At 40.2% G+C, this 62,452-nt stretch overlaps 2 long non-coding RNA genes across 4 annotated transcripts; one reads left to right on the top strand and one right to left on the bottom strand.

Annotated features, from left to right (window-relative positions):
• Positions 1–3,617: 3,617 nt before the first annotated feature.
• Positions 3,618–8,802, bottom strand: LOC310852574. The gene is made up of 3 exons (XR_014568280.1): positions 8,555–8,802; positions 8,050–8,144; positions 3,618–3,860 (listed from the first exon to the last, which is right to left on the bottom strand). It is a non-coding gene; the product is annotated as an uncharacterized lncRNA (long non-coding RNA).
• Positions 8,803–24,513: 15,711 nt separating this feature from the next.
• On the top strand, positions 24,514–36,730 carry LOC310852040. Of its 3 annotated transcripts, none has more exons than XR_014567958.1 (6): positions 24,514–24,539; positions 26,363–26,486; positions 30,611–30,720; positions 32,064–32,169; positions 32,569–32,638; positions 36,571–36,730. It is a non-coding gene; the product is annotated as an uncharacterized lncRNA (long non-coding RNA). The 3 variants fall into 3 exon arrangements; XR_014567959.1 differs by lacking the exon at positions 36,571–36,730 and adding an exon at positions 33,088–33,157; XR_014567957.1 differs by lacking the exon at positions 32,064–32,169.
• The last annotated feature ends 25,722 nt before the right edge of the window (positions 36,731–62,452 follow it).

Below are 62,452 nucleotides of genomic sequence, written 5' to 3'. Positions count from 1 at the left end.
ACTTCAGAATATAATTTTACACCCTTTGGATTCCAGATCTCCCTCCCCCCTTTCCCAGTTTCGATCCCCAATGTCCATCAATCTATCTGCTGTCTGCCTGGAGACCCCACATCCATGTCCAAATCTCTCTCGGCTCGACTTTGCCGTCTTTTTGGTAGTCTTTAGTTCCAAACACCCAATCTTAGAGAAGCTTTATCTCAAAAAAGTCCATTTTTCTTCCATCCAGACCTCTATATTTAAGAGTAAAACTCGAATTCTGTTTCTTAATCCTTTTAAGTCTGGATGTCCCAAATGCTCCAACTTCCAGCTTAGTCCAATTCTTGTTGTTCTCTTTCCTCACTTTCCTCAGGTTTCTTTTCCTGTTCCGCTGCAAGAACATTCTAATTCAAAAACTTCTAGTTCCTCTACAGAGGTTTTATTTATTCAGGAACAAAGACTTGCGTCAAGTCCCTTCCATTCTTCAATAGATATATCTATTGTCTCCTTTAGTGTAGAGACCTCTGTAGACAAAATAATGTTTCGTTTTTGCAGCTTTCCCAGGAGATAAAAAGTCCTGTTCAATTCCATGAGTATTTTTCCACTTACCACCATTCTTGCAATGTCCCAAAAACCCCTCTAGAGGGATTATGGTAACTTAGTTTCCTTCCAGATCACACACAAAAGTCAAACTAGCTTGTTATCCCTTGTTTTCAACAATTTATATCCAAATTGTAACGAATCTAACCAGCAGAGTCATCATAACAAAGTTCTCTTTTTATTCTCCAACTTTGACAGCTACTTTGACAGCTGTCAAAATCTCTATATCTCTTCACCAGGCTCTCTCACGGATCACTCCCGGTTCCCGGGGGTTGCACTTTAGCTCTCACAATCCACTCTTCTCCTCCAGCACAATTACTTGTAATTTCCCATCATGAAATTAATAACTTTTATCAATAGAAAAAAACGGACTCTTCTCTCAACCTTAGTTGTCAGATCCTTGCTTTAAATCATCTACAACAGGGGGGAGGCGGACTTCTTTTTTGCACCTCCCCCGCTCGTTCCGAATCCAGAAAAGAAATTTTCCCTTTTAGGTCCGATTTCCAAATTACTCACGGGTTATTATTTTTAGTCCAAATTTTCAATAGAAGAAGTCAGCGCTCTCCATCAAATGGCATGCGGCTTCGCTCGGCAGGGGAAGCAGAAGACTCATAGCACCACACCACCCCCCGTCCCCCGCTCCGTTGCCTTTAAAAAGGCTCCTTCGCGGGTCGGTGGGGCGCAAACGGTGCCCGCCGAGTCACCAGGTCAATGGGCTTCCGCGCCCATGGTTTTTGAGGGTCCCCGCGTCGCCGGCACGGCAGGACCCAACCCCTGCCGAGCAGACTCCCTCCGGAGCTTGGAGGGAGTCCGCCATTCAGAGATGGCGCCAACCCGGAAGTCAAGAACAACAGTGAATTGATGAATGTCTGATAGCTGCAGTTTTAATTGTTTTCATATTGGTTTTAAATTACCACTGGAATTTTCTTGTTATACTCTTTCAGTGTACTGATGTTTGGCCGTGAGATCGTAACTGATGAAGGGCAGTTCAGAAATAAATCAGGAGAAATACTGTAACAGAAATGAAAATTTGCTAGAACATAATGTAAACTGTATTGCTACAACTGCTGGATACATTACCAATTAATAGCTCAAAATGGTTGACTGACGGTACATAATGGCCATAGTTGGGAATCTCTTTGTGTGTTTGAATGACGCCCATTTGGAAGGGACAGACAGAAAATGAACTGAGTTGGCTGGAGGCACTTTGGGAGTGTGATGATGGGGAGCGATTGGGGGCCCTTTTGTGTTTTAGAGGTTTTGTTGCTCCCAGACCTAACCATGAGCCACCATTCCTGGCAGTAGCAGTGGGGAGGACTCACAGTGGGGCTTTGGTTAGACTCTGAACTAGGGGTAACGGGCATGTTGCCCTCCAGCTGTTATTGGACTACAAGTTCCATAAGCCCCAACCAGCCTGGCTGGTGGTCAAGGATGATGGGAAATGTAGTCCAAAAATATATGGAAAGCATTACACTGGCTTCCTTTGACCTAGATGCTGCTATGAGCCTTATTCATTATAGCATATAGAGATGTTGGGAACCACATAAAATGTAGTTCCTTGGGGGCATCAAGAGTCAAGAGAACTATATTTCCCATGGCTCCTGGTGGTGCTGGATACAGTGGCAGATGGGGACTAACATAGCACCTGCTGTGAGCCCTCCCAGCCATTAGGTAAATAAGGCTGTGGTGTTGTACTCACCCCCAACTAGCTAAGCAAGCTGTACATTACTTGTGTTAACTGGGATATGTGAGAATGACATAGTTATAACAGGCATTGTATTGACATTTAAAAACAAAACAAAACATTACTTTACTAAAACAAACAAAGCTTTATCTTAATTTCAAAAAATGTAATGAGATATTTATATTATGATACGATATGATATGATACACAAACAAGTTTGAAAGCCTAGTTGCAACAAAAAAAAAACCCCTCAAATAAATCTTTAAGAAATTTGGGAATGTATTTAAATCAAAAATTCTGTCAGGCAGCAAGCCTACCTTGCGATACGTGCCCTAAAAAAAGAGTATATAGACCTAATAACCCACCAAAAGATTGCCTATAACAGAAAATGTTGGCTGGAATTAATTAGTGTGGCAAAAGCAAAAAATATCCCTTTTATGATGAGGCACGTAGAGAAACGATTGACCCCCTGCTGGTGAGGCTTGCTGACCTCCTGGTAAAGCAAACATTTGATCTTCTCCTGTTAGGCAAAGATCACAATACAACCCGGATGGTCACCAGATTCTGAACACAGATTTAGAGGCACAGACCATCCCCTAATTCAAACTAGTTTGTTAAGAAAATTCCCAAACTCGGATCCACGGGTGACTCTGGGTCATTTCTCTATGGTAGTCTATCTTAAAGATTTTATGTGTTTGTATGCATACCTCATTTTTAAACTTAAATTCCATTGTTGTATATTGTTTTAAATGCTTGTTTTGCTTTTGGGATTGTAGTTCCATTTGTGTTTCACAAGCTGGTCTCTGACCGTAAAAATAAATTATTATTATTTTTATTAATCAAGATCTTTCTAGTTTTCCCAAGAGAGAAAAGAGGTTGAGTTAAAGAGTTGATATCAAGCTTCCTAAATTTTCTGACCCTCTTATTTACACCTGGAACTTCATGAGCTTGCAAAGTAGTTATTACTAACTTGAATGGAAACCATCTCTTCACAGTAAACTGTTTAAGCTTCAGGTTATACCTTTAAAATGTTGTTTACTTCATGCTCATGCCAGCATTTTCAAACAATGATTTCAACAAACAAGACTCTTGACCTTAGATAATATTTAAATTTCCACCCTTTAATCCCTGGGTCGCTGGGTTAGCATTATTATTAACTGCCAAGAACTCTTAGTGATTTCTTAAAAATAAACAAAAAACCCAGCATCTCAACTTCATTCATTTCAGCATCATAAATAATACCATTCCCGCACACCACCACCATCTCTGCAACCTCCAGGCACTTACCCAGGGTTCATGTTTCCTTTTGGAAATGAGGCACAGTGGAGACTGCAGTGTCTTTAGGATAGATGGTTTATTTACACATATATACAGTTTGAGATTACAATGGAGGGCTTCACAGCATTGACACCCCAAAAGGTGTCTTGCTTCTCCTGTGACCACAGCTGTGGATGCAGAACAGAAATCAGCCATCATGGTCTGACCCTTTATCCTGCTTTCTGCCTTAACCAAGCTGCAACCTTTTACCCCTAAAACATTCATTCTAACTCTGATTTTGGCACAGAACCCCCCCCCCCCAGGTGTGCAACAAACAGTTACCCTGTAGAAAAATAACAGCAAAGGTATTAGAACACACAGTCAAAAATGGCTCATAAAGCACAATTACACTTTTAACCCAACACCAACACAGTAAGAGCTTGTTGGTAACTAGAAAGTCCCAGTCCATTGGAAACAGGCCTCCTTCTTTCTTCTTGCTGCACACTCCCAGTCAGTTCTTCATGCTTAAGCAGCTTTCTGACTCACACACAGTTATCTGAGCAATTCACAAAAATAATCAAGTAGTTCCTATCATCACAGGTATGCAAAAATCAGAAATCAACCACATTTCAAAAATCATGGCCAAAATTGCACGAAGGATAGATCAGCTGCTCCTACAAGTAGATCAACAGCTACCAACCCATAGCAATATTTTTACTAACTAGCTCCTCCACTGATATGCTGTGATCATTATCAATGAATTAAAATAAAAGAAGCATGAATGTTCTGACAGCATACATAGACTATTTCTAGTAATTCTTAGGGGAGGGGGACATACTTGGTTCAGGTCACAATTAATGAGGACCTACTTTATTAGCTCTTCCCCAAACAATAAATGAACCAAAAAACACACACAGCTGTCCTTCAACATTTGCATTTTTCTAAATTTTGCAATACAGTCCTCCAAAATGTGTACAAATATGTGTACGGTAGGAGAAAGTGTACATATAAATGCACGTGCTAGTGAAAATAACATACAAAAGATGCATTCAGGAAGACCATTCACAAAAATGTGTCTATTAGGCAAAATTGCATACAAATATGTGCACAAAAATGCTGATTGATTTTCAGGAGGACGTTTTTTTAAAGATTGCAGTCTGATGTGGAAATGTGGCATACTGAAGTCAAGACTGGAAAAATAAGAAACAGAGAGATATCAACATTGAAAAATTCATTCCTCACTAGTTTGTAATCTTTTTTTACAGTAAGGGATTTGTCAGGTTTGTCTTCTCACTACATCAACAGAGGCAGAATGCAAAGGCAATATTTGTGTCCATGTCACAGAGCTCCCTAGAACTGGAACATCAATGACACAAACCTAGGGAATATATTTGTAAAGAAGCACCATGTGCTCCACTACTTCATTTCAGACTTGCAAGAGAAGCATGGGAAGTGTTCTCTGGAAATGCAGGGACAAGGTTGCACAGGAGACAGCAACATTTGGTCAGTAGCAGATGGCATGACAGAGTAGCAGGTTCACCTATCCTCCTGACAGCTGAGTTACTGCTGCTTCCTTGGACAGAAATGGGGAGGTGGCAGAAAGGTTGGTGTGGTACAAACACATCAGCAGGAATGTTTGCGCCATGCCAACCTTTCCATCACTTTGTCCTTCCAGGTAAGCTGCAGCAATTCAGCTTTCAGGAGGTTACATGAGCTCCACCACTCCACTACTGCATCTATTGCAGGATAGGCTGTTTTGCCAATGTTCTGTGATTGCTTATTTCTAATGTGCACAGGGATCAGGGATCAGCAGGGCTAAAATATTGTTACTTTACAGGAACTGAAGACAGTAAATTATAGACCTAATACGATTATGATAATGTATTCTGATGTACCCTATAGCTTCTGTTCCTTGAATTACTGTGAGTTTAGATACTGATGATGATGATGATTTAAAAATTACTTAGGACAAATTTCTGATAACAGATAAAGGGGAGTTATTTCTATAATGTGGCTTATGCAGATGAAAATGGACATTTTTACTGACAGATGGGCATGCTGTACTTTTTTAAAAAATGAATATGCATATATTATGTATCGTGTTTGAGGCTAGTATTGCTATTTATGGGTGACTTTTTTTTATAGTAACTTGAAGAAGAGGTAGCTAGTACAAACATTGCTGCAAGCAATAGCCTGGACATATGAAGTACAACTATATATAAACGATAAGGCACATAGCATCTAAAATAGCAGGACAGTGATGGTCAGATGTTGTTTACAAGGACTCCCACATGACGCATGAATGGTAAGACATAGCATTACTAAGCATCTGAAATAATTTCACACGTTAAGGGTGTTATTCTTGTAAGTCGTGCCAGTGTAAGGAACTGCTGGAAATTCAGTGCTGTAACGAAACAATAATTCCCCAATACCCAAAGTAGTGGTGATGCTAAGATGTTGCTTCAGCTGTATTGCCCAAGGCCTTCATTCTGTGTGCATGTGAAATTCCTGGCTTCAGTTTGTTGTGTGGGCTTAAAGATCCATTGGAACTCTAGAAAGATGACGGGGTTTAATCTGTTACGGCACCTCTGTGGAGTAACTGCAGGTTCAAACAGAAAGGCAATTGTAAACGCTTAAAAAGAATGGTTTGGATGAGAAAAATGTATAGTAGCTTTGATGGATCGCCCAAGAAACCACTCAGAGCCAAATGCTTTGTTTTCAGATACACTAATCTAGTACAAAAAGGTAATAGAATACTTAAATTTTGCCTTTCTGGGTTTTTTAAAGTGTTGCTTTATTGATTTTATGACGTTGTATGGCTTTCTGCCACGTATTATTAATTATGTGTTTTTTATATTGATTGTTTTTAGTACAGTTGATTGTATTGATTTATTTTAAATCATGAACTTCCCAGAGTACACAGTTATAGTATTATATTTATAGTATAGAAATATATAAATAAAAATAAAGATGTGTTGAGTATCTCTCTCACTCCCATGGGATCATTCACCCCAAATGAATGAATATGTGCATATTCAATAATTTTCAGGGATTGGTTATTTTAAAACATTTACCAAAGGGTGTTTATCTTTAAATTCTTAAAATTTGCTACATATGAAGATTTATCAAATTGGGGGGGGGGTGTAGGGAGTATTTTCACTTCACCCCTGAAACTTACAAAATTCAGCAAAGCACAAATTCAGATTAATAATGGCAGCCTTATTTTAAGGTTCTGTATGTAGCATTTTAGCATTGCCTCTGTTTGCAAGCCTTGTTGGCTTGTGAATCTGGTACCATCCCAATCCAGTCATTCAGGAAGCCACATGAGGACCACAGTCTGTTTGAACTATGATGGGATTGACCTCCTTTCTATTTCCACTTGGAAACATTGCCACCTTCTTGGATTTTGACTTCTGCAGTCCCCATACTGAAACAAGCTGTAGGACTGCAGGTTGGAATGGCAGATTGCAAATTTCATCACTGCTGCACTCAATCAAGTCAGTTTGTACTTGAGTGTACAGTGGCATGTGTTTCTGGCTGATTGGGCGCATTGTCTCTTTAAATGTAGGTCAAATTTCACTTTCCACACAGACAAAACCACATTTCCCTTTCATTTCCTTCTTTCTGATTATCCCACACACATACAGCCCGGAATAATGCACATGGAAGATTTCAGAGGTACGCTCACAGCCTGAAGCACAATGTTCTAGAGGTTCAAAGGGGAATGTCTATGTCATGTCTATCTGAATTTATATTAGCGTTTGCAACAGTGTTGTCTCTAATAACTCAAGTATTTGCTTGTGCAAATGTATCCTAGTTAAAGCTCTGCTCTAATCTTGCCACAGCATGGCATTCTTATAGCAAGGAGTCCGTTTTCCTCTGTCCTGTATTTCAGAATTTTACTGTCAGCAAGTATGAGAGGTGGTGTGAAACGAGGGCCTCTGGCATGAAAGGAGTTTGCAATATATCAACAGTCCACTTAATGCCAGAACCCAGAGGAGGTGAATGGCAAACAATTTACTCAGTTCATTACATACTGAATAGCAACCAGCAGCCAAAAAGTCACTCAGCTGGGACCTTTGTTTTCTTAGGAGCGCATTTTCCTTTGATCTCCTTCAAACTAAACCTTGTGCACTGAAGAAATACAGAATTTCCCCATTCAAGGCTGCATTCAACTATCAGGTACATGTCAATGAGGAATGTAATAGTAGTGTTGGTGGTGGTAATGACAGTAGTATTCATTAATATTTAATATTTATTTAAATTATATCCTGCCTTTATCTAAGGAGTTCATGACCCGCCTCATTTTATCCTCACAACAACCCTGTGAGGTAGTTTAGGCTGACAGATGGTGACTGGCCTAAGGTCACCCAGTGAGCTTCATGGCTGAGTGGAAATTTGAACCCTGATATCCTGAGGCCTAGTCACATGTCACACCACATAGTCATAATAGTGTTGCATGCCACCCCAATCCGCTGGCACATGCACACATGCCTCAAGCTTTTCCTGTGTGTTTTTCTCCCCTGGCACACCTAGAGTGAAGAGATCTAGAAGAAGTAGCTCTTCATCTCCACCCTGCAATTTGCCCTCCACTTTTCTCCTGTACTTCCTTTTCCACAGCAGACTCCTGTGGAACAGAGAAATCAATCAGCAGCCGTTCCTCAGTTTATGAAAGTATCAGCTGTTTTGGATTTGTTTGCCAAGTTGGATTTATTGCATTTATGAATCCAAGTGCTTCTTTCTTTTTAGTGTAATCTGCCCCCCACCCCACCCCACCCTCTGAGAAAGAAACAGTAATGAAAGAGTTGACTGTGGCGATCACACAGGGTCCCTGGACGTTTGACGGTCTATTGATCCCTGGGCCACCACTGTGATCACTTCCCCGCTGCCACCAACCCATTTCTCTCGGGTACACACTGAGTCCAGACAGTTGTTAACATTAAATCAAATAAGCAAGTTTATTTTATAAGCATTAACAAGTTTATGGTTTCAGATAATTTTTCTTGTCAGTTTCTTAATCTTAGTTTCTTTACTGACCTATACCTTCCTAATAACTCCTAATTGATTATCCCAACTGTCTATCTGACTCCTCCTAACAGTTTCTTTCACTCTCTCACATCAAAACTAGACCAACCCACAGACTTATCCTCCCTCTTCCTTCTCCAACTCCCAACTGACTTCCACACAACTCCAACTCTAACTCTAACTCCTCCCCTTGGGTTCCCACCGGCCAATCACTTCACACTCATTTAACCCTTTCCTTATGACCCACCTAGGAGGCAAACGCCACATTGAGTTTCGTATGTATCAAAGTGCTGCTACTTGGAAGGTAGTGCTAGATTTTGGACTAAACACTTAACCAGATGATAAGCAAGATGTGAAAATGACATTCGGTCTAGTTTTGATAGACTAGGCATGGGGCAGAAGAAGCCACAGAGAAATACGCAAACTGTATGTTTGTCTGCATGAAAATCTGGACACAAAAGTGGCTGAGGTTTTTGGGGTTTTTTTTGCCTAAGTTGCCATTATTGTATTTTTAGGGTTTTTCGTCAAAAAAATTCAACACTTTGAATATGGGCTGCCATATCAAATCACGTCTATGTCTGGGAAAATCCAGACATATGGCAGCCCTACCTATCAACCTTGAGATACCTGGCAGACTGTTTTCATGGGGCCATTCTCATCCGCTACACAATTGCTATTAATTTACTTACAATTCTTCTTTGCCATCTCAGATTATAGAAAGGGTTGTAGCTCAGCATGATTATTTCAGCATTCCACTTATCAAGTCATGCACTCAGTAGATTTGCTATCATCTGTCACCGTCCTCCTTTCACATCATGCAGAGTATTAGGGCTGAAGTGATAAAACTGCTCTAGTTCAAGATATGACCTTTCTTCTCCACCGCATAGTTTTTGTGCCTGTACAATTCAGATTCATGCATGATAAAATGGATTTTAGTTTTTTCTCCAGGCTTTACTCTCTCCATTGATCTCTTTCACACACCCTGTATCACCATTCTTGTTTTCCTTTTGGCATGCTTATTTTTCCATTTTGCACCTTTGTTGTCATTAAAAATAAAAATCCAGCAATGGTTTCTCCCTGAAGTAATCTCATCTATTCACCAAAGATCACTAGGCCAGTGTTTCTCAAAGTGTGTGGCATGCCACACTGGCAGGAGATAATCTCAGGTATGGAGAAGATTTGAGGACAATTAAAGAAACATTTCAATGTTATATAGCATAGTATCCATTTTTTCTTCTTATGTAGCTGCATTGTTTTAAATTTTCTCAGTGCCTCATGGTCATATTATAAAGTAGTTGTGTTCTGTGTTGTAAATCAAGCACTGCTAGGAATTCTTTTTTGTTTTGTCTTCCAATGTATTTCTTATCAATAAAAGAAATTGTGTGGTGTGAGCGGATTTCCCCCCGAAAGTATTGCTCACTGACTTAGGAAATATGATGATGACATACCAGTGTTTCCCACATTCTAAGCAAATGTCCTGACAATGTTAAATAGCCAATCAGATTTGGTTGTTTGAAGATATCATGAAGCCAGATCAGAGTAAGGCAATCTTCAGTCTGAATGGGCAAATCCTTGTACCAAAATGGGGCATTTTTGAAGCACACTTTGGCTCAACCCTAGTAATGCAAGACACCTAGACTAATAGTAATGTATGCTAAACTCACGATGGTAGAGAATTCTCTGCCCTTCTTCTTGCAGGCTGTCGAACAGCTTACAGAAATGCTAGTAATAGTGAAGGATTAGTGAATTATAATGACATGCTTAAGATTATAGACTGCTCTGCTGTACATGAGTCAATTTTCAGACATGGTAAATGAGAATGAAATTATCACAGTAAGTGTCACCTCTTCAGCACCCTGTGCCACCACCCCAACATATCCATTGCTGCAGTCAGATTATGGCAGGTTGCAATCATTTCTATTTTCCCTGTTTAGCTGGCAATGGAATTATCCACCCTTTGCTTCCTGAACTAATAGCTGACTAAAGAGCTCTGATTCCTTTCTCTCCATCTGGCCATCCCATTAAGCTTAAGGCCTACACTTCACATTAGTACCAGGAGCTGTCAATGTGGAGTGGTGCTATTGACACCAGTATGATTGCTGCTTACCAATGCACAGGCACTCACACTGATGTAACCACATAGCCCTTATCTTACCAGTGATCTGTCCCGAGCCGTCCCCACCTCAGTAAGTGGCAGTGATGATGTCAATAGGGTGCCTGCAGAACCACCACAGTGACCACTCCCAATGAGTCTGTGCAAGGGTGACCTGCCACAAAATCAAACAGTGTGGATTGCTCCTGTTTAGGATTCTAATCAGCCAGTCATGGCCTCTTCCACAACACTCCATTCCATTCTTCTCCCACATTTTTCCATTCCTCCAGCAAATACTCTATGTCTATTGAACACTCTCAGCACACACTGTGCAGTTTGGTTCGGGGTTGACATCCTTAGGCCTCCCTTCCAGATCTTTTGTTTGTAAGTCTTAGGGTTCTCCCAAAAGGCAAGTGCCTTCATCTTGCTTGCCAGTTGCCCTGTTTTGGCTAGGATCCTGGTAGCTGCATTCACTATTAGTATATATGGTGATTTACCCATCACCTATCTTCCTTTCTCTTTTCTGATGGTGTTTTTTTCTGCATTGTTAACAGCTAGCCTGTGCCTGAAGCCCATTTTTCTATAGAAAAGCTTTCCTATAAAAATTAAGGACTGGGAGCCAAAGTCTATCCAGATTGTAAAACAAGCTCCACCCCCTTTGTTTCCATGGAGCGTTATGAAATCCATCCACACCAGGGCTGACACATAACACAGTTGCTATGAACAGAAACAAACAGAACTACGTTAAAACCAAAATGTTAACGCACAGAAAATTTCTAGTTCCAGTACTTAAATACGCACATGCATTGCCATAGAAATATAAACTATTATTAATACAAAAAGGTAAATTGGGTATAAGTGTCTGAAATAAATTCTGGTAACAATGCCCTTTACAATTTCTTATCTGTAATGGGTGGACAAACTGAGACTTTATTTTATCTTGCCTTTCATACTTTCTAAACAGTGCTTCCCTATAGAGTAAATGCCAATGTATATCAGAACACAAAATTCATCTGCTAGCCTTGAGGGAGGAAACCTTCATATAGCATAGCTGCATTAGCCATGGTACTGTAAGCTACTTCTGTATTAGAAATGAGTCAGTTCATCCCAAGGAGTTCATGCACTCTTGCATAAGCAAGAGTGCAACAATTATACTGTCTAAGAGGGAGGGAGAACAAAATGTTGATATACTGTTAGCTGTAGAAGTCTCTTATAATTACTGAGTTTGGCTAACAGGATTTAGGCTGAGGAGGAAAATGGACAGTGCCTGTATTTTAGTGTGCAGGCTACATAAGAGAGAAATACTTTTCTTAAAGATCTATAATAAAAACACCGCTGAAAATGTTTACCTTGATGATAGAACTTAAAGAAGTAGCAATGTGGGTGGGTGGGAATCTCCTAAACTCAGATCCAACTGATTGAATTCAGATGGATCATGAGTAATGGAAGGTCATCAATTACAGTTACTCAAAGAGGTGTATTGCAGGGTTAGTCAATGTTGGGCCCTCCAGATGTTGGACTACAATTCTCATCATTTCTAACCACTGGCCATGATGGCTAGGCTCAACAGCTGGAGGGCACCATATTGGCTATCTGTGCTGTACTGCATTCAAAGTGCATGGAGCCTTGGAGTCTAGACACTCCAGGAATATGTCTTTTCCAAAAATTTAAAAGAAAAAGATATATAATATAGAGGGACAGAAGCAGTTCTGCAGCCCTCACATTTTAAAGGATTTCCCCTGAAAAAATCCACAGAGAAATGGGACGAAATGGACATAGTCCCATCCCCATGCAGAAGTGGAATGGACTGGACTTCAGTGGGCCCAACCCTTCCTATAAATATGCTTACAGGGTATGAAGTCAGAATGGGTTACAGTATATTTAACCAGGTGTAATACACTGAAAATAACCCCACTTTCAAGAAATTATGCCAATATGCTTAAATATTTTTTCCTTATGCAGCTCAAGACAGCAATTAAACATCATTGGAGAGTCAGTACAGTGGTATCTCGGTACTCAAACGGCTTGGCTCCCGAACAAATCAGCTCCCAAACGCCGCAAACCCAGAAGTGAGTGTTCCAATTTGTGAACGTTTTTCAGAAGCTGAATGTCCGATGCGGCTTCCGCAGCTTCTGATTGGGTGCGGGAAGCTCTTGCAGCCAATCGGAAACTGTGCCTTGGTTTTCAAACTGTTTCGGGAGTCGAACGGACTCCCGGAATGGATTAAGTTTGAGAACCAAGGTACCACTGTACAAATTTTTAAGTCGCCAGTAAAGCATGAGACTCTTTATCTCAGGGTTGTGGATTCAAGCCTCACATTGGGCAAAAAGATTCCTGGCATCACAGAGGATTGTATGAGGTAACGCTCGTGGTCTCTTCCAACTCTACAAGTCTGTGATTCTAGCTCAAAGAGGTCTATGATTAACATGAAAAACAAGCTTATTTGTTTAATCTCAAACTAAACCTAATAAAGTAGTTCCATAACACCTTTTCTGTGGTCCACAATATGCCGCAATCCAGAGATCTTGAAAGACTATGCAAAGTTCATCTGAGGGCCAAGCAGGACATTAGAAGAAAAGGCCTGTGGATGAGAAGATGCAGAAAATCCCAAATGTCAGTCCCTGGCATCTCCAGGTAGGGTTGCGAAGGATTCCTGAAGGAAACTCTTTGAGAGCTGCTGCTGCCAGCCAGTACAGACAAGAATGAATTAGATGAGGCAATGGTCCAACTCAGTATTAGATAGTTTCCTGTGTTACTATTAAGTTATCAACATCAGGGGGCACCAGCAGGATTGGAGCCATGTTGTGCTGGCAGAGGGTTGACCATATGCATTACAGTCCCACAAAATACATTCCTGTAGCAGATACTAGTAATTGAACTTTCCTTTCTAGGACTCATATCAGCTTTGAGATTTCTTCCTTTCATTTTTTACAGGACTGGGGAAGAGAAGGGTTAATCCAGCTCCCATATGCTTTGGCCCTGTCATGTGCAGTTAGGCCATTAGGCATGCAGGTAAAGAGGCAAGTGTGTCCTTTTGGAGGCTAAGCGACTGGGAAGAACAAATGCTGTTGTCAGAAGGGAGCTCATTAAATGCTCCCGTGCATGCATGGAACACTATTATTTTATCTCTTATCACATGATAGTTTTGATCTAAGCTTAATGTGTGAAGCTCCCTTAATTTGCTAAAGTCACTTTACCTTTAGATGAGAAAAGGAATCCAGTTGGTGCCCTTTCTCATGTAAATTACTGTGTGTGTGTAGAAATTTACTATGACGATAGGGATGACAATGGTGATAATCTGGCATAGAACAGTTTCTTTTATTTTTAAGATGATGGATCAAGTGATTTACTTAGCTTTGTGAAAGAAGGTGTAAAGGCTAAGCATAAAATCTAGCCTGCTGACAGCTTTTCCCAAGCCCCTCTAAGCCTCCTGGATGGAGTGGGCAATGAGTGCAGAAGAAGTTGTGAACAAGTATTTTATTTTTAAAATGGAAATAAAAGGCTTTCCTTTTGGTTTCGTTCTCCTTGAAACCAAACTACATTCAGTTTTGAGAAAAGTCTTGTGTGCATTTACTGCAGTATACGCAATCTCTGCTCAGGGTGCTGGTTTTCAAAATGTATCAAAGGATGGTTTTGACTCCGTTAGCCCTCCAACATCCATGCAGTGGCTTTTGTGAACATACAACTTTCCATGGGAGAAAAGGCTTCTTCAATGCCAGGTAAAAAGGTAAAGGTAAAGGGACCCCTGACCATTAGGTCCAGTCGTGGCCGACTCTGGGATTGCAACGCTCATCTTGCTTTATTGGCCGAGGGAGCCAGCGTACAGCTTCCGGGTCATGTGGGCAGCATGACTAAGCCACTTCTGGCGAACCAGAGCAGCGCATGGAAATGCCATTTACCTTCCCGCCGGAGCGGTACCTATTTATCTACTTGCACTTTGACGTGCTTTCGAACTGCTAGGTTGGCAGGAGCAGGGACCAAGCAACGGGAGCTCACCCCGTCGCGGGGATTCAAACCGCTGACCTTCTGAGAGACAAATCCTAGGCTCTGTGGTTTAATCCACAGCACCACCCGCGTCCCTCAGTGCCAGGTAAAGCCCTGCAAACATCTGGGAAAAGTTCAGAGAGGAAATCCTTGCTTGATTGCAGCTCCATGTATGCATCATTTATCCACAAGACCATGAGGACATCATTTGTGGTTGATAAGCAGGAAGGTCATGATTATGCTGTGTGGTACACATTCACTGAGCTATGAATTCTTATGGGCTGAAAGCTTTCATCTGTGCTGATGCAATTTTGAGACTATTGTTACTTTCTAAACTTTCTTTTGAAACCAAGAGCCATGTAGGTTATGGCCATAGGATGAGACGCTGCTTGTTGGGAAGGACTTCATCTCCCTTGGTGAGATGAGTGGAGAAGGTATTTGTACTGCCTCAAGTGAGAGATGTGGAGGAAATTAGTGTGGGTCCGGGTGTTTGTATGCTGCTATTGGACTTTTTGTATTTATTTAGTGGACTTATTTGCCTGTTAGTTGAATGTTTGAGTGCTTTATCAAAGTGAGAACTTAGTGGATGGAGTGATATGGTGGGTGTAAGGAGATTGTTGAATGACTGTGTATGTGGGTTGTGTAGATTTTGTGTAGTGTGAATGTGTAGGTGAATGATTTTGCAATATCTATGACATTTTTATGATGATACCTTGTAGTGATGTTGCATTTTGATGTGTTGTGATGTTTAGCATATGGATTTTCTTTTTACTTCTGTACATTGATACATGAAATGTGAAGCCATTAGTAGTAGTAATAATAGTAGTAGTATTTGATGTTGAATGTGGAATTTGCATTTCTTATTTTGAGGGGGATTTGTAAATCACTAAACGATTCTGTTGAAATATGAAGTGGTATATAACAAATAAATCAATAAATACAAGTAACTGCATTTGTTCATGTTCTTTCAATCTCCTTTTGTCTCTCCCTCTGTTGCCTCCTGCACAGTCAAAATGTAGGTTACAGGGTCATTTAGGGACATGGTGCTCTGGCCGTAAGCTGCCACTTGCTTAAGGAACTTTACAGAATGCTACATATGATGACAGCATTATATACATGAGCATTGTACAGGAAAGCATATTATTGAAAAATGGATTATAGGAAGAATAGCTATCTGGTGCTGTGTATTCAAGAAATCTGCAGATAATCTCTCATCTGCTTTGTCTTTTCTAACTGGTATGCAAGAACCATCAACACTCAGCTTGCATTTGCATTGAAGGCAGAAGTTTCAGGGAAAGCAGATGCACAGTAGAATGTGTCATTTAATCTAGGCTTTTGTATTGCACCAAATCCTCAGAGAATGGTACCAGTCCAGCACAAAGGAGTTGTTTGCAGTGCTGATTAGTGCTTAACCTTTTAATACCACCATGCAAGCACAGCAGGGGTCCCAGGTGGGAGAGTGGCAGCCAGCCTGTGGCAGAGTTGATTGTCACTGAAAGTCTATTATATGTTGGTAGCGGAGGAACAGGCCAGAAAAAACCTGAAGCAAGCTTTACTAATGTGGCATCATGATTTTCTAGCTAGGGGTATATATTAGGAAAGAGCATTTCTAGCATAAAGCGAGAGCTGTAGAAGAAAATGTATTGAAATGGCTGCATATGGGCCAGCTTCCACAACTAGCTTTTTCCTGCCTTATTTAGTCCATAGTGCTCACTTGTTTCCTGGAGGAGATTCTGAAATTAAATCTGATGCAGAACCCAACACCATGTTGCTCCAATGACCATATGCTGATGAATGTTTGGACTGTCCCTTCATTTCAAAGGAAGACCAGCTTCCCACACATTATGTGGGGCTGGAACAGTGCTCCCCACTGAAGTGAATATCTGAAGGTCTGTGTCCAAATGGGAGTACCCTGCAGAAGATTAAACCCAGACTGGGTTTAAAAAAGAAATAGATTTTATTTACCTTTTAAAATTAGACTTTTCAACGATTAACAAAGTATGGATTCTCATGGAGGGCCTTCTTGAGGTAGAGCAAGGGTGGGAAACCTCAGGCCCAAGGCCTCTCTGTCTGCCTAGACCACACCCCTCACCAGTGTTGTTCTGTGCACCTTTACTTCTCATTAACCCCCATAGTAATCAGCTGGATCTTCTCCAACCCACTGGGCTGACAAGAGACATAGCAACACTCCATTTATTCTCTGCCTGAGGGTCTAGCTTCCTGCCAATGCCCAGGTTCCTTAGGGGCCCAGCCCTGGCACTGGTGATGCACCTGCTAGGTGATCATTATGTGCCTGCCTTAATGGAAATGGTCATACAAGAACTGTTTAGGCTGGAGAGAATACCCAAAATGGAAAGACGCATAGACTGTGGATGGGGAGGAATGAAACAAGGGGAGTGAGACAGATTAGGGAATGGGATGTCCACAATATTATGGATATAGGCCTGCACCATCCTTTCATCTTCAGACCAGAAACATAAACTCTGTAACCTAGCAGGTTGGGTGGGGGTGGAATATGAGTTTGTGATGCAGGCAATACCCTGAAGAAAAGAGCAAAGAGCATACTGAAAAATATAGAATGGTTTTGTCTAACTTCTGCTCCTTTTTTCTAGGAATATCATGTGTAGAGATTCATAGACCTATATCCTTTAAAGACCTAAAACACATGTTCTGTACACCAGATGACGTCTTGTAGTAGTAATAAAGTTAAGTGCCATGCCAAAGCCTTTGCTTGATGGGTTTCATGGCAACCAGCTGTTTTGGTTTTTTTCTAGTCTAGTCCAGTCTAGTCTATTCCACAGGCTGCACAAGGCACCACCTTCTACTATTAATGAACTGCAAAACTCATCTCTTTGCCCCAAGAGTAAAGGTTCTGGAAACTCTTGTTGTGCAATGTGTGCTATGAGGTGGTGCTGCAAGCATATCATGCCACTGAAAGTCAACAGAACATGAGCCCTTTGTATGCAAAGCGCACCCAGGGAAAGAAGGTTCACAGTTCTCTTGCCAGAAAAATAATTGAAAGGTTTTTTGTGGGGGGGGGAGGAGTAAGGACTCTCCTCCCTGCAAGAGAGGGGAGTGGTTGTGGGCGGGAGCCCGAGCTCTGCCCCTAGCCCCCTGCCTCCATCACCTGGCTGGCGCCCACGCCCCTCAACATGCATCCAACCAGGTGCCTGAGGGGGGGCGGCGTGTTTAGCAGCCTTTTTGCTGCGGCACCAGCCTCTCCCCGGCCTCATTCTTTGTCTTCTCGCTGCGAGTCACCCACCCTCCACTCCCTTTGAGTTAGGGCTTAGGTCATTGGCCTTGCTATGGACCTTAGGTTGGTCGCCCTGGTTGTCTAGGGGGCCTGGTAGGAGTTTTTCCATTTGGCATTAGGCTTTTTGGTTTTTCGCCTACCTCGTAGCAATCGTCACAACTTTTGTGGTATTGGTGGGTAGGTTAGGCATTGGAATAATGTGTTATGCTGTGTCGAAGAGCTAGGTGTGGCCATCACCTATGCCTTCAATTTTTGGGTATTCCGTTAAAGGAATCTGGCGGTCGTGTATTCTGTCCAATGCCTGCTTGGCGGGAGGCCATGGCACGACCCTCGATGACATCAGGGGAGAGCCTATAGTTGGATTAGCATCAACAGGCTCCACCTTCTGGTGAATAAACCCACTTGTTTGAGAAATCCAATGCCTAAGCCAATACCTTTTCACTGCTGTAATCAATAAAGTTGTGGCCTTTCCTTGCCCATTAACCTTATATCACGTGTCCTTGTGTATTCTTTCCACATTGCGGGGGTCGGGTCCTCGAACCACAACTTTCAAATGTAATGGAATTACTACAGTGTCTTCCATGAGGAGTTAATTCTACATTACTGTAATGAGCTTTTGACTGTTATATGCAATAAAACAAAGTCTGAGTCAAAACCACAAACCACTCAATCTACTGTTTGCACTAGGCCTTAACTTAAACTTCAAAATAAAAAATGAAAAACAACTGGGGATGGTGTTATCTTTATTGTTTTCAATGAACTAGTAATTAATTGTGTAACAAAAGCTCAAGGGTCATAATGTACAACAGGATCTATGTATTCTTTTCTCAGATAAGTACTGAAGTTGTAAATCACATCAGCCTATGAGAGCACACAGCAAAGGGCACACCATGAATGTATTTGTTTAAATTTAGCTTTTATTTAGCTCATCAGCGTAATTGGAAGTGACCACCATCAGCACAACATATTAAGTGAGCTTGCCGCTGTTCTGAGCTATGCAGCTCAGCTTCCTTTTCTGCATTTCAGAATGTCATCATTTTTGACACTGTTAATGCCTTTTCTCTACAAATATTTGCCCAATTACCTCTATATGCCAAGACAAGACAGAGCCCACTATTCTTAAAAGCTTAATATATTGCCTTGGGGTATTTTTTAAACAAAAATAAAACAAAAAGCCTACCAGCTGCTTTGCTTTAACTTAGTACTTAAAATCTGCAAAATCCCTTTTCTCTGCTGATATTATTAGCATTTGAAATGCAGTAAGTCTTTGATAAAATGTATAGTGCACACTTTTTAATGTTTACAAGATTAGTCCATCTTTTCCTATGTGACAGCCTGCTTGCATGAGTGACATAATTCTTTGCCTTTTTTTACAGCAGAAAGTTGCCATATAGTCAGACCATTGTACCACTTAGATAAGTGTCAGCTATGGTGACCACCAGTAGCAGCTTTATAGGATTTCAGACAGGAGTCATTATCCATCTCTTCTTAGAGATTCCCATGGATTGACCTTGGGACCCTCTGTATGCAAAGCATTGCTCTTCCCCTGTGAACTTTGATTACAACAGGAGTGGGGAACATCTGACTTGCAGGCCTTCTCATTTGGTCTATGACACAATTCTTGTCACACCACACCCACTTACCCTACACCTGGGATCATATATGATATCAGCTGTGGGGAGCTCTGACATCCTATGTAGCCTTTAGTCACCCTGAGTAGGAATAACTTTATCCTTTATTCTATATTGAGGTGTAGGGAAGGTAAAGTCATAGCAGGATCAAGAAAGCTTTGAAACCCTGACTTTCAGCTGGTTGCAAAGCTTCAAAGTGCTGCACAAGGCTCTCTGGAAGCACCAACGATCAGCTGGTTGTCAGTCCTTGCAGGGAGCCCTGCAATGCTTTGAACACCTGACAATTGACTGATAATTGGGACTTCAAAGCACCATGCAGCACATGGGTGAAAACAAGTCACATGGCGCCATTGTGATGTGAGGTTACGCCCACATTTCAAACCTAGCCTATGGGGGCGAAGAGGGCTTGGCCTACTGTCCAGCTCCAGAACCCTAGAGCCTTCCAGAGCCCATAAACCCATCTATTAATGATGCTTAGGGCTCTGCTGTGAGTCAGAAGAATATGGAAGGCACTCTGGGGCAACCCTGCTGATGAGCAGAGCAGGTGCATTTTGGTCCAGTGCTCTGTCACAAGAACTCGTGCCAGAGCTCTGAACTAAAAAAATGGGACATTCTGGGATACAAAAAGAAGCCAGGATATCCTGCTTAAAACGGGACAGTTGGGAGGTATGAATAACTATGGGGGTAGGACAGATTCCATGTGTCTCTCTCACAGAATCAGCACACCACTGGGAAGTAGGGTGCTAATTCTATGGAAAGGCCTCATGCAATCAGCCGTGCTCTTGTAGTTTTCATAATCAGACACAGCCCCAGCTATGTGGGGTTGCAATAGAATCACAGAATTGTAAATTTGGAAGAAACTCCCTTCCAACTCCCTGCAATGCAGGAATCTCAGCTAAAGCATCCATGACAGATGGCCATCCAAACTCTGCTTTAAAATCTCCAATGAAGGAGAGTCCACAAACTCCTGAGGGGGACTGTTCCATTGTCAAACATCTCTTACCACTAGAAAGTTCTTCCTGATTTAGATTCCTGGTTTAGTTGGAATCTCCTTTCTTGTAACCATTGGTTCGAGTTCTACCCTCCAGAGCAGGAGAAAACAAGCTTCTTCCCTCTTCCATGTGACAGTCCTTGAGATATTTGAAGATGGCTATCGTATCTCCTCTCAGTCTCCTCTTTTCCAGGCTAAACACACCTGTCTTCATTCACCATTTCTCATAACGCTTGGTTTCTAGACCCTTGATCATCTCAATTTCCCTCCTCTGAAACATTCCAACTTGACAACATCCCCATAAAGAGAGTGACTCCTAGGCACTAGAAGAAAAACTTCCAGCTCTATCAACTTAAAGATCATTTAGCTGCTTAGCCAAGACTCAACTAATTTTCCTATTATTATTATTATTATTAGGAAGAAATCTATCACTCCGTTATTTGATTTTTTTATGAAGTGATATACAACAGAGTGTTCTGTGAAACTTTAAATGTATATGTCTGTGAGAGCATTATGTCATTTAGAATCTCAGGGTGTTCATTCAAATTAGACCCCCTACTCTACAATCCCTGGATGGTTAGCTAGCAATGCCAGTCTGTAAGTTGAGTCTTTGGACAAGAGAAAGACATACAGCCAGCGGAAAAATACAGAGGTGGCTTTTATCATTTCTGAACAACTAAAAATAATGGGCTTTTACACAAACAGATGGGCAGCTGCAAGGAAAATTTATCCATCAGAGAATTCTATTCTTGGAAAGATATTGCCCCTTTTTGATTTCTTGCAGTATAAACCATATTGATTTTTTTGCTGTCTTAATGCTCAAAGTATTGCACAATATCTAAGATACAATATGTTGACCTAAATGGGTTTTTTTTCTTTTTACATTGCCACAAACTAGGGTGGAAAGAAAAGATGGGAAAAGCTCATCAGTTTTTCATGTATTTGCAAGTTTAAAGTTTTATAGCAAATGTGCAACATTGTGCAGAGAGAAATTGTAAATGGATAATGAAGAAACCTCTTACTGGAGCCCAAAATATCCTTCAGGCTGACATGTTACTTTGCTCATGAAAATATAGGTAGGTTCCACGCGGATCCCAGTAGCTGCCAAAAGTGGCCAGTGAAATATCTGAAAGTCCTAACAGATAGATGATTATAAAATGTACTTTCCTGCACTTTCCTGTCACAGAACCTCTGCTTGATTGAAGAATGTGCAGCAGAGTCAATACAAAGGAAAAGTGACTTGCCAGCATGCCTCATGCTTGCTTCAGTTACACTGTCTTTAATCAGAGCTTCTGAGTGGAACTGATTCCAATGGGACTTGAATTCAGCAGGGAGTGGTTTTGCTTGGGAACTCTCATTGGGGCCTCCTGAATGGAACCAATCCCAGCTTGCAAGGAACTGGAGGTTCTCTATACCTGCTCTAAGATAATCAACTTATCAGCAAGGTGTTCCTCTTTTCCCATCTTGGGCTTCAGCTCCCTCTTTGCATCATTTATTCTGTTATCACTAGGTTGGACACGGTTTTCCTTTTGGGTGAAGACAGAGGCAAAGTAGGTGTTGAGCAGTTCTGCCTTCTGTCACCAATAGCAGTTCTTCATCTTCTCCATGCAGAGGACCTACTATTTGCTTGTTCTTCCTCTTACTTCAAACATAGATGAAGAAAGCTTTATTATTTTTAACCTCTCTCCCGTAGGATCAACAAGAAAGAAACACTAGTCCCAAATCTTAGCTTAAAATTATGGAACTGTAAATTTGATGTCTGTAGTTGTGATCAGATTATTTTTGAGCAAATTCTCCCTGCCCTTCAATTTCATTTAGAATGTCAGTCTCCGCAGGTGCTAAAATTAACATTTGATTATGACATGCCATCTTTAATATTTCAATAATTAATGTAAGTTTTAACAGGAATGAAAAAAATATAGGAATGTACTAATTGTTTAAAGGCAATCAATTAACTGGCTCCTCTTTCCTGCAATTACAGTTAAGATGGCTGAAGGATATTCTTATAGTTCAACAAGATGAGGAAGCTTTGAAATATGAGAGCACAGGATGAAACTTAAACTACTTGTTGACATATGACCAAAGGGTTTCTTCAAAATACTGACAGATGAATATTCCCCTTTGTGTATACCTGTTTTTATTTCTTTGGAAAGTGTCTGATTTGATGAGAAGCCAGACTCCTTGAATTAACTAGAGTAGAATTATAATAATGTTAGAGATCAGCTATAGAAGTCATGTTTCACAACTGTATTTGTCCAGAAGTTGATGTGTATCCTGTCAGAGAAGATAACAACACAACGAATAAGACACTTTGGGTGGTATTCAACCAAGTTTTACTTAGTGTATGAATTTCAGTGGGTCTGCTCTGTGTAAAACATAGTTGAATATCATCATTTGATTCACAGCAGTTTTCATAACTGCGGGAGGCGTGCTCTGGTCCATGGGGTCACAAAGAGTCGGACACGACTAAACGACTAAACAACTAAACAACAACTACAAGTTTTCACTGCACATACTGGTCTCCATTGTACTGTTCATTGAGCTCTGAGTGGTTGCTACAATGCTGGGGGATGCTCAGTGCATATGAGAACCCTTTCCACACAATAGAAGTGAATTAGGAACGTCCAACTTGCACAAAGCCCACTGTACATATTAGAGGCTTAAAGCAGTATGGCTCTAGTCCCAAACTGTGTGCTGAGACTAGAATAGGGTAGAACCTGATTTCTAGACTTCGTTTGGTAGCATGCATAACCACTAAGGTGCAATCAAATGTATGCTTACACAAAAGTAAATTCTATGTTCAAGGCAGCTTACTCTCTGGCAAGTGTTTTAGTATTAGAGCCTTCAATTGCAAAGCTACTTGAGAAGTGTTTATTTTCATATGTTCCGCTATGTAAGCACTAGTTAACACATGCATGTTTTTTGTTTGATGCACACATAGGAAAACAGCGTTGGATCCAGATTTAGTCACACATGGAGTTAAACCCCTGAAATCAATGGGATTTAGTCATGACTAGCTTAAGTCCCATTAATTTCAGTGAGTCTGTTCAAAGCATGACTATCTCTGGATCCAATCACAGACTTTGTGCATTATCACAGATCACATCAAGCACTGTGATTCTCAGTGGAGTTGGTCCACACATTCAAACTGCTGGGCTTTAAATGCAGAGAAACCAATTGAGAGACAAGCCTGTAAACTAGCTTTTAACCCATCACTGTTTGGTACAGGCATAGAAAAGGAGGCACATGGTAAGGGGATCTTCCCCAATAATCCTGATTAAAATCCATTTTGTGTATTTTTAAAGAAATACATCATTAAGGTATAGCATAGTGAGAATAAGGTCCTACAGTAGCACTCAATGTATGAGATTAGAGCAGTAGTTATGTTCCTTGACTGGCTGCATGGGAAAACCCTACCTTGCTTCATGAACTTAATGGTCACTTTTAACACACTGCACATGACTGCTCTGCAGTGTAACAGTGCATGCTTTCACTCTCTCCCCATGGATTGTTACAGTGTAATCCTTGTAGATTAAAAAAAAATCAAATCAAACCATTCTACTCTGAATGGATTAATGAAACATCTGAAATTAAATCCCTCTTAACCACTGATTGAAATGAATAGTTTGAGCTAGAGAATGGGAAACATCTACTTTGTCATTACTCTTTTAAATTAGCAATAAAGGAAATTAACAGAAGGCAGTCATAAAGCATTTCCCTAAGGAACAAACCAGCTTCTGTACTGGTCCTCGTTTGCCCTGCAGATGTGCAACTGATATCTCATGGAAAGGAAAAAACAGTGGGAGAACAATTTTAAGCAAAAAAGCAGCTCCTGAAGTAAGAGTTAAGAACTTTCCCTCCCCCCCTTGCTGCTTCTCTGCTCTTAAAGTCCCCCTCCCCAAGGCATTGTTGCTCTTTAACACTGATGTCACAACACCATCAAGTTCCTAAGAATGTAGTCTGTGGTTACCACCAAGTGTCTGTAATTTCACAGAATCCTTCTTTATTTCAAGATACAGAAAGAGCTTGTGGCATCACAATAACATGTATGTATGATGTTGATCGTGGATGGCCTGGAAATCCAAACATCCTTCAAGATTCCATAATAAATTACTGAGTGTCCGGTGGTAATGAATATCCATTTAGCCTCTAGTATGATTTTATGGTAGGTCATAAATCCAAGCTGTGCCTTTATCACAAGTGGAATCTAACTATGTCTCAAAAAGAACTGAAGTCCGCTTATAAAGATATCTCCTCCACCACCTGGTTAAAACTTACAATGTTTTCCTTGAACATTGTGTATTAGCTTGACATTCCAAACAAATGGCCAACATATGTAGTGTAAGGCTAAACATGTTTACTGGGAAGTAAATTAAATATAGATTTCTATATGTGGCTTACTTAGAGATAAGCATACATAAGAACGCAGCCTATAGTTTTACTGGAGTCCCCAATCTCTTTGGAAGTTAGAAAGGTGCTTACAGGAGTTAAGAGTGTTTCCTGCAGTTGTGCTCTGGTTATGGAATCCCATTCCTAGGTACCACTGCTGTTATTTCCTGGGTGCTGGGGGAAGTCTGTTGTGTTCTTTTAGTGGTACTACTTCCTCCTTTCTGTTTCATTTTCATTGTTTCTAATTCCTGTTGCCTTTTGCAGCTTTTAGAAACCATGTTTGGTTGAAGGACAGAGTAAATTTTAACAAATTCTATTCTGCTCAGCAGAACAGCAATTTCTTCAGAAAGCCGGCCTATTATTGTTCATTTGATATGTTGTGAGCCACTTTGGGCACAAATTTGTGGAGAAGCAGCATAAAAATAAACCGATGACATGAGATGCTCAGGGCTGAAGCAAGGAGAAGCCCTGCCCAGCTTTCTTTCTTTCTTTCTTTCTTTCTTTCTTTCTTTCTTTCTTTCTTTCTTTCTTTCTTTCTTTCTTTCTTCTTTTTTTATTGGTTTTTACAAATATTTCCCAACAAAACATCATTTTTATATAATAACAAATAAAACATTTGGCTATATAAGCCTGAAAGCCCTGTCCAGCTTTCATCTAGTCTACAGCCCTCTGTCCCTTGAGGGTGAAGCTTTGAAATGTGGCAAATGGGCATCTTTTGTCCAGCTGGAGGCTCCCTGTGTGATTTAGTCCCCCACATAATCAGATCTTTGTCTTCAAACTCATCATGAGAGGAGCTGTAAATGATAATAAGGTGATGTGTGACAGGAGATGGGGCTTAGAAGTCACAATCCCAAGAAACAAAGATCCAAGAGGGAATAGGAATGTGAGTGACTTCCAAGTCCCATCTCCAAGTCCCAAGCCTTTGCATCTTTGCATGCAACATGCAACATTTCCCCTTTGGCTAAGAAATATGCACATTGCCACAATACAGGTATGTAATTAGTGTAGATGGGGTAGGGGGTGCGGGTTTCTGGGAAAGAGAAATGTCATATGGGAAGCTGCCCATAATACGCTGTAAATTGCTTCCTTCCTCAAGACAGTTTATCAAACACTTATTTCATCACTAATTCCCCCCTTTGATTTTTTAATTTGCAAATGATGTTTTCATAAACATTCCCATTTTCTCAAGCAGGTGAAATAAAACCAGTTCATATTACCAATAATTTGCTAAATATTATTGTTGCCTGTCTGACTCAATTTCACTTTGCCATTTATGCAGTTGTGCGCATTTTGAACAGCTAAGCTACCAATAACCTTTGAAAGGCCACTAGAGATGAAATGTTCTCTTTGGGAAATTCTCTTTTGCTTCTTATTGCTTGTCTTTAAAACTTTATTAAGATTCTTTGTGAAAGAGGAAATTAATTATTCTGTATTAACATTTTATCTCAAGCATCACCTAAACAAAGTCTTCTTTTCTAAGGGAAGTACTTTCCATAAACTCAAAGGCTGCATTCCTACCTGTCCTCACCACGTTGTTGCTTTGGCAGATGAGGATGGTGTCCGTGGAAACTGGTGCCTATTGGTATCAGATTGACAGATGACAGGTAAAACAACTTAGTTGCCCCCCCCACCAAGATTCTGTCTTCTCAAGTTGATTGAAGGGACCTGATGTGACATCCTGAAATGACGCATGTGACTTGCAAGGAACGAGTCCCCCCCAATTGCCTTGGCCCCTAGGAGCTGGTGTGTATGTTCCCCTCCCCATCTTCCTCTCTGTTGATGTATATAAAAGCAACACTGAGACTGGGGAGGGAGAAACTGAAAAGCATCTTAACCCTCTGGATTTGTTATTAAGTAAGAAGGCAGGAAAGTGGGGCTGGCTGAGAACAAAGTTTGGTGGGGTGGTGTCTCATTCACCTTAATGAACCAGCCTGCACTGGATGGTGCATATTCATCTCTGTGTCAGTTTCTGCCAGAGAAAAAGAATAATAATAAGAAGAATAAGAATAACCCTGCCCATCTGGCTGTGCTTCCCAGAAGCACTGGCTGGGGGCCTCCTTTGCAGCAGAGGCCACAACCATGCCCTGGGCAGATAGTTTTGCTGCTGATAGGAAGCAGCACAAAGCCCCACAATGCACACACTGCTGGAGGTCAGCAATGAAATTATGGAGGGAAAGAAGGCGCCAGAATCGTGGAAAGAAGCGTTCATCACATTGATACCAAAATCAGAAACTGAAAAGACACAGCTCAAGAACTACCGCCCCATCTCCCTTTTAAATGTGGATTACAAAATATTTGCTGATGTTTTGGCAAACAGACTTAAAAGAGTTTTAAGTCAAGTAATTCATAAAGACCAAGCAGGCTTTCTCCCAGGCAGACATATGTTTGCTAACACAAGGAACATTATTGATGTCTTGGAACTTTTGCAAACTGACATAAACACTAAAGCAGTGCTAATTTTTATAGACGCGGAGAAGGCCTTTGACAACATCTCTTGGAAATTTATGAAGGGAAATTTAAAAGAAATGGGAGTGGGGAGGGGTTTTGAAAATGGGATTGACGCAATATATTCAGAACAAAAAGCAAAATTGATTGTTAATAATGTGGTAACAGAAGAGTTCAAAATTGAAAAAGGAACACGACAAGGCTGCCCGATTTCCCCTTTGTTATTTATCTCAGTCCTGGAGGTGCTCTTAAACTTGATCAGAAGGGACCGGTTGGTGCAAGGGATCCAGGTCGGAGCGAAACAATATAAACTTAAAGCTTTTGCAGATGACCTAGTTTTGACACTGCAGGAGCCGGAATCTAGTACGAAAAGAGTTTTACAATTGATTGACAATTTTGGTCGGGTGGCGGGATTTAAGTTAAACAAACAGAAAACTAAGGTGTTGGGGAAAAATTTGACAGATATTGAATCAGAACAGTTTCAGAGAGAAACAGAATTATCATTGGTGAAAAAGGTAAAGTACCTAGGGGTGAACATAACAGCAAAAAATCTGAGTCTATTTAAGGAAAATTATGAAAAATGCTGGTCTGAAATTAAGAGAGACTTGGACAGTTGGACAAAATTGAAGCTTTCTTTGTTAGGCCGAATTGCTGCTATTAAGATGAATGTATTGCCAAAAATGTTGTTTTTGTTTCAAACACTACAGATTATAGACAAGACGGAATGCTTCCGGAAGTGGCAGAGAGATATTTCTAAATTTGTCTGGCAGGGCAAAAAGCCCAGAATTAAGTTTAAGATACTGACTGACGCAAAGGAAAGAGGGGGCTTTGCCCTGCCAGACTTAAGGTTGTATTACGAAGCCGCAGCTTTCTGCTGGCTAAAAGACTGGCTACTTCTCGAAGACACTGATGTGTTGGATCTGGAAGGGTTTAATAATAATTTTGGTTGGCATGCATACTTATGGTATGACAAAGTTAAGATCAATAAGGCCTTTAAGAACCATATTGTCAGAAAAGCAGTGTTTAATGTCTGGACAAAATATAAAGACTTATTGGAAAATAAAACCCCAAGGTGGCTTTCACCTCTGGAAGCTAAGGCCCGAAAAAGACCCAATATGGAAGCCAATTGGCCAAAATATTGGGAAATATTAGAAAAAGATGGAAATAACTGGAAATTGCAGAGTATGGAAAAAATGAAGGATAAAGTGCGAGACTGGTTACATTACGCTCAGATTAAAGAAGTTTTTAAAAATGACAAAAAGCTAGGGTTCCAGGTGGAGAAATCGAAGCTGGAAACTGAACTGTTAGAACCTAAGACTAAGGTACTTTCAAGAATGTATAACTTGCTGTTGAAATGGAACACACAAGACGAAATGGTTAAATCGGCTATGATAAAGTGGGCACAGGACATTGGGCATAACATTATGTTTGAGGAATGGGAAAGGTTGTGGACCACTGGGCTAAACTTTACTGCATGTAATGCTCTGAAAGAAAATATAATGAAAATGATATACAGATGGTACATGACCCCAGTTAAGCTTGCCAAAATATACCACTCGTCTGACAATAAATGTTGGAAATGTAAAGAGAATGAAGGAATGTTCTTTCACCTCTGGTGGACTTGCCCTAAAGTGAAGGCCTTCTGGGAAATGATATATAATGAACTGAAAAAGGTATTTAAGTATACTTTCACTAAGAAACCAGAGGCCTTCCTTCTGGGTATTGTCGGCCAGAAGGTGTCAAAGAAGGACAGAACTTTCTTTATGTATGCAACAACGGCAGCAAGGATACTCATCGCAAAGAACTGGAAAACTCAAGATCTACCCACGCTGGAAGAATGGCAGATGCAGCTGATGGACTATATGCAGCTGGCGGAAATGACTGGCAGAATTCGAGACCTGGGAGAAGAAAGGATTGAAGAAGACTGGAAGAAATTTAAGATTTATTTACAAAATTATTGTAATTTGATGGAATGCTAAGAAGGATGCTTGATTATAAACAATTGGCCATCACTAAATTAGATGAGCATTATTAGACTATATTGTAATGATTGGTTATAAGATTACAAATAAGATGGTAATTTGCTTGAAAAATTTTATGAACAATGTAAGTGCGAGCAGATGACGTGAGGAAGTCCAAAGATGTTATGAAATTTTGTAAAGACACAAACAATGCTGTTTTTTAATTTTGTATCTCTTTTATTAAAAAAACCTAATAAAAATTTTGGAAAAAAAAAAAAAAAAAGCCCCACAATGCACAAAGCTTTATTTCCCTTTAAGACAGGAGACAGGTGAAGGGCCTTTCTTAGCTCTCACAAATGATCCCCACACAAGTTACTCTTTCCTTTCAGGACTGTGAAGGGATTTGTGTACTGGCAGAAGAGCGAAGTGGTTCCTTATCTATTTGTGGGGTTTCTTTTAGCTTTCTTATGAAAGACTCTAAAGATTGTGGTTTTTAAGAAAGCATTTTCTCATAAAGCTTTATCTTTTTTGAAACAAAGATGCTTAGGGTGAGCTGAAGGGAGTTTGCCCATCTGTACTGACTGCATGGCATCTGACAAGGTGGCTCTCTAGATTGCTTTCATGGGGCCCTGGCATCCCTTGTTTGGTACTTGATAGACCTGGACCTCCAAAGGTCAGATTTAATAAAGAAAAGCTGCAAATAGAATGAAGGTCTTGCCTAAAATCTGACCATGGTATTGTCGTCAATTCAGATGATATGAATCTCTTATGTGGACATAACAAAATGGTGGTGCCTCATTAACTCACCAAGAAAAGATAAGATGTGTTTGCATTCTTGCTTAATAGAGTATTTGAAAGATTTAGTTTTGTTTTGGGGTGTTGTCGCTGTTTCTGCAGAGGGAGTATAACTGAAGAAAGCAACACTTTTAATCATCATAGCTAGCAGCAAACATGCCCGGTATTTATCTGCAAAAAGTGATTCATCAAGTGTGAACAGCACTGGGAGTTTTATAATGACAGCGATGGTGAATGTTTACATTCTACCTCTTTAGAGTTTGCAGTTTCTAAATCCCTAAGTGCTTGATGGAAACAGTGATATGTGGCATGGTTAGTACAGCAATCTTCTAGAAATAGAATGTGGCAATCAATGCATAACGGTACGAAATTATATTTAGCAGGCTCTTTTAGTAAACAAGCAGTGAGGGTTTGGCATCATGGCTGCATTTGCCGGGCGGCGGTGGGGAGAGGTAAGATGAGGCATGTCCATTTACATTTAAGGCTGTGTCAAAGTGATCATAGCATTTTGGTTTATTTTCATGAAGCTTCTGACCAGAGATGTAGGGGGGAAACACCACAATTGCCCTTCATGCAGAAGTTCAGGATCTTTACAACTCAGGCATTGGAGGATAAAAACCATTACAGCAAAAAGCAAGTAACGAATTCCTAAAGTGAAGTCCAAAATCTCTGGATCATTCTTGCCTATTCACAAATGTCATACCACCTCAGCATTGTTGAACTTTAAGAAGGTAACAGCTAATGTTTATGTGCTCACTCACCCACCTCTGCTGTTGCCAGGGCATTTCAAAATTCAGTATGAAATTCAAACAGTTTTGAGAACTGCTAGGAACTTTTTGGTAAGCTTTGGGAGGTAGCAGGTGGGGGAGCTGGGAATGAATTTGTTCCTTTTTTGCAATATATATTCACCACCATCAATTTACATACTACCTTTCCACAATAAACCATGTTCCAAGAGGTCTCACAATGTCATAACATTTTACACAATTCTGTAACAGTTACAAGATATAATAGAATTTAAGTAGTCATATAAACAATGAACCAATGAAAATATCTCACATTAACAAAGATACAATGAAATTAAACAATCCACTGAATATTCATAATGAGGTCTGACAAGAACATTACCCAGATTAACAGCAAAAATATTACATTTCCCGAAGTAAATCTTGTCCCAGGATAAACCCCAATCAATAGCCCACCCCGATGGTCTCTAGATATCCTGGACAGCAGAAGTAGCCTTTGTAGCTGGAGACGGTCAAGGTCTTCGCAGGTCAGGTGGAGGGGAGCAGACAAGCAAGGAGCGAGGTCTTGCAAGACTAGCAGAATTGCAATGCAGGTATTATTATTTTTAGACCTCATTAAGGTTTTGGAAAGGTGGAATAGATATGCTTTTAAAAAACCCAATAGCACAATCATTGGCATGTTTACTTGGAAGGAGTTTTGCTTACTCTCTGCTCTTCTAGTAAGTGTGTTTTAAGACTGAAGCCCAAGGCCCTGAGTTTTGAACTTCTGAGTTACAATGTACAGGACTGTGCGGTGTGATTGTTCTGTGCATTGTAACATGACCCAAAGAAGCAACCCAGAGAAATGACAGCAATGAAGAGTGCTTCTTAGCTATAAAGTCTGGGAACGTGAAAGTTCCTGGCAATTTTGTAAACAAGGAGCCTCTTACGATGAAATCTTGATGCTTTTTCTTTTTTAGCTCTGGAGTACTTTCAAGATGCACTGCAAGTGCTTGAATGGAATATTAAGCTTCTTTTTCTTTTCTTTTCTTTTCTCTTTTCTTTTCAGTTTTGTGCATTGTGTTGTTAGGCACATACACTGAAGTAGACAAAATGATAGGAAACAACAATGGCACAACGTTACATTTCTTTTTTGTTTTCTATTCTCTCCTTCAGCTTCAGGGGTTAGAGAGGTAAAGAGCAGGATGCTTTCTCGAAACATTCTGTTCTCATACTTTTTTGTTGGGAAAAATAGGTAGAGGAAAACAAAGAAAGTAGAGATTGCCAAGGGAAAAAAATGAGGCCAAGGAGATCTTATGAATCATCCATGGATTTTCTTGTTCCTAAACAAATCCCCAACGGTAAGTCCCCCCCTCCCCTTTGTATAATGTTGTTGTGTAAAGTCCATTTCTCCTTGCAGTAAGTGCTAAAAGTGTTACAGGATCTGATAGCCATGGTATGTGGGAGCATGTACTTCTATGCATGCCAAATTGTTTTTTTAAAATGGAATGTTACTTTTTTGTGAGAAAGTACATGGACATGAAAAAGAGTAGAAAGTAAGTTTGTGTGTGTGTGTGTGTGAGAGAGAGAGAGAGAGAGAGAGAGAGAGAGAGAGAGAGAGCGCACACACCAGCCTTTGTGTTTTTATTTTAAATAACTTACTGGTTTGGGGGAGTACATGAAGAGAGCAGCAGCAGCAGCAGCAGCAGCCCTCACTGCCTCTCAGGACTAATTATATTTTCACTTTGTTTACTCCTAAGTGTCAGTCTGACCCAAGCAATACCAGAATATTAAACTGCAGAAGAAAACAAAGCAGAAATATTATATAAGGTAAGAAGAAATCAGATTATGGGAGCATAATTCAGATCACTCTTTGTATATCCAACTTTCCTTTCTAATTAAGCCTTGCAAGTTTGATTATAACTTTTAAGATTATTTCCCTGGGAGGTTGCAAAGAGGGAATCATGGGAGAAAAAAAAGATAGAGTGCTCTGTGAAAGTGAAGGAAGATGAGGAAGTAATATGGGAAAGAAAGAAAAGAAAAAGACCTTGCTGCTGCCACCACATCCCCTGACCCAGGGATTATGAGAAAGAAGCTGCCATTTTGAAAGAACTGATGCAGATTTGAAATGATTGAGCCCTGTTTCTAATGGATAAAGATGGGTCTGTGTGTAGGAGGCAGACAGATGGCGTTCTATGGGTCATTGGTTCATGACAGAGCAATATTTTAGAGCATGGCATCTATCAGGCACTCCTAAGGTCTCGTTAATTTGCCCACAGGAGTGCTGGTACCATGACCCAGTTGGGATCCTCTGAAGATATAAAATGAACTAAATGGAAATAAGGGATCTCCCTGCAAAAGAACCAAATTGAACCAAATTGTGGGTGCCTTCAGAACATCTTGTATGTATAAAATGGCTATTTGATGTGCATGGTAATCTCTGGCTTGCCTCATTTGCTTTGGCTGTTTGTAATCAGGTGCAGATGATCATTTCCTTTTTAGTCTGGATTATGTTCCTATTAATCCCATATTTTCATTGGTGAAATGTTGGAGAGTGCTGCGGGTATCCAACTTGATTAATAACAATTCCTCTTTTATATATATTTTTGTCACCATGCAGAAGCCACCAAGGATGGTGTTGAAAGTAACCACTACATGTAATTTGAAAATGAATCTTGGAATTGTGCTAGGACATCAAATAATATTTCCATCATTTAGAGTGGCAGCAGTGGGGAAGATAGCAAAATCACCCCCATCATCAAAGGGCTCACAGAGAAGACACTTACAAAGGGAGCAGAAGTGTGCAATGTGTACTAATGGAAGGACTCCCTCACCATTGAAACACATTGAGCTATTCTTGCATTGCTGACACAACATGGAGAGCAGCTGTTTTTGAGCTCTCATATAGAATATTCAGCAGATAGTTCCCCCTAGAAAAAGGTCATACACATTACATTGCTACTCACTTGCTCATTATAAACTGAGTTGTGCATCACTAGAGATCATTTATTTCTCACATTTGTGTTCCTTGCTTCCTTGAATGAGCTCAGGGTCAACCATATGGAGGTTATTTTGCTTTGTTTGCTTTAGTTAAAATTATTTAGATCTCATATGGAGCAAAATTTGCCAAAGCCATTCTCAGCAACCCAGTGATTTCGGGGAAGTACACTGGAACTTATGAATCCTGGAATATATACAGTGGTACCTTGTGTTAAGAACTTAATTTGTTCCGGAGGTCCGTTCTTAACCTGAAACTGTTCTTAACCTGAGGTACCACTTTAGCTAATGGGGCCTCCCGCCACCGCTGCACCGCTGCTGTGCAATTTCTGTTCTCAACCTGAAGCAAAGTTCTTAACCCGAGGTACTATTTCTGGGTTAGCAGAGTCTGTAACCTGAAGCGTCTGTAACCTGAAGTGTCTGTTACCTGAGGTACTACTGTATTGAATTGGGACAACAATTCAATTAGGAAATAAACTTCCAAATTTCCACACGTTAAAATAGAAAAAAGGGGTAAATGGAAGAGAAATACTGTATTTTGAAAGAATTCTAAAGCCCCAAACAAAGCATTATTGTGAGAGGCTATATTCTAGTATAGCTAAGGCAGCCCCTTCCCTTTTAAAGTATTTGTTTTCATTTATTTTATAAAATTTATATACTGCTTGATAGAGCAACAATCGGAGGTGGGTGAATGCTAAGATACAAACATTTTGTTAAAAATAAATAAAAACATGAATGAAACTGGGATTGGTTGGGAAAGGATAGAAAACAAAGAGAAGTTGAACAAATGTCACCCAATTCCACCAAACACTTGCTAAGAGACAATGTTTAAAAAGCCGTTTAAGACTTCACCTCTGCAAACACCACAATTTTAAAATGTTGGGTGGAGTGAGATCATTCAATGCCTCCTTTAGCTCCTCTCCTCTCCACACTGCTTTTCATCTTATACAGTGTTGTAGTTAATTATCGCAACATTTTGGAGACAGTCTCTCTGGCTTTCTGAGAGACTGTTTGGAGCTACAAATCACTACAGATCAATTGGGGACAACCCGATCCACTCTGTAGCAATTTGCAGCTGTTTCAACACAATCAAGACGAGGCACAAATCAGCCCAATTCTGTTCAGCCCAAATGCATGTACTGTTGATCTCTGGGCAATCTGGAATTCTCCATAACTGGAGGTCAGGTTTACACAGAAGAATGGTGCACATAAGGTTCTCAACACCAGACACCCGCATGCAAAACATGGGCATCTGGAACAGAGCCAGAAAAGCTACACAATATACAGGACTGTTAGGGGCTGGGTAGAGGAGGAGTGGTGGAAACCACCTCCCCATCCTAACCCTTCCAGGGAGGAGGAAGACAAAGACAGTAAAGATTTACAACAGTGGTTTGCGGGAGGTCACAGCTCAGAGGCAAATGAGGGGGGAATGTTGGGAAATAATGGGAGAGGAGGAGCAGGCAGAGCTGGAGTAGCAACTGGCTGACACGTTGTCACTAGAAGGCATTCCAAACCCATCATCTCCCATCATCTCCAGCACCTTCAGTGCCCAGAGTCCCGTTTCACTTAATTTAAACATGAAGGGGAGTTCTTACAACTCTGATTCTCTGGGTTTAAAAGTTGTTGAAATGTCCATATAAATTTAGTGTGGTGTGGTAGTTAAGAGCGGTAGACTTGTAATCTGGGGAACCGGGTTCGCGTCTCCGCTCCACATGCAGCTGCTGGGTGACCTTGGGCCAGTCACACTTCTTTGAAGTCTCTCAGCCCCACTCACCTCACAGAGGGTTTGTTGTGGGGGAGGAAGGGAAAGGAGAATGTTAGCCGCTTTGAGACTCCTTAAAGGGAGTGAAAGGCGGGATATCAAATCCAAACTCTCTTCTTCTTCTTATATCTTATTTAAGTGTTTTTAGTGTGGACTTTCCTTTTTTAAAAAACACCCTCTAGCAATAACCTCTTACTGCAGGAACAAGAGCAGAAGTGTTCCCACCTGACCACAAAGGATTAGTCCTGCTCAGCCATTTATGGTATTTTATAGTTGTACTATAATTTATAAATCCACATGGGTTCTGCTCATTGGACTCAAGCCATTAAAATAGAGCACTTGAGATCCCCTAAAGGGACACATTATATGAACCTAAGAGAAGTTAGCAGCAGAGGTAAATGGTAAAACATGCAAGAGAAATCTAGTTAAGAGCCTAAAATGTAGCAAATACTCATCAGCCTGACAGGCCCTCTAGCTATATAAAAGAAAAACGCAAGGTTTTGCAATAGATACTATTAAAATGCTGAAAGAAAGCCAGATCTGCCACAGCTTAGCCCCGTGTAGAGCTGAGACAATGCCTACGGGCAATGAATACCCTCAAGTTACTGGAAAGGAGGAAGGTAGGTCATTTGATAAGGTCAGGCCAAGTACAAGAAGCCTTAAAGCCACAGGTGTGTCTAAATGAAAATTAAATGGATTATCTTTGTTTACAATGAAGCCAAGGCAATTCACAAGTTGGGACACCTATTGGGATGAATGGAACAATGTGGTTCTGCACAAATGAATTTGATGAGAATTTCATTTCCTGAATTTCCAGATAAACTTCCAAGTTAAGTGTATAAATAATTCCAGAACTATAGTCAGAGCATGGAATTAGCAAGAGCTTCTGCCCTTGTTGTATTGGATGATATAATTGACTCACATCGATGTACCTCCACTCAAAACTATGTATAGGTCTCTTGTGTTAGCCCTAAAGTGGTAAATTTGGTTTCTCATTCTCCAGGGTTGATCTGACAATCTACCACTACATTCCATCTTATCTGAAATTTGGTGGCATCTCCATACACAAACTGATCACTTGCTTTTCTCAGAATCGGATCTACTGTTGAAAGGGAAGCGGGGAGGACTAGTATTCCTTACATAATATCCCATGCATAATTCCAGGAGCTCGTTTTTTAAAGTAATATATTTTTAACAATAAATTGAAATTTTGACTTGTTTTTTTTTTTATTTAATATTAAATGTCTTGAGAAAGCAGTGGAACTTGGTGACAAAGCATCTATCTTGCATGCAGTGGTCCCAAATTCAATCCCTGATGTGTTTCCAAGTAGGATTAGGAGAAACTCTTGCTTGATACTGCCAGCCAGAGTGGGCAATACTGAGCTAGATGGACGAGTGGAGTCAGTAAAAGGCAGCTTCCAATTCTCCTTTTTTCTCCAGAAGAAACATTCAATAACAGCTTGATTTGAGAGGAATGCATACATCTCTGTAGGAACACATCCTTGAATATGGTGCTGATTTGAATTCTCTCAATCTTCCCTTTCTCCATCCTTATATTCCACCTTTCTATGAAATGAAATGTTCACACTGGCTCACAGCAGAAGTAAAAACACACAATCACAAAACAATTGGTGTCAGTAAATCACATAAATGTTGTTAAGAATTACTTAAAGATAGCAGCAGCATAAAAAACATACCATGAAGGAAACTCTATGAAGTCTTGATGGAATAAAATATAGTGGAAGAGCATAGGAGTTGGCAACTTGTGGTTGCCCTTATGCTGATGGAGTACAGCTCCCCTTGGCCATACTGGCATTTTATAACTCAGTATGGCAATTTGGAATCCCAAGTTGCTTGTTTCCCTCTTCCTTTCTCCCTTTCCTCCTATTTTAATGTTTACTGCATTGTGAGCCTATGCATCGTGGGTACAGCATCTTGAAAAATTATCTATGTTTATCCATTAATTAATTCAAAGTCCTGGTACTTTCTTTCCCCATTGTTGGTAAAGCAACTTGGGGGCAAAGGAATGATTTTGAACCCCAAAGTGGCCAATGGGAGAAAGAGCCAACTTGACAGCCTCTTCTTCCTTTTGCCTGCATGCCCATAGAAATTTTTTTTATACATTCCTGTGAAATACACAGAAGTCTGATGAGGAGCCCCCATGCCCAGGCTCATTGGGGCAGGGCATGTCTATGAGCCTGTGCCCCACTCATGGATGAAACTGAAGGATCTCCTGGGGTCATGTAATTTTAGCCTATGTGCAGTGTAACTTACTTCCTGGTAAATTTGCTTAGTACTGCTAATGCACATAATCAAACACATATACAAAATGCTCTTGAAATCTATACAGTACAAGAAAACATGATACTACAACACAATCCTGTACATATCTGTGCAAAAGGAAGCCATGTTGAATTTGATACAGTTTATTACCCATTAAGCTGATATAGGGTTTCACCATTAGACTCTGTGCCTCTCGCTTTGCCACCACAATGTACTCAATTAAACCTTCTGGCCTTGTTTAGATTCTTTATGGCAAACTGTGTGCTCAACAGCTCTTAACTCTTTTGATAATAATTTGCTTTACTTTACAAATAATTTGCCTTACTTTGCAAAAGTACGCTTTGCAAAATGCTATGGTAATCACTGTCGAATCCTGACCTTGCTCATCTGCAAAATTGCATAATTAAAAAGAGTGAAATTATATGTGCAGCTGAAAAGCTTGTGCATTCATGAAGGATCAAATAAATGACTCTTCAAAGGTGTACAAATTTCCTTCACATCATGCCACCTTGAGTGTTGTAAAAAATAAAGTGGAAAGGTGGGTTAAAGATTCCCAAACGAATGGATTCAAGTTAAAAGAAAGGATTATCCGACTGAACATCAGGAAAAACTTTCTGATAGTAAGAGCTGTTCAGCAGTGGAACAGGCTCCCACGAGAAGTGGTGGACTCTCCTTCCTGTGCGGTTTTTAAGCAGAGGTTGGATGGCCATCTGTCATGGATGTTTTAGCTGAGATTCCTGCATTGCAGGGGTTTGGACTAGATGACTCTCAGAGTCTTCCAACACTACAATTCTATGATTCTATGATATCTTAATCATACTATCATTGTACCAGAGGAGCTGATTTCTCATACTATTATTACTATTGTAAAATGTTTATAAGTGGTAGAAAGAACATGCACTTCTAAACAGTGGGGCCATGGAATGAAATAAGTAATGACATTTCTGGGACATATGCATTCAATGTCAAAAGAAACGGACAGTACAGTCATACCTCGTGTTGCGTTTGCTTCGTGATACGTTTTTCCAGGTTGTGTCCCGTGGCAACCCGGAAGTACCAGAAAGGGTTAATTCCAGGTTTCGCCACTCACACATGCACAGACGCGCAAAATGACGTCATGCGCATGCGCAGAAGCGGTGATTATATAGCATATATAAATGTTACAATAAAGTAGAAAGACTGTACAATAGAAATGGATCTTGTTGTTGTCCATTAGATCACTTTGCAGTAGTATAGAGGTATTTGGTACCCTGCCTTCATATGCACCACTCCCAAAACAGAGCTTCCATCCTTCCTTATTGCTCATGTGTGTGATAAAGGAGAAGGATGAAGGACATTCTGCCTGGGACAGTAGACTGTTGCTCCTTGGCAGCCCCTATGTGCAACAGATAAACCAGTTGTTCTGTTGAAGAAAGACATAGGCATACTTCTGTCTCAGAAAACGTATCCTAACAAAGGCATGGGTGTACTCTGATGTGCGGGGAAAGGAAAGATTGGCACTGACTTCTGTTTAATTTAGTTTAATTGGGGAAAATTTGCTGCATTTTCCAAATAAACATTTTAAATTGTTATTCTTAAAGTACAATCTGCACACAATAACGATTCCACCAAAGCATTTAAACACCCTTAATTAAAATGTACAATAAAACAAGCCAGTTAAAAAGGACAATTAAAAACAGTTAAACAGTTTTAGTCTTCTAAATGCCATAAGAATATTTTTTCCTTGTTTTTCCCCCCTTGCCTGTGTTTTAGATGATTTATTGTGATGGAGAGCAAGCGTTGTTATTCACTCTTCCGGTGCAGCTCTTCCATTGGTCTTAATCCTGCTTTGCAGTCATGCTGATGCTGCTAGTTCCTTTCCATAGTTTACACAGTGGGCTTCTGCACTGGCAATAGAGTTCCTGCTGAAACTGTACTAGAGAAGAAACGAAGATCAGTACAGCTCTGAGAGGGAAATAAAATAATCTCGGCAGGGATGACCGTCTTCAAAGAACAGAACTCTCTCCTGGAGCTTGAGATTTTGAGTCTGGAGTAATTGGCAGGAATCTTCAATGTAACAATAGATAGATAGATAGATAGATAGATAGATAGATAGATAGATAGAAGACAGATAGATGATAGATAGATAGATGATAGATAGATAGATAGATAGATGATAGATAGATAGATAGATAGATAGATAGATAGATAGATAGATAGATAGATAGATAGAGATAGATAGATGATAGATAGATAGATGATAGATAGATAGATAGATAGATGATAGATAGATAGATAGATAGATAGATAGATATAGATAGATGATAGATAGATAGAGATAGATAGATGATAGATAGATAGATAGATAGATAGATAGATAGATAGATAGATGATAGATAGATAGATAGATAGATAGATGATAGATAGATAGATAGATAGATATAGATAGAGACAGATAGATATTGCATATCTATCTCACTTTTCATCAACAAGTGATCCCAGGGAGGGTTACTAATGGCTGAAATATATGATAAAGGGAGTCAATATGTTTTGTTACCTTTTTAAAAATGTTAATAGTCTTTTACATTTTAAAATACAAAACCATACCCTCCAACATTCCTCATATGAAAATAGGGACATCCTTAATCCCCTGCAAATGACCCTCCTCGACCCCCATTTTTTTGTCCTCCCTGCACTGCTGCAGAGCATTTCCTACCAGAAGAAGGGTGAGTGCTACCACTAGTACACCAATGGTTCCTTGGTGGTCCTGAGAAAATCCCTTAATACTATTCTATTCTATTCTATTCTATTCTATTCTATTCTATTCTATTCTATTCTATTCTATTCTTTGGTATAAAAAACACACACCAATAAATAAATTTTAGAAAGGGGCAAGATTAGATGCAGTCACTCAAAGCTTTTTTTATATAAAAAAACCCATCATGTCTCCTTGTGCCCCACACTACTCCACCTTTCTTCCCGCCCAGGGGGTTCTTGTCCTCCACCTGCCCCTCAGAGCTGGTGCGTCACATGGGGCTGGGCCTCAGTGGCGACAACCTGTCCTCCTCCTTATGGGCTCTTCAGCAGTTCCTATGAGCTGCCCAAGGGGGGAGCTTTTCTTTAATTTCAGCAGGCAGTAAGTTTCTCTGTTTTTAATTGTGATTTTAACTGATTTTATACTGTATTCCTTTGGTATCCCGATTATACGCCACTAAGAAAAAGTAGTATCAAGCCACATGTAAACAAGTGGTTAGTAGCACTAAATAATATTTTAGATTTTAAAAATCCAGATATTCTATATAAATTCTAAGAATAATGTTTAAAATCTAAGATAGATTACATCAAAATATCAGAATTGATTTGAAATGTGCCAAGAATAAAAATGGCCTCTCTTTTCTGGAACCTATTCAACACTTGAGCATTCAGCTCCATAACTAAAACCATGCTCTCTTAGTGTAATTCCCGGAATGCTGAATGCCACCTCCGTTGCACTTTTGTCTGGATTTCCAGCAGATCGCATTTTAACTGTTTGTACATAATTCTTGCCTAGGAAGCCTCATTCCCATCTGTTGCAGTGGCATGCTGCCCATTCACCTGTCTACATTTAATTGAATAGGTTCCAACAAGAGATTATGTTGAAAAAGGAACATCTGGAGATCTGAGAAACTATACCTGGTGGGAAAATGTACTAAATGGGATTTGCCAGTTTTCACTGGCACACATAAAGGCTTTACCAATACATTTCAGCCTGTAAATTTTTATCCCTGATATTTAAATTATTGGAATTTTATGCAGGTGCATGATTAATTAAACAGGGATTCACACCTCTAGATGTTATTGCAGTACCCTTGAAATCATTGCACTAGGTAGCTTATGCTACTCAGGAAAGTATCACGGTCAGTGCATTGTGGTCCCTGGGTGAGCTGGAGATGGAGGTGGTGGATGCAATTCAGATCCCAAAGTCCCCTGAGCTGTTCCCCTAGTCTGCAGGTAGAGGAAGGGAGAGGCAGAAGAAAAAACGCAATTACAGCTACAACCTGAGTGGCATGAGGGTTCTGCAACCTTGAAGGTTTGTTATGTCAAGGGCCTGGAAAACTGGGAAAAGAAGACTCAGTGGACCACTGCAACACATCTGCTAGAACAGAGCCGAGGAACCAGTAGCCCTCAGGATACTGCTGAACTCCAACTCCCATCAGCTCCATCAAACATGGTCAATGACAACATATGGAAGGCCACGGGTTCCACTTCCCTCTTCTAGAAGCTGTGCAAATAGTTACCTTCACCCACTTTGATTTAGATTTAGCTGTCATAACAATAGTGGATCCTATGGAAGTACCTTCAGTAGCTGCCTGTCCTCTTATGATGGATACTGTTCAATTTGTGTGACCTAATGATGAGGACAAGACCTCTGGATATGTGAAATTGGCCTCTTGCTTGATTGGCCTTTGATTAAAGCAGACAGAGAAGTCTTGGCTTGGTGGGTAAGCAGAGTGATAAATGCTTATCCACCCATTGCCTGTTGTGAAAGCTTTGTTTAGGGAGTCTCCCTGGATCCCAACATGTTGAATAATTTCTGGCCAGCCTCAAATCTCCCAGTTTTGAGCCAAATGCTTGAGCGTGTCTTGACTTCATATGTTTGAGGGTGGTAGTGGCACCCACTCTGTGGAATGCCCTCCCATCAGATGTCAAAGAGGAAAAAAACTACCAAACTTTTAGAAGACATCTGAAGGCAGCCCTTTTTAGGAAAGCATTTAATGTTTAATAGGTTATTGTATTTTAGTGTTTTGTTGGAAGCTGCCCAGAGTGGCTGGGGAAACCCAGCCAGATAGGCGGGGTATAAATAATAATAATAATAATAATAATAATAATAATAATAATAATAATAATAATATAAACAATTGCTTAGACTAGTGGTCCCCAAATTTGTTTCCTATGGATCACCTGGAAATTTCTGTGGGTCTCGGTAGAACACTTAATGATTTTCTGCCTGTGCAGTACACTGTGCTAGGTGTTGTATGATTTATTTAGTTTATTTATACTCATTTATTTATACTACAGACCACCTGAATGAAGCTCATGGACCACTGGTCATTTGAGGGCCACACTTTGGGAACCCCTGGCCTACACCCATTCCAGTTTGGGTTCAGGACTGGTTTTGTGACTGACACAGCTTTGGGTATCTTGCATTGCACACCATCAGCAATGGCATCCTTTTGGATAACCTGGATGTAATGTGCTTGGGAGGCACTGCTCCAGTCCTTCCTTGGGGCTCAGTTCTGAGGTTCTAATCTTTCCTTGAGGCTCATTCCTAAAAGGTGCTGGTGGACAACTTAGGTTTGATGTCTTGGCTCAAAGATAAAATCTGTCTCCCAACTACATGAAGCTGCTGGGAAAGATTGTCTTGTGAGCTGATATGTGTGCCATCAATAGGAATTGAGCTTATATTGAATAGGGTAGCACTCCTCTTGAAAAATCAGATTTGCCATTTGGATTCAGCTTTGCATCTAGATATTTTGCAGTCAGGGTGCTTTTGCCAAGCTGAGGGTCCTGTCAGACATCAGACCTGGCCATTTTAATGCATACCTTATGTGAATCTGGGTTAGATTACTGCAATGATATCGACTTGGGCCTGCCTTTGAAGAGTCTTCTGGAACTTCACTTTGGCCTAGAACGCAGCATCAAATATGTAAGTAGAAACTCACCCCTGAGATTTTACATATTCTGCAGTAGTTACACTGGTTGCCCCTTAGTTTCCACGCACAATATGAAGTGATGATGATTTGCTTTAAAACCCTAAATGGCTTGGGTCCTGGATACTCAAGGTTTTGTCTCATTCCGCTCCATAGGTTTTTACCACAAAGGCCCTTTTCTGTGTCTCATCTAGAAGTTGTTGTTATATTTTATAATGTGTATAGGCAACATCTCCTGAAAACGAAAATCAAATTTAAACTTCATAGTCAATGATCACTTGAATTGCCAGATATATAGCATCCTGGGCAACTTAAATATATCTCTTTATTCATTGGCATTTATATGGTGCCTCATTAAATGACCATGAATAACCTTTTCGACTGAAGTACTGCGTCTTTTATTGTACAAGGCTTTGATCTAGACAAAGTTATAGACTCTCTTGGGATCAAGGGGGAAAGCACATACACATTAACAAACTAGGCAGAGTGCTGATACATGTGGAGCAGAAAATCGCATTATTAATAGATTTTGCAGTTCTAGATGTGGATAGCACCTTAAAGATGGAAAACAGATGGGTTTAAAATATTAACTGAGCTCACAACTTTTAATCAACTTTAATTACACTTACACCATCTAACTACATAGTGCTATAGTCCTAGATATTGAACAATAGTTAACACTCATCTTTGGCATTGTTACTACTTGCTCAATATACAGGGCTGTGATACTATGTACAATTAGACAGAATAAAGTGGCATTAAATTGGTAAATTATAGAGCTGGGTCCCATATACAGTTACATCATGTGATGTCTTGATTAGTAAAGAACACTTGATGACTCTCAAATGAATATGGATTCTATGGACAAATATTATGTTTTGAGTTGGCATTCAGTTGGTGTTAGGGCTGACACAAATCTGGACACAAAATCCAGACACAAAAGTTGTTGAGCTTTTTAAATCAAAGAGTTGTTGAGCTATTTGCAAGGGCTGAATGTCCAGGAAATTCCAGATGTGTGGCAACCTCAGTCACAACAGTCATTTACATTCACAGTTAATACTCATCAATAGCTCAAATTAATGTAATGTTAAAGTCTGCTGAGGAGAGCAACATTCTCGTTTAACTGTAACATGGGAATGGGTGTCAATTTTCCTGAAATAAAGCTAAATTATCATTGGGTAATTTCATTAAAAACGTAAGTGGAGGGCAAGTATTTTGGTTATTTGAAGGGTACCTCACAAAAACTTGGGTGGCTTTAGCACCAACAAACATATCAACCAACTGAATGGCCATCTCTCAAAAGATACTGTTGCATGGCACCCCAATCGCTGAGTAGTGTGAGATTGCAAGATTTCCAGGTGCTTACCCAAGGCTTGTGGTTCTTTTGGAATGAGGTACAATGGAGACTGTGGTGTCTTTATGTTATATGGTTCATTTACAAATATAAACAACCTGAGCCCTATGAAGGAGGAGTTCACAACATTAACACCCCAATAGGACTTTCCTTTCCTCTTTGTTTCTAGTTCACATCACTCCACACTCAGCTCTTGCCTTTGTCTTTGTCTTTCTAACTACCAGCCAGCTGAAGAAGGGGGTCCACCCATTTGCTATCTTGTACGGATCCACTTCCTTTATTCCCTTAACGGTCCATTACCCAGGCTATCAACTCACCAGGAAGCTAGCCTAGCTATTCCATAAATTAGAAGGCAGCCCATGCATTTAGCCAACCCCTCAAAAAACACACCAAAAAAACACAAAAAACCCTCATAACAGTATAAATTGTGTGTCAGTTTTCAAAATGACCCCAGTCTAGCTCTACTTGTGACCAATTAGTTGCATGTAGAAGCAAGTGGTCCCAGATAGATATGTGCATCCTTATTTATATCATAAGACTTATCCTGCAGTTTAGGTCTATATAAGCACTGTGATATGAGATGGAGATACATATCCAGACATTTATGTGCATCCACACCAGCTATGAACCCAGAAAGCACTTTGTGTCAAAACTCCCTTGCAGTGTGTATTGATGCTAGCAATAGAACTGAAACACAGGAGACTGTAAACCCATTTATTTTGGCTATTTTATCACTATTTCAGAATGGAAACTCACCCAAAGGTGAGAGAAAGAGAAAGTAATTTTGTAGGTCATGTTTCATGCAAATGAAGCAGACTGATGGGGGAGGGGGAGAAATCAGTGACCTACATTTCATAAGCCTGCATAAACAGGAGATATATTTCCATAAACATACTAAATATAAAAAGGACATAATAAATTAGAATGCTCTAGCTGAAATTTGACAGTCTTTCTTAAACATTCTAAGAAAATACGGGGTGTGTATGTGGATGTTTCAGGAACAATTGAACAAGCAGCACCTGAAGGTATCATTATGAGGCATGTCCTAGTTTATATGCATGTCATATCCTATTAATTTTGGATTTTTTGCAGTATTATCACTATTATTTTAATTTACTATCCACCCATCACTGTAAAGTTCCAGGGTGGATTACAACAATTTAAAATACATCAAAATGTTGTTTTGAAAACTTACAATTGCTCTCTTTTAAAAAATGGATTATTATTTTTTTGTAGGTCCTGAAAATATCTATTGTGGGTGTCAAAGATAAAGGAATGTTGGCATAAGGATCCACAAAAGGGCAGAAGGAAAGTCAAAGGGGGTGTATTGATTATATCTTAATTGTTTTCTTTGTTGTTGTTTGTAAACCTGAAAATCCAAAAATAACCTAAAAAGAGAGAGGCCAAGATAAAGAGGTACATCTTTGGCATTCACCTAATACTATATAATGAAGTTGCCAGATGCGCCTCTATGGTGAGAGAATTCCACAACATAGGGACTGTCGCAGAGAATGTCCTCTCTTGGCCTGCCAGTCTCTGAGCTGTTGAGGGTGGCAGAACTAACAAGAGGGCCTTGTAGCGAACAAGGCAGACTTTCAGATATTTTGGGCCTGACTGGCAGCCTAAACATCTGTTTTAAAACAAGAATTAAATGCTATCTAAATGGAACTCCAGCTGTGGCATTTTGGACAAATTGAATAAATTTCTACCTATCACAGAAGAAACATTATACAGATGCTACGGCTGAAAGAAATGATAATGAATGAAAGAGAGAAAGTTAAACATGGTGAAAATGTGGTGCTCATAACCTGGATCATCAATATGAATATGTATAACTTTGAGTTAGACTTAAGGCAATAAGTAAGACAAAAATAATTAAGGTTAATTGATTATGTGCTGGACATAATATACAACTACTGTCAAATTTATGAACTGCTTGAGGCAGGAAAGGATAAAAGATAAAGTGCATTTTTGCAGTTCATTCATTTTCGAGAACATTTTGTATCCTTCCATTCAATGTTGTGATGCCTTAATTTGTATTTTGCAGATACATACTTGGCATGAAATGATCCAGTGACAATCTTGTTGATTTTGTTTCCCCATGTGATGTTGCCAATCCCCCTTTTCTCGAAATATGTGCACAGAGATCTGGGAGAATGGTAAAATTTTTATATTGCTGAAGGACAGTGATGGGACGTTCAATACGACGCTGTTGCCCCCCACAGACAAGTGTCATCTACAGAGCTGGGAAGCAGCTGCTCAGAATTTTGTCTCAAAGTATCTCCTGTAAACAGATTACTCATTTGAAGGGGCTCCATGCCAGGGCTGCCATATGTACCAGGATTTCAAACATGGGATTAACTTTGGGGTCTTCCTAAAAAAAGGTGAAGAACTTTTGGGGTGTCCTGGTTTTTACTTTTTTAAATGTGGCAACCCTACATCATGCAGATAAGGAGAAGTGGGTGCTAAGTACTGCCACTAAAGTTTTGTAGCCTTGATGTCCATGCATTGAGTGTGAATGTCCATACATCTCCTTGTGAACTGGAATCCTGGTCATGTAGGGTAGGGATGCAGAACCTGTGACTCCCTGGATGGGACTTGAGTTCTACGCTCTTCAAACAGTATGGTCAATGGTGAGGGATGATGGGAGTTGTTGTCCAAAAACAGCTGGAGGGTCACAGTTTCCCCATCGCTGATGTAAGGTATCAGTTTGCAGGGAAATCTATGTCTATACATGTAAACTTTCTTGCTGCAGACATCCATCCTCAATGTTGGTTACTGAACACGGACCCAGAGAGGCCACATGTTGTGAGAGGGAGAGTCAGTGGTGCAGTCTCAGTCTCCTAAATCAAGTAAAGAAAATCACAGCCTCACCTCTTTGTACTTCCATCCTGCATAAGCTCTGTTAGGCTCAGTCTTTACGGGTGAAGCTATTTAGCTCTTAAAAGGTAAAAAGAAGTAACTCTGATTATTTCTAGAAAGTAGACTTAATCCAGAAATTGCAAATTCTAGCACAAAGTGACCTTATCTGCATATATCAGACTAATCTGAAGATCAGAACTTGGATAACCACTTGGTTTTGCACTTTTCCAAATATTGTGCTGGGGCTGGATAAAGTCCCCATTCTTGTCTATGTCTGTTCTTTATTAGAAGAACATAAGAATAGCCTGCTAGATCAAGACAATGACCCATCTAGTCCAGCATCCTGCTCTCCCAGTGGCCAACCAGATCCTTGTGGGAAACCAGCAAACAGCATGAGTACTCTTCTCCCCTTGGTTTTCCAGCAACCTGCATTTGGAAGCATTTATTTTCCATGAGGCACCATGTCTTTTGTGTGTACAGGACTCTGATCAGGAAAGCTTCACACAGAAGCATCTTAATGAGAAACTGCACTTAAATATATTTACCTCGGTACCTCAGGTTAAGAACTTAATTCGTTCTGGAGGTCTGTTCTTAATCTGAAACTGTTCTTAACCTGAAGCACCACTTTAGCTAATGGGACCTCCTGCTGCCGTTGCACCACCAGAGCACGATTTCTGTTCTTATCCTGAAGCAAAGTTCTTAACCTGAGGCAATATTTCTGGGTTAGCGGAGTCTGTAACCTGAAGCATATGTAATCTGAAGTGTATGCAACCCGAGGTACCATTGTATAATCGAGGATCAGCTGAAAGCCTAGGGGATGCTGAAAAACCAAGAGCATCGATGATGAAAAGAAGATAACTCAGAGGGATCCCAACAGGAACAATGTAAGGAGGCCCCAGGGGAATGTTCAGGAAGGGGAACCAGTGTGACAGCAGTGTGGATGGGAGCTGCAGAGAGACCCAGGTGATGCCATTAAAAAACAGCTGAAAGTGCCCAGGGATATAGTTAATTAGGGAAATCTGAAGCACAGCAGAGAGGATCCGCTTTATTTTCAGATTGAGGCGATGTTAATTTTGAAATGGTTCTCCTGCAAAGGCATTTTGAGATAGACTTCTACTAATTAAGTTTTGACAGAAACAAGGGTTGCTGAAATGCAGACACATTTGGTAGACATGCTGGCCTTGCCTTTGAGTTCTCAATGAGAGGTTGACTCATTTCCATACATGTCAGCTCTTCCTAGCTTTTGTGCAGATGCCCAATAACATCCTGAATGCAAAGTCAATGCAGAGTCCCAAAGTAATAAGATATCTCATAGCATGTTTAGTGGATTGATGGTATGTGTAGACCTAATAGGACCAGGTAAGTATCGTCAATGGAGCTGATTCCTAGCAACATGTTATCTGTGGTTGGAACACAATGTTAGAGGCATTCCTGGAATTACTCTATGCCACCCTGAGATGAGTCAGTGGGCAAGATGCTCCCAGACTGTTGCTGCTTTCAGCTGGAATTCATTCACATTCCGGCAGATTCAGATTGCACAATTATTGTTTATTTGGAAGTCTTGCACAGCAAATGTACTCTCCTTCCCAAAGACCAGACTTTCTGCGGCAACAAAAGTGATGGGAAAATGCGTTGGAATGTGTGTGAGAACACTGTCTTGATGCAACATCATCTAACCTCTCTCCCCCCCACACACACACTACACACAAAATCGGAATGAATGGTTAATAAATAACCCCTATTTGAACTATTCAAATAGTTCCCTCTCTCTTTTTTTTACTAGTGCCAATTAAAAAACATATAGTGAGATGTTTATGAGATGTCTGAATAGCCTACTGTAAGTAATGAAGATGATGCTGTAATTTGAGATCCCTCTTGGATCACATTGCTCAGTGATAATGCAGAAGGGAAATCCATTTCACAAACCTCAAAAACTTTCTTCAAAGCAGTTTTGTCCAAAACCTGTAAAATGCTGTGTGTGTGTGTGTGTGTGTGTGTGTGTGTGTTGTATGTCTGTGGAGACTTCCCCGTGGAGCAGTTTGTATCTCTTTTCAGTACAATGTATCTTTTCATCTTTCATTTTTGGTCTTTCTGCTGCTCTCAGTAATTGCCTAAGCAGAGGAATTTCCCCTATTAAAGAAAGAATAATAATGAAAAATTGTGCTTGCATTTCTTTGTCAAGCATTTAAGGACTAAGCATGAACAGCCTCAGATAACTGCTAATTAATATTAATTCTTTCTGAATGCATTTTCAGTGCTGAATTGTTTTTCCTCTAGTTATTTCTGAGACATAAATTGGGAGGAATTAGTTCCTGGAGGGAATCATTAAGCATAGTCTATCTTCCTTCTAAAAAAAAAGCAAAAAAGCACCCATTCTAGTATGTGTTCAGCTCTCCAAAACCAAAATGTACTTAATTCATTTCAATGGATGAGGAAAGTGTGCTTGTGCAAAGAAATGTGTGCATGAATTCACTGCTTCCACTCAACTGAATGGGCTAGCTTAGGGGTCAGCATCAAGGCACCTGAGGGCACCAGTTCCTTGCCAGTATTTTCTATGATTCCAAACTGATCTAGAAGCAAAGGTCTCTCTCTCTCCTTAGAGCCTCCATTTGGCCTGGAGCTGTATTTACTCATGGAGATTACACAACCTTCTCCCAACCTGGCAAACAATAGACCAACTCCCCAAGATGGTGATTTGCAATTCAATACTTCTCATGTGATCTAAGGTTAAACACTCATGTGTTAGCTAGCAGAGGGCAACAATAGTTAATTATCAACCCATCTAAGTGCTTAGAGAGATTTTCTTGCTCTTCTTTAGCTTCAATGAAATATTCCAATTAAACCCTTTCAGCAGTACACACAGGCATTCGCCACTTCCGTGTGAATTGAACAATTATACTTAACAGAAATAAGCCCATTCACTCAGCTAAACTACCATAATAAAAAAAAGGCCTGGGCAAATAGTTTTAATCTGGTGCTCAGCTACATAGCTATTAAATAGCCTAAAAACTGAAGCCAGATCCTGAGCCTGTGATATCACAGAATATTAACAAATAGTCTATGTGCTGAGGGTGGAAAGATCGTTCTATTTGGTTTGTAATGGTTTCTAGAAGGACTTAGGAACACATAACCTGGCACAAGGACACAGATTCCAAACTATTACCCAGCATTTGGGTTTTATATCTTTACCCCAGTGAAGCAGTGACTTTGATCACCTGACGCATGGAAGGATTGTATTTTCAGTCATCTTTCAGCAGTGCTTTATTGCATCCTTTCATTTTGTCATAATAACACTATTTTTATTTTCTCATTCCTTCCTGTGCATTGTAATAACATTTTCTTTTGAGAGAGTTCGTATATGAGTAATGGCAGTTACATTTACTGCACCATCTTAGGTCTGATATGTGTTTATTCCCATCTGTATTCAGGAAAGGATTTTAAAATAGCACAAATAACTGCTGAAGGAACAAAAAATGGTGCAACAGTGTTTAATGACAGCTGTGTTAACCTTGGGATGTAAGAAATGTCAATTTTCATTGGCTGTATGTAGAATGAGCCTGCGGTTTCTAAGCACAGATGTGTGCAGTTTACTATAAAAATGCGATTAGCAAAAAAAATATTTTAAAAATAATGGAAGGGAAATCTGTTTGGGGCAAGCCTGGTACAAATGTTGCCAGTGGCAGTAATATAAACTAGAACACTGCTGAGGAGGGCATGGAACTTTGAATAGCGAGCCAGTATGATTTCTATATCTTCACATGTGAATTCATTTTGAATTACTGTGCTAAGTCAGGGCCAGTGATGCAAAAAAGAAAAGAAAAACAAACAACCTTCTCTAATCCAACTGCATCCATAAAATGCCATTTGCTGTAATTGAATTGGTCTGTCTGGGGTCAATGATTGAACCATGTGATAATTTTACAATGCCCTTGGAAGACTGAAGGCCGATTGTGCCCCAAAGTGATCCATGAAGGAGCTCCATGGAGCTCACAACATTTATTTACTTATTATATCTTTATTTCATGAAATTTATACATCACTTGAATGTAAAAACAAAACAAAACCAGTTCACAAAGAGAATTTTTTAAAAAGTAAAACTATCAGTAAAGACAGTTAAAAACACCTATTTAAATCATTCAATAAAATAAAGTAAAATCAGCAATGAACCAAAAACAGATTAAAACACACATCAACATATCTGGGAAGGCTTGTCTAAACAAAAAATGTTTTTAGCAGGTGATGAAAAGAGTACAGTGAAGCTGCCTGTCAATAGGCATAGAGTTCCAAAGTGTACACTAAAATCTTGATTTCTTACATGTGCAGAACAAATATTTTCTGACATCTGTAACAGTGTCAGTTTCATAGATCGAAGCAGTCAAGTGGGAGCATATGGTGCAAGTAGATCTTGCAGGTAAAGTGATACCAAGATGTTAAGGTATTTAGATACTAATAGTAACACCTTGACGTTTGCACGGTAGCAAATTGGCAGGCAGTGCAGATCTCTAAGCATAGGTGTTCTATGTTGACAAGGCCTCACTCCTGCCAGCAATCATGCTGCAGCATTGTGCACTAACTGCACCTTCCAGATCAAGCCCAAGGGAGCCCTAGATAGGGCACATGGCACAAATCCAGTCCTGGACTAACCAGTGCATAAACTACTAGGATCAAGCTTTTCTGATCTATCTGCACACCCCCAATCTCACACATATTCTGCTTTTCAATTTAATGAAAAACCATCAACCAATGATATACTGAACAGTAAAATTAGGTCAATAAAATTCAAGTAATCAAATAAAAAATGGGGGAGGGGAAACCTCACAGGATTGATCCCAGGAACCTGGCAGATAGTCAGGAAAATCACTCGTGCTCACCTATCCCTGGTAGGCAGTGAAGTAGGGATGAGAGGAGTTGCTGGAAGCAGAATCCCTGACTTGGACCTTGTGTAGGATTGACAATAATTTGCTCTCCACCACAAAGAATGAGTTTCAAAGCTTAACTGCAGAACAGTAGTTACAAATAAACTTACAAAGATACAAAGAAACATATTGCTTTTAAACAAGCAAGCAATCTGGTCCCCTCTTCTTTAAGTCCTTAAACAGTTCAGTAATTTTCCTCTCTCTGATCCCAGAGAGATTTGATGCAAGCATCTTGCTTGATCATAATTGTGGAGCTTAGTCACTTCTCTGTTATATACTGGGAGCTCCTCCTCAAGACATGCTGAGCTGGCAGCTCTTCCATGCCTGCTTGCTCCCATGACATGGAAACTCTTGAGTTCTCAAGTTTCCAGCAATGAGTCATCAATTAGCCTAAACTCTCAATTGGAAGCATCTGACATTTTCTGCTGCATTTACTAGAGACAAAACTCTCTTGTCTAATGCAAACTTTTCTGCATAGCATCTTAGAGTACAATGCATTCAAATGTAAAATTTTGTGCATACTAAACTTATATCTTTAACACTGAATACTAAAAAGCTAAAGGACCCCTGACAGTTAAGTCGAGTCACGAACGACTCTGGGGTTGCGGTGCTCATCTTGCTTTACTGGCCAAAGGAGCTGACGTTTGTCTGCAGACAGTTTTTCCGGGTCATGTGGCCAGCATGACTAAGCCACTTTTGGTGAAACCAGAGCAGCACACGGAAACGCTGTTTACCTTCCCGCCAGAGTGGTACCTATTTATCTACTTGCACTGGTGTGCTTTCAAACTTCTAGATTGGCAGGAGCTGGGACCGAGCAACGGGAGCTCACCCCATCGCGGGGATTCGAACCGCTGACCTTCCGATTGGCAAGCCCTTGGCTCAGTGGTTTAGACCAGAGTGCAGCCCGTGTCCCCAACACTGAATACTACTGCCCACAAATTCCAACTTGCCCCCATAGTGATACCTAATCCCACATTGAGACAAAGGTAGGGTGGGTGGGATTGGGCAGATTGCTCAATCAGTAGAGCATGTGATTCTTAATCTCAGGGTTGTGGATTTGAAAAGATTCCTGCACTGCAGGAGATTGGTCTAGATGATCCTCGTGGTCCTTTCCAACTCTATAATTCTATAGTTCTATTCTATGTGTGCAAGTTACAAGGAGGTAGGAACTCCTGTATCCATCAGAAACTGTTAGGCTGCAATGCTCAAACAACAGTATATAATTATGTTTTTCACTTGTGTACAAAATCCTTGTAAAACTACACATTTTCTTAAGCCTTTCAAATGGTGCAACATGCACAGCTCTCTCTCTCCTGCTAAGTTATTAACCTAATGACATTACAGCAGATCTTTTCCTAGATCTTTTTTTAAAAAAAATCAAGATGGGGAAATAACAGCTCCCAAAGTATCAGTGATTTGTCAGTTAAATGTACTTTTTTCTACAGTACAGTCTGTCTACAGTAACATCCCTTCCAGAAGGAAGGAACCCTGCTCTAATTCTCTCATTATCACTGTCACTTCAGATTGTCATAAGTGAAAAAGCCGTAAAAGACATTCAAGATGGAAGAAGTCCAGTTTATTGGTTCAAATGTCAATTTCACAGCTCAGTAGTTATTTCACAACTATGTACCGCTTGGCTAAACAACGTTTGCAGACAAATATTGATTTTTCTCCCCCTTTTCAAACCCTTCTTTAGTCCACTTTTCTGGATGTTGTCACTTAACAGGATAATGAAAATAATCATAAACCATAAATATCTAGTAAAGCATTATTTACTCCCGAAATAAGGTGATGTTGTTGCATAATACATGTAAGACCTCTCTAAAATATTCCACAAGGCAATACCTTTTCCACAAGGCAATTTGATCAACCCCTTATTTCCTTTCCCACTGCAACTGAATTTGTTCACATTTATCTCTCTGTTAACTATCACATTGTATTTGTATTATTGATAATATTGCTTGTATTAATTTGATTTATTATCTGACTTTCATCAGTTCAAAACAAATTACATTCAAAAGAATATGGTGGTTCCTAAAACTATACATCTCAAATATCAAAGACCAGTTCCCTTGGGAACAAGGATGTTGCTATTGGTTTGCTTATAAAACTTTACCATATGCTTTTATGGTGCTATATATCTGGGCCAGCGTATCTGGAAGACCACTTTCTTCCATATGATCATCATAATCATACCTGTAAGTTGAGATCATATTCTATAAAGTCTTAAAAGGCTCAAGATACCTCAAGGACTGCCTCTCCCATATGAACCAACCTGGATACTATGATCACCATCTGAGGCCCATCTTCATGTGTTTCCTCCATGAGAGACCTGGAGGGTGACAACACAAGAACAGGACTTTCCTATGGTGGCTCCCCATTTGTGCAATGTTCTCTCACGGGAGAATCTCTGGTGCCATCATTATATATCTTCAGGCACTAGGCAAAAATGTTCCTGTTTAACTAGACCTTTGGCCTCTAACTATGTGCAGCCTCTTAGAATGAGTGAGGTATTTTCAATATATTATTTTAATGGTTTTTAATGTATCTATATGCTTTTTGTTTTTGTTTGTTTTGCTTGTAAGTCACTTTGAGTTGCCTCTTGCAAGAAAAAGTGACCAATAAACTTAATAAACAATTATAATAATAAAAAATACAGTATTATTCTTCCATTGTTTCATGAGACCAACGGATGCCAACATTAACAGGTAAGATATGGATCATTCACCCCAGAGAGGTTGCTTTTGGCCACAATGCAACATACATTTCAGAGACTTGAATGCTTGAGTAAACAGTCCAAATCCAAGTGGTCAGTTCCAGTTCCTATTGTGTTGGCAGACTTCACAGAAGATGCCAAACCATTTTCTTCCTTGTATAAAACCGCTTCTTGCAGTAATGGAAAGTACTCCTAAAATGAAAATGAAATAGAGATGTTGAAATTAACCTTTGTATTTGTGCAAATAGTGCATTTCTGTTCCTCATATTATTATTTTTTTAAAAAATGGGTCTCAGTGCAGATTAATTTTGAATGCACGGATGTTTATATGCTAAACATACAATGGCACCTATTGACTTTAACTACACCATTCTGTTAGAGGAGAAAACAGGGGCTAGATTCAGTCACCCAGTCACTGCAAACAAGTGTCAGCCTTAACAGAGCCAACCTGTTTTGGCAGTGTGCCCTCATGAGGACCAGACAAGAGGAACCGTGCATTTAGCACTGTCTTCTCCCAGACACTGGCTTATTTGGCTGTTTGCCAATATGCTAAAGCCTCTCCCTTAAGCAAACAAGTGCAATTAGTTCCTGTAAAAAAAAAAAAGGGTGGATTGGTAAAAACATGAACCATCATGATCTCTTTTTAAATTGCCACTTTGTTCTGCAATAGTAGCAGCCCTGTTCTTCCTTAAGACCTGCAATCAATTTGTACATTGAAATGTGCTTTAGAAGTAATAAATAACTTAGGTGTCCAAACCTACTTGAAAACATCTCATTTTAAATTAATAAACCTGTACTAATGTTTGAATTATTCACTCTGGAATGCTGGTAGTTTGCTGGCAAACATATTGATCTACTGGATATTTTACAGGATGTGAATTTATTATACTGTTTGCAACTCAGTTACATTTCAGTATTTCTAATTGAACCTTGTTCTAAATTATGGAATACTTTTACTCATGCAATATTCACATTTTTAGGCAGTGGTCCTGCACACACCAGGGAGTAAGTTCCATTGAATTTGCTGAGGTTGGCTTCTGAGCATGCAGGAGTGTATATTATAGGATTGTATATTAAAGGCAAAATCCAGAATTCCATTCAGTGCAATGAAGGAGTTAACATTTCCTCTAAATGCTCACTACTTGTACTAGACCTAACTTGGTTTGTGCTCATTAACTAATTAGCTCTGTCTGGCTGTCTTAGCTCTCTAGCCTCTTTGCCCTCTAGTCTTGCTTTCCTATTTGTTAAGATTGATTGTTCTGTAAAGTGCAGTTGTGGGAGGGGGGAAGCTCAGACTTCAGAAACAATCTTGAATCCTACAATTGTCTCTTGAGTCATAAATATGTAGACAGCTCTTCTATAATAAGCAACGTTTGTAACTCAATTATTCATTATTGCAGTTGGTTCTCTTTCTAGTGTGATAGGCAGAGATCTTTAGCTTCCAACATTAGCTGCAAGAAGATCCGCACACAGATGTAAGTTACTTATCTTCCCCAACCTCAAAATACCTATTTCATGCTTTTAAGGTGGTAGGCAAGCAAGACAACCTGAATGTGTTACAGCAATTTTGCCACCTGTAAAGTCCATGTTATGTTAAACCACATGGAGATTGCCTGCATGTATGAATCAATCTCATGGGCATTTACTTAAAACACATTGTCATTGAGACTTGTTTCTTGTGATGAGCCGTTTGTCTGAAGCAGTTCCTCCTGTAGTTTGGGTGATCTTAGCCTCCACACTGCAAATTGGGTGGTGGTGCTTTCTATTTCTATCTTGTAGATCAGCATCCCTATAGTTGTCATCCACATGTTGTTGTGATCATTAGGTCCAAGCAGTAGGCAGAACTTGGCCACCTAAGGGGAAGTTTCAGAGGAATATGTGTAGCCCATACCACTAACGGATAGGTTCAGTATCAGACACTGAGTCTTGCTTAAGACTGGCAGTCTGGAGCCTTGGACCTGAATCTCTGAGGCTACTACTTATGCATTTATACTGCACCAACCTTCTTGTGCCTCACTTTCTTCTTCCCAGTAAGCAGCAGTGACATAGCTGTTGGGAGGTCAGGTGAGCACTGCTGCCCCATTATGCCATATTCTTAAGGAATAGAAGTTCTGGGACTTTTCCAGCTTATAGTAAGCAGGGATATCTGAATCTTAGTTCAGTTACCACAATTCCACATCAGTTTGTAAGTTTATATATTTTATAAACTTACTGCCTCACCTACTTGTTGCACACAAGGATTTGTGAACACAGGCTAGCTCAACTGATGGCCATTGTGGTCTAATCAAATACATGGAAGAGGTTCAAAATTCCTGCTACAAACAGGGGTATTGCCAGTGTAGAAAACTGAGTATATATGAAGCAGTGGTTGTGAAATAGTGCAGTTGCAGTATTATCACAACACTGTAACTATCTAACAAGGAGAGTGAAAAATGGTTCATGAAAGCAGATTTGTGATAATAGCTTTGCCTACTGAAAGATGTCAGTTGTTTACATAGCTACTCAAGCAAGAGAAGGCCCTTCTATCTGTTAACCTGTGATTTTAAATAAATAGGCTGTCTTCTTTCTTATCATGATTATCAGCATCCTCTTCACATCACTATCCAGCAGAAACTGCTACCAGTCAGCTTTGTTCAAATGAAATTTAGATAATTTACACAGCTTGAGATATTTCTAATCTTTCTCCATATGTCATTAAATTAATGACACACAAATGTTGTTGAAAGCTCTTCAGTAGGTGTTGAATGTCGTTCTTCTTGCTTACAGCCTTGGCATGCTGACCTTAAGTTGAAACACCTAGGAACACCTTGTATTTCATTTTCTATCAAGTGTTAATAGGATTACTAAACGCATCATTATCTGAGTATGTGTTTATCTGAAGATGTAACCTTTAGCTAAGGAAATGGGGATAATCTAGTTAGAGGAAGATTTTTATTCTCACTTACTTACTGGTGTGTGTGTGTGTGTGTGTGTGTGTGTGTGTGTGTGTGTGTAAGTCAAGTACATAGCATTTGTGGGGTAAAATATGTATGGGGTTGTATCCAGTATTAATAATAATGTTATACACTGAGTAAGAGGAGGGCACCTTAGAAATGTGGGACAGGAATTCCAAACAAGGATGCTAAAGACCCCAGACTGAACTGACCCCAGTTCCATTGTCTTTATTCCATTGTCTTGCATCTTGCACAAGACGGACACCATCAGGCAAGAACATGATGGACAGTCCACACCCAAGCAAAGATGCATACATTCTTTATACAACAGAACAGCATATGTCACATGGGAACACAGGTGGCAAATGTCCCAACATTACCAATGTTTCCCCTTACTGGCCTCTGCGCCCAACCTCCCAGGCCCACAGATAAGAGTACCATCCAAACAGGCCACTTAGTGGCTATCAAAGCAAGCTGTGTAGAAACGTAAGAGCTCAATGCTACAGCTACTACCAGTTAAGAATGGGGTCATCTTGACTATCAACATGGTGTAAGCAGAGCTTCTGGAACAGTCCACCTTTGGTTCATCACAGATACTCTTCTTTTTACATTGCTATTCCCCTTTCTTCCAGCCTACATTTATTTTTTATTTATCCTTCACCTCAAGGTGGTGCATATGGTCCTCCTGTCCATTTTCTCCCCACAACAACCCCATAAGATAGGCTGGGCTGAAAGGCACTGACTGGCCCAAGGTCACCCAGTACATTTCATGGCTGAGTAGGATTGCAGCCTTGGTCTCTCATTTCCTAGTCCAGCACTCTAATCACTATACCACCAATGATGTCAATTAGTGGACACAACCAATTTAAATCTATTAATTTCAATGGGTCTACTCTGAATATGATTAACATGAGAACCAACCAATCATTTCTGTGCCTGATGTTCTTGCGCTAGTGACTGGACATTTTAACAGTTTGTTTATTGCATTTATATCCCACCTTTTTTCCAGATGGGAGCTCAGGGTGGTCTACATGGTTCTGCCTCTCCTCATTTAATTCCTATAACAACTCTATGATGTAGGTTAGGCTGAGAGCAACAAACCCAAGTTCAGCCAGTGAGCTTCATGGCCAAGTGAGGATTTGCACTCTGGGCTCCCAAATCCTAGTCAGACATCTGAACCACCACATTACACTGGCTCTCAATGCTGTTTTATCAGAGCTAAGGTTTCAATGTTGTTTCTATAAGATTTCCCCCCCTTATTGGATGTATTTTTAATTTCTTTTTAACTTGATTGCAAGCTTACCTGTAGAGAAGATGGCTATTGGAGGATGGCTTATATAAATAATTTCAACTTTGTTGAATTTGGGGGTGGATTTTTGTAGAACAAAAGAATGACAAGGGGCCTCCCTTAATTGTAGTTATTTTTCCAGGTATACCTAAATCATGCACTCACTCTCTTGTTCGCAACTGCTACAAGTATCACTTACCATAGCAACAAAAGAAATCTGTATGTGGCGGTTCCCATGGCAAATAATGTAATTCGTAACCAAGGTTGTTGTTTTTCTTCTGTACTTTGCAATCTTAATATTATGAAAACTTGGGGGCTGGTAAGAGGACATATGGAGAATTAGGACATATGCAGTATAAATCCATTAAACAGAAGTGATATTGATCAGAATTTAAATTCCCCTCCCATGAGAATCTTAGTCAATCTCCACTTTGAAATCATTATGGAAGTTTATATAAATGAAGTGAGAAACTTGGATTAAGACTGGATTTACTTGCAGTATTTTATTCATTAGTGATTGACAGAAAACAAATTTAATTTTAACGTTTATTGCATCTGTTTTTTCAGATGTGACAGTTTATACCACACCATTTGGCATCAGCCGACTCATTCTTTCATAGTATGCCATCCAAACTTAATCCCTGGCTTTCCCAATATAAAGACTGCCACAATTCTCTTTACTTCTGTTATCTGCCTGCCCAGAAACCTGCATGAAGGCTCCAAAGCCAGGAGAATGGTGGTTGGATGCAGGAGACAAGTCAGAGGAAGAATGGAGTGCTGATGAGTTGGAGGTTGGGCAAACAACAGGTTTAAGTGAGACTGAGGCAGCTGAGGAGGAGAAGGACAGATCCCCAGGCCCCTGCCAGTTCCACTGTTTCCTTCTCCCCTTTTTCTCATCTATCCCCAAGAATGAGGAGGGTGTACATGTCAATCAATCAATCAATCAATTTCCTTTATTCGACCGATAGTCAGAAATAAAACACAATACAGAATTATGAACTAAAACATCATGAACTAAAACATCATAGGGGTACATGAATAAGGTAGGGCCACAGCACTAAACCTCTCACAGATAACCCACATCAAGGCATTCAATTGTACGTTTCCGACGCTTGAGTGCCAGGAAAAGGAATTTAGCCACTGACAAAGTTGTTTTCCTAGAAGGCTTATTTAGCAGATATGCTGTCTGCTTTCCTCTTTGTCGGGGACTAAGCTGGGGTAAGTATGGGGTTATAAGATACTGTCTTAAATCGTTGTAGAAGGGACAGCTCATTAAAATGTGCTCTGTGGATTCTACCTCACCCAACGCACAATGGCATAATCTCTGGTCATATGGGACTCCTCCATATCTTCCCTTCAGAACCGCCGAGTCAAGAACATTCAGCCTAGCCGCGGTAAATAGTCTGCGGTATTCCACGTAGTGGATATCCGCCAGGTAGCGAGCTGGAGCAGCTCGGTACATCTGCTCCCCCAGAAACAGCCCAGGTTTCACACGGGCTATGTCCTCCTGTCTCGCAATATCCCTTAATCTTTGGGCAATCACCGCCTTTGCGTGGCTATACGTCATGGACTCTATATAAAGGGAGGACAACCCGCACTTCTGCACTTCCTCCACTATCTCCCCTTCCCATGGAGATTTAAAGTTATCCCTCAGAATCAAGGGGGCCAAACCCACCGGTCTGAAGCAAAGCTTAAGCCAAAGCCATAACTTCGCTTTCAGGGCCACATACCTAAAGGCTTGGCAACCGGTTTCCAATCTCATGATCGCACCTGCCACGGAGGGGGGGGGGATCCTGAGTATGGCCCTGAGGAATTGGGTTTGGATAGATTCCAATTTTTCAAAGTCCCTACGTGAGCCCAAGGCAATGCCCACCAGTAGAAGAGGGAGGACTTTCATTTTAAAGAGTCGCAAGGCAACTTTGACAGTTTGTGCCTGTTTCTTAGAGTACAGGGTTCTAATCACCAAGGCTGCTTTCGATGCGTTCGAGGCTATGTATTCTCTGTGCGCCAAGAAGGACCTATTTGATCTAACAACCTGACCCAGGTATTTGAAGCAGCTGACCTGCTCTAAAGGAATACCATTAATTGACCATAAACTAGGTTTCGGTCAAGCGGCAAAGACCATTATTTTGGTCTTGGCATAATTTAGTTGGAGCTCATGTTGGGTCACATATTCATGAAGAGCTCGAAGCATCCTCCTTAATCCGATGGGGGACGTAGCTAATAGGGCGTAGCTAACATTCAAGGCTCGTCCTGCCAGTTTTGGTGGATGGAAATCAGTATTTGCCATATGCACCACTAGCGAATTAATATAGAAATTAAACAGGGCAGGGGCAAGCAAACAGCCCTGTCTTACCCCCCTAGTGGTGGCAACCGGATTGGAGACTAGCCCCTTGCTATCTAGCCTAATCCTCAGGAAGGTATTTGTATGCAAATTAATAATCAGCAGGAGAAGGCGGCGGTCGATAGATGTCGCTGCCAATTTTGCCCATAGCTGGTTCCTGGGAATTAGATCAAAAGCCTGCTTAAAGTCTATAAAGGCGACGTGGAGGGCTTTTAGGCCATTGTCAGCATACTTGGTGGCCAAGTGATTTAGGATCAAGATTTGGTCTGTTGTTGATCTTCCAGTGCGGAAACCCGCCTGTTCCTCTGCGATGATGTTGTTGCTTTCCATCCAGGTCGTTAATTTGTTAAGTAGAAATCTTGAATAGATCTTCCCGATAACATTTAGCAGGCTAATTGGTCTAAAATTGGCCGGGTCTGTGCGTGGCCCTTTCTTGTGGATTAACACAATCAGTGCAGAGTTCCAGCTTGGAGGAAATTGTGCTGTTTTGTTTATATAAGTAAAAAGAGCTGCTAAGGGT

The sequence above is a fragment of the Podarcis gaigeae genome (assembly GCF_964106915.1).
Source record: "Podarcis gaigeae genome assembly, chromosome: 9".
Taxonomy (NCBI): domain Eukaryota; kingdom Metazoa; phylum Chordata; class Lepidosauria; order Squamata; family Lacertidae; genus Podarcis; species Podarcis gaigeae.
The sequence above is the reverse complement of the archived record's forward strand: the minus strand, read 5'-3'. Positions and strand labels throughout refer to the sequence as shown.